General features: G+C 31.9%; 5 protein-coding genes and 1 pseudogene across 10 annotated transcripts in view; 2 read left to right on the plus strand and 4 right to left on the minus strand.

Moving 5' to 3' along the window:
- Positions 1 to 2,960: 2,960 nt before the first annotated feature.
- LOC118038167 (bystin-like) lies at positions 2,961 to 9,933 on the minus strand (annotated as a pseudogene).
- A 4,260-nt stretch (positions 9,934 to 14,193) lies between these two features.
- LOC118038171 (protein OSB2, chloroplastic) lies at positions 14,194 to 20,040 on the minus strand. Of its 3 annotated transcripts, none has more exons than XM_073410078.1 (8): positions 19,525 to 20,040; positions 19,142 to 19,280; positions 18,366 to 18,459; positions 18,186 to 18,289; positions 17,954 to 18,101; positions 15,127 to 15,191; positions 14,865 to 15,051; positions 14,194 to 14,771 (listed from the first exon to the last, which is right to left on the minus strand). In XM_073410078.1, exons 1-7 carry the CDS (start codon positions 19,896 to 19,898, stop codon positions 14,887 to 14,889), a joined length of 1,089 nt encoding a protein of 362 aa, XP_073266179.1. In that variant the 5' UTR covers positions 19,899 to 20,040; the 3' UTR covers positions 14,194 to 14,771; positions 14,865 to 14,886. The 3 variants fall into 3 exon arrangements, with proteins under 3 accessions (XP_073266179.1, XP_034900375.1, XP_073266147.1); XM_035044484.2 differs by having other exon boundaries at positions 14,194 to 14,788; XM_073410046.1 differs by having other exon boundaries at positions 14,194 to 15,051.
- Positions 20,041 to 33,318: 13,278 nt separating this feature from the next.
- On the minus strand, positions 33,319 to 38,230 carry LOC118038175 (UDP-glycosyltransferase TURAN). 3 transcript variants are annotated; one of them, XM_035044490.2, is made up of 16 exons: positions 38,112 to 38,230; positions 37,869 to 38,016; positions 37,730 to 37,785; positions 37,502 to 37,642; positions 36,754 to 36,902; positions 36,581 to 36,670; positions 36,405 to 36,471; positions 36,268 to 36,331; positions 36,060 to 36,174; positions 35,215 to 35,378; positions 34,983 to 35,093; positions 34,842 to 34,903; positions 34,670 to 34,722; positions 34,495 to 34,570; positions 34,152 to 34,277; positions 33,319 to 33,814 (listed from the first exon to the last, which is right to left on the minus strand). In XM_035044490.2, exons 2-16 carry the CDS (start codon positions 37,993 to 37,995, stop codon positions 33,791 to 33,793), a joined length of 1,425 nt encoding a protein of 474 aa, XP_034900381.1. In that variant the 5' UTR covers positions 37,996 to 38,016; positions 38,112 to 38,230; the 3' UTR covers positions 33,319 to 33,790. The 3 variants fall into 3 exon arrangements, with proteins under 3 accessions (XP_034900381.1, XP_034900380.1, XP_073264513.1); XM_035044489.2 differs by lacking the exon at positions 33,319 to 33,814 and having other exon boundaries at positions 33,837 to 34,277; XM_073408412.1 differs by lacking the exon at positions 33,319 to 33,814 and having other exon boundaries at positions 34,208 to 34,324.
- An 8,990-nt stretch (positions 38,231 to 47,220) lies between these two features.
- Positions 47,221 to 51,563, minus strand: LOC118038161 (glycolate oxidase). Its single transcript, XM_035044470.2, has 12 exons — positions 51,388 to 51,563; positions 50,445 to 50,619; positions 50,208 to 50,332; positions 50,026 to 50,072; positions 49,346 to 49,423; positions 49,098 to 49,222; positions 48,926 to 48,992; positions 48,720 to 48,782; positions 48,247 to 48,316; positions 48,052 to 48,152; positions 47,840 to 47,944; positions 47,221 to 47,580 (listed from the first exon to the last, which is right to left on the minus strand). The coding sequence occupies exons 2-12, from the start codon at positions 50,579 to 50,581 to the stop codon at positions 47,389 to 47,391; spliced, it is 1,110 nt and encodes a 369-aa protein (XP_034900361.1). The 5' UTR covers positions 50,582 to 50,619; positions 51,388 to 51,563; the 3' UTR covers positions 47,221 to 47,388.
- Positions 51,564 to 67,116: 15,553 nt separating this feature from the next.
- On the plus strand, positions 67,117 to 70,174 carry LOC118038181 (probable sugar phosphate/phosphate translocator At3g14410). Of its 2 annotated transcripts, none has more exons than XM_035044499.2 (8): positions 67,117 to 67,398; positions 67,716 to 67,823; positions 67,913 to 67,947; positions 68,061 to 68,173; positions 68,588 to 68,849; positions 68,969 to 69,237; positions 69,450 to 69,610; positions 69,798 to 70,174. In XM_035044499.2, the coding sequence occupies exons 1-7, from the start codon at positions 67,297 to 67,299 to the stop codon at positions 69,572 to 69,574; spliced, it is 1,014 nt and encodes a 337-aa protein (XP_034900390.1). In that variant the 5' UTR covers positions 67,117 to 67,296; the 3' UTR covers positions 69,575 to 69,610; positions 69,798 to 70,174. The 2 variants fall into 2 exon arrangements, with proteins under 2 accessions (XP_034900390.1, XP_034900389.1); XM_035044498.2 differs by having other exon boundaries at positions 69,831 to 70,174.
- Positions 70,175 to 71,303: 1,129 nt separating this feature from the next.
- Positions 71,304 to 72,089, plus strand: part of LOC118038164 (ubiquitin carboxyl-terminal hydrolase 25) — a 5,889-nt gene continuing 5,103 nt past the window's right edge. Inside the window, exons 1-2 of the mRNA XM_035044477.2 lie at positions 71,304 to 71,846; positions 71,922 to 72,089. The exon at positions 71,922 to 72,089 is cut by the window's right edge and continues 295 nt beyond it. Of these exons, the coding sequence (XP_034900368.1) occupies positions 71,657 to 71,846; positions 71,922 to 72,089 (358 nt within the window). The 5' untranslated portion in view covers positions 71,304 to 71,656. The remainder of the gene's footprint in view (positions 71,847 to 71,921) is intronic.

Consider the following 72,089-nt stretch of genomic DNA (forward strand, 5'->3'; position numbering starts at 1 on the left):
CAGACTTACACATAAATACTCAGAATCACTTGTTATCTCAAGCCCAACTACATCATTAGCACTTATAAATATATTTGAAAAAAATTTAATAAAATTATGGTTTTTGTATAAAAAGATCTATTGGTTCGTATAGCTGAATCTACTGATCGAATTAAATAATTGATAGTGAAACTACATATTAAATTGTCCCATTTCAAAAGTATAATATGTTAAATTAATGTCGCTATTATGAAACACTACAAGATAAAAATGTACTCTTTCACCAATAAATATTTTAATAGTATTATTTTGTATTATGCTATTTTTTTATAAAAAATTCCCTTGAGCAGAACAAAACGCCAATCAAAATAACATGTCCTATTAAAAAAAAAAGTGTTAGGTCATGGTTGGAATTGAAAATGTTTGTGAACTTTAAAGCCTATAAAGCCCGTGCATTCGTGGGATATATTGCAGCCACATAATTGAAGCTGCCATGTCAAAGAAATACCTTAGAATTGGAAGCTCATGTGGAAAATTAATAAACAAATGTGTACCTAAACATATAGGTAACGATAAGCAAAACACTTGTGGTTCGAGACAATTTTGCCAGAGATGAAGAAAGAAACATGCAAATGCCAGCCGAGAACGAATTGTATAACAGGCGTCAATTTTCTTACACATAAAGCAACGACGACAAAACTCACGAAGAGAAATTCCAGCCACAAATTAGGAAGGCTCTCCCGCTGGGTTTCAGCTGTCAAAAGTGAGCAAGTAGCTGGATTTGATTAGCACGGGCTTTAAAAACTGCTTGACCTTCAAAGCACGAGCTAGCGAAGATCAAGAACAAATTTGTTTCAAACTGTAGCTGCTGGCAGCCATGGATAAACCACGTTACCTCAGTTATAATGTTAACTTGGAAACAGCAGACGATCAGGAATCTTGAATTGTTTAAAACCCAGGCTGATAACAACTGATCACTGAGAAATTAATGGTCGAGGGCCCTAAAAAAACGTATTGATCAGGTGAAGTGTTGAGTGGGTAATAGGGAATGGACAAATAGCTAGCTTTACATGGATGCTGACAGACATTAGACATCAAAGCTCCACTTCTTACACCCACAATTACTTATTCCACATAGGACCACAAGGTCACCAAAGACTCATAGTCCTCAACACGAAGGAAGAGATACTGCATTCCGATTGGAGCTGGACTGATCAGCCGGACAAGCCAATAATGAGCTGCTTTCCGCCGAAGATTTTGAAAGCTACAAATTCTTCAGAAATCCACAGGAGAAAACAAGAGAAAAGATGACCGAAACCTTACGTGTCAAGAGGCTAACGGCTGGTCCCTTTGCATCAATGGTGACACGAATATTTTCTTGCGTATTGTGAGAGAACTTTTCTGTTTGTTTTTTTTTTTGTTTTCTGCGAAAACATTAACGTGGCATCCGGCTATTCGGTCACCTCCCATGTCCATGTCATCTTCCTCATGCACCTTACATATCGGTGACTTCATGGCACGCCTTGCCCACATGAAAGCAACAATATGCAAATCCAACCTAGAACTTTCTTTAAAAATATCTCCATGCATATGCCTCGTCTCAATTTCTTTGCATCTCCAGAGAGATTAAAATGCATTATTTATGTTGCATGTGTGAATGTGATATTTGGATTCGCGTTGTATGACGATGCTAAGCTTTCTTCATAGAGCTTCAACGTGGCGATTCGAGCACCTTAAACAGGTGTGTTAGGTTGTCACACGGGCTTAATCTATAGTATAAACATGCACCAAACTATGATTTAAATAAGCAGTGGATAAGGATAGCAAATCAGATATGCTGCCTGAAGATGGAAGGTATGTGACATCCCAGCGCTGTTTAACGTAGACCAAGACATCTAACAATTATAGTAAAATGGCATATTTAGACCAGCTAACCAAAAAGTGCTATTTATCTCTTGGTCAGATTAGGCTATACATTGTTTTATGTCAAAAGGGAAATCGACGACCATGTCTTGCAAGCATGAAGTAGCAGCTAACACCAAGAGAACAAGGTGGTAGATACGCAATCCATGCACGTGCGTGGGGCTTTGCTTGTATTGGCTGGGAGGCGTCAGCGTTGATCAATTTGCAGCCAATGAGAATCAAAGTCATGTTTGTGTATTAGCTGATCGGCAACATGCATGATTGAATACAGTCCAGTCGCTTGCATAATAAATAAGCAAGTGGCCATCCATGGTGGCCATGCCGGAGCCGACACGGTTCTGTGATGTGCACTGAAATTAATGATGGCAAAGTTAGCTTGATTTTAAAACACCCCACTGATATTACGAATACTCATCTCTTGGAGATCAATAATAGCTGATCTCCATACTTTCCCCGTTCCTGGGTAAAACCCATTTTGATAGAGACAAACATTAATTATCATTGTTGATGATTCACGTGCTTTGATTTCATGTTTGCCCCTGCAATATATTTACAGAAACTTCTCGCGTAAATTTCACAATTGGCTGGGCCAGAATAAAGTCATTAATTTCATTGGCACAATCCCAAAAGCCTTTGTTACGGGCCTTGATTTTGATGGGAAAAGACATCTAAAAAATTGGAAGAAAACAAGACACTGAATATTGATCATACTTGCTTGCATGCCTACTCATGCACCAACTACTAAACAGGGTAAGAGTTCTGAGAAAACTATAGCATTTTTCAGCGGGCGACTCGGTTGAATCGAGCCGGGCTAATGCTGCTAGCATGGTAGTATACTACCTTGCATTTACTCCCGCTTAATCTTTCCATCCCAGGAAAAATGGCTCCAGGCAACATTGTAATTCACCTTCTCAGAGCTGTGCATAACCTACTGCATGAGACATGACCTAGTGTAGCAACTGCTAAGGGGATACATGAAGTGCAACTGTCAGTGTATTTGATCAAAGATTTTCTTGGGCATTCATTATTTGCACCAGTATGAGTTAATGCAGAAACGCTTGAAACAAAAAATTGCTGCTTGGCTTATGAATCAGAACAAAAGAACAAGTTGCAAGAGCACTAAGAAATATCCTTGCTACAAAATCAGAAAGCAAATAAACCTTACACCTGAAGATAGTTCCTAAAATAAGGATACAAAAGGGAAAATCAACACATTAAGGAAAATTAAATACTATTTTCCTATATCTGAGATTATACCGGACAATTAATATCTATTTACCTGCATTTAATATATAATATGAATTCACCCAAAAAACATGCAAGCCTGAATCTCATCAAAGCTCCCAGTCAGTAACCTGCAATGGGAACCCAATATTCAATTAGTTTAAGAGAAGCTGAAAGAGCTTCAGCACCAGACTCTGGCAGCTATGCGAAGATTAACTTATAAGCAACTTGAATGATTATATATCCATGCAAGAAAAGGCACACTAAAAAACTATTAGCTAACAACAAGATAATCAGAGGATGACTGTCATACCAAGGCTAAGCATTCAGTCCTCCTCCATAGGTACTTCTGGAATATCAAACCTGTCTTCCTCAATTGTTTTATTGATCACAGAAACAGGAGATGGTAATGAGGAAGTCAAGGAATAAAAAATTTATCCAACTGTGTATTAATTGCAGGACCAGGGGAGATAAAATGTAAAATTTCACTAACAGAAACTATCATTATAATACCATTTTTTATGAAAAAAACATATTTCTCCATTTTAAACCAACTCCGTGATAATTTATAGCAAATCAAAACCTCCATAAAGAGGTGCAAACCATTCATTTGTAATTGAAACTCTCATAAACCTTCAATACAGATAACTAAACAAACATGACCAACTTGACCAAACGCATGTAACACGAGGACTTAAAACCATCAATATCCAAGAATAGAGAAAAGATACGATTTGTCAGAAACCTACTCAAGTCTCAGAAGACATGAAGACATGCAACCTTTTTTATCACAAAATATTATGAATGCATGCCGCTTTTGAAAATATACTTCTTAGCTTCTAATCAATAAACCAAATTCAGTCTACCCAATCTCTTTAGTATTCACAAAGGACATATCATGACCATGGCAAACCTAGAAAGTACTATCAAAATTAGAGGCCCTTAAACACCACTGATCCATCTCATTGTCATCCTTATTCCAAAAATATGGCTTTTTCAATTCATTTTCCTACTTCATAATTAGCTCATAAACAAACACTTACAGGCTAATATGCAGGAAAATATAAAAAACAATGTTACCGCCTGCTGGCATAACATAACAAAAGATGAATAAATAGAACAGGCAAGGAACCAAAAAAGTAGTATAAAGTTAATTTTGCATGCAAAGGATATTTATTGACATGGGATCATCCTTCTCCCCACGATTGCGACTGTTGTCTAGCTCTCTGATTATTTCTGGAGATACCTGCAATCAAAATGGGGGCAGAGATTAAAACATTTCAATGAAAAAAATAAAATTGACTCATTTTGCAATATTATGTGTGTAAACATATAAGAGAACTATCTGATGGATGATGGTCTCACTAGTTTATGCTTTTGCCTTAGAACTAGTCTTCTAAGATTATCTTTATCTTCCTTCTGCAGTTCATTCTTGTATCTGAGAGATTTCAACAAAAATTGTACGAGTGAAAAGGCAAATGTGTTTTGAGGCAGCTACTTGATTTAATACCATAAAAACTAATAAATAATGCAAGAGAGTTGAGGAAGAAGCATCTCATGTCATACAGTGCTGCTCAAAGGAGAAATTAGGCTGAAAAAGGAAATCTCAAGTTCTCAGCAAGTATTCCAAAAGGGGGAGATGGAAATTCAGAAACAAGGGAAGAACAATAAAATATACCTTGAGACTGCCTATTCTGATGTTGCCCATCAAGGCACAGTAATTAACAAAAACTAATGCGTACACAACAATTTCAGTTGGCAGAATGCACATGGTGTGAAATGAGTCCTAATCTTCAGTTAGGATGCATGGCAAGAAGGGTTATTTTCAAATTACTTGTAATTTTGTTAATTGTGTAGTTCTATCATTGTTAAGAAGTTCTCTGATTACAATAGTTGCAAATAACCAAGATTTCATTATTGCTAAGAATGGTTTTTGTTGATTTTGTTTCCTTCATTAGTTTAGGGATCTTCTAGATTTCTCATGTGCCTATAGAAGCACATTCTATGTAATTGAATGGCGTTTTAAATAATTAAATCAATTATCATGACCTCGAAATTGATTGTTTCACCTGAAGAATGTTTGTTCTTATTTCCTTGTGATTCAAAGAACCCCTAGTCAATCTCTAGGGTTTTTTTTCTTTTTATTTCTTTAATTCATGTTCCTTTTCTACATCAATTGGCACCTCCAAAAAAAATTTATTGCTGCTAGAAAAAAGGTTCCATTGCTGCTCAAAGAAGAAACAAAATATCATATAGACATTGAAGAGCCACATTACTATTAGAGAGAAGAACACTGAGAGACACCTGATTATGCGAGGTAGCAATATTCATAGATCCCATCCATCAAAATGGCTTTTCAATTACAAACAATACGTGCTTGTCGACACAGAAAAAACCTAGAGGAGTCTCAGACTAAAGAAGAAAACAAATTCACTACTCAAATAAAATACCAATAAAATGCTGTAACAATAATAAAATCCTAAATGTTGCAAATATTTTCAAGAGGAAAACTTCCTAAAATGAAAAAAGCACACAATAAATACAATTACAAATAATTTGAAAATAGTAATTATTAGTAATTTCCCTTGTTGACCTGCATCTGTACAATTAGCAAAACAGATCCATACTAATTACTTTGCTACAGTAAGTGTTTCATATGAGCTATCAGATAGAGGACATATATGAAACACGTATAAAAACACAGTAAAAGAGAATCATCTCCCATTACCCCTGCTCCCCTTTCTTGATCAGTCAGGTTACATGTATGCATCATAAAACAAAGTGAAAAGGAAGAGTCTGTACACATAACATTAAAAAGTGCATCTGAAACAATGCAAAAGATAGACTTGATGTGGCTAAATCATGCAAGAAAAACCCTTTAGCTCCCATTCAATATTAAGCATTTAAAGTCAATACATACCAGATAGAATTCAGACAACTAAAAAGAGAAGATGCAATTAAAAGGAACATGGAAAAAAATACCAACCTTTGCGCAAATGAAAGAAGCGATTGGTGCCAAATTACAGGCATTATTCTTGTATCCTCGAGAAATCTCATGAAATGAGCAACAACTGTGTCAAGTACGCGAAATGGCAAGGCATATTTCTTGTCCAATAGAAGCTTGATAAAATAACTGCGATGGTTTTCCAAAGTAACATTGTCAAGTAGTATTCAGATCATTTGGCAACTAAAAAAGCACCAGATCCAAAATGGAAAAGATTTTAAAAAAAAAGTCCATTCTCTTGAATTTTCTATTGCCTATTCCTTCCCGAGTTAAAGTATGGAGCCACACTACACAGGTTCAGGCATCAACAGTTGTTTCAGAACAGTAATAAACTTCTTAATATCACCAATTGTTTCATTATTTACCTTCTCCATACTTACAAGTTTTCTTCTTGGTATTTTATTATGAAGTTTATTTGCAAGCATCAATAATTATTTGGAACAACCATCACATCAAGAAACCCAAGGTACATATTGCCAGGACCCCGCTACCTAAGTCATGACTCATTTTCCTAAATCAGGGGTAGGCTTGCATCCTTGTCAGGCATGACTTATGAGACCATATTATATAAAATTCCAGCTCGTTGCCTCTTTGTGTGATAATTCCTAGTGGAGTATTAGAATCTCTTTGAAAGCAAGGAGCACGATCATTCATCACAATGTGTTTCACATGAAACATCGAAAACTTTGTACAAAGCTTTCATGCATAATTAGGACCATGGACTGTTGAAGTACACAGGCAAACCACATACACAAATAGCATGGATAAACAAGTAAATCTGCTAACTGTTACACATTTCCTTTTTCTCCTTTTTTTATTTTCAATATGTGTTAAACATTTATATACCTTGTTGTGCCACAATATTCCATCTCCGCAAGCTTCAACACTGCAACACTGCAATTCCATTGAAATGTTTGAGTTAGACTCCTCCCCAAGTATTTGAAACTTGGAAAAATAAAAGGTGCAACACATCATTCCAGCTGCTACAGAAGCATCTCATCCTCATGTGCTGAATGTTTAAATTATCGCTTGTATATCTCAAAATGAGGGGGGAAATAAAGCAGAATGGTTTGAATGTTTAAAAGCATTGGTGTAATTCATAAAATCCATATGTAAATCATGAAACTTGGAAAAATAGAAGGTGCAAAGTTCCAGCTGCTACAGAAGCATCTTATCCTCGTTTGCTGGCTGTTGAAATTAGCACTAGTGTGTCTCAAAATGAGGGGGGAAATAAAGAGGAATGGTTTGAAATGATTAAAAGCATTGGGGTAACGTCATAAAATGCATAATGCATATGTTAATCATGAAATTCTTATCTTTCTCAACAAGAAATTCAAACTAAACAATGAAGAGATTGGAACAGGAAAATGAGTAAAGTCAATTTACAGTGGGTCGTGAAATGCAAGATTCAAGAACTTTGGAATATGGAATGTGGAATGTGGATAGTAGAGTTGCATCCACTAGGTTTGAGGGGTATTCAGAAGGGCTATCCAGTCATAGATCAACTCAAAATGGGGTTAATCATGCCTTCTTAACAGGTAACAAGATGATGTTACAATTACACAGGCAGAATCCTTTGGACTACCAATCAAGACATGCATTGAAACATACATGATTATCCTCTGCAAGAGTAAGCATACCATGAATGAAGCATAGGAATGGAGACCTTTTGAATGATACTTCCAATAATAACAGCTTCCCTAAGAGTGCACGTCCCTGACTGCATATCAAGTAAGAAAAAAGGGGTTTATATTAAAGCACGATCAGTGGTTCATTAAATCAAAAATTATTAGAACAATGCATCCTATCAATTGGAGGCCAATAAATTTATTGGCAGGGAGTTTAGTTTTGTCTATCCTACGATGTCTTTATTCAGGTTTTGAGTTTGCTCCTGTGAGCCTCTTTTCTTTAGCAGTTACAAATTGGATTGCCTAGTGTAATTTCAATTCTCCACAAAAAAAAAAAAAAAAAAAAAAAAAAAAAAAAAACCCATAAAACTTCAATTTGTTTAAACCCTAATTGATCCTTCCACCTTGTCCTGCATTGTAACATGTAAGTTACAAAGTAGCAGTTAGGATCTAAACAAAAACAGGGAGGTATGAGAGAAAGAGGATAGCAGCAAACTAATGCATCAGTCAATCTAAGAAGACCAGCATTAACAACTTATTATGACTGGGTGAAGAGGCAGTAGTAAGAGACTGGAACATTACAGATTAGCAAATCAGCTACTGATTAAGAGACTGGAACGTTACAGATTAGCAAATCAGCCAGTTATCAAATTCTATAGAATAAACAACATGCAGAAGATTTTCATGCTAGTATATACCTTACACAACGGAAGCAATATTCCCTTGTTGAATGCAGCAGGTTTATACAGAGACTTTTTCAAAGCTTGATACAGACTGAAATGCAGCCTCTTATTCGTCCTAATATCATCCCTAACCCTAGGAAGTAAGACAAGCCTATAGAAACGCTCTGCCTTCTTTGCACCCAAATTAGAAGAGAAGATTCTAGTGGCTTGATACATTGCATTTGGTAACCATTTCTGAGGTTCAGTCAGGTACAAGATATCCTCCCAAAGTTGCATAGAAGGGATGTGCTTAAATGCCTTAGGTATCTTTCCAGCTGTGTATTTACTAAGATACTCGCCAACTCTACACATAATCATATCCAAAATGTGTGCATCATACGTTTCCTTCACAAATCTGTTTCAAAAAATATTTTAATAAGAGAAAATGGAAAGAAAATGTCCAAAAACAGGGTAGTTAATTTACCCCTTGTACAAATCTATCAGAGACTGGTCCAACTTAGGTATAGGCTGTAACTCTGCAATCAAACAAAGATATTCAGCATAAACAGTGAACTATACAGATTCAAACAAGTACAGCAAAGTAAACACAATATTAAATGCACAAGTTAAAGATATAAATAAGGGGTTTAAAAAAAAAAAAAAACTGATTTCAAGTAAAGTATGACCTGAGGAAACATTTGCATCAGTCTTTTTTTAATTTCTTAATTAAGGTCGGCAAGTGTTCGCTGTGGACCAGCATCTTTTGACAAGAATGCCTCCAGCAATTTCTCATCATTCTCATCAATCTCCTCCTGCCAAACCATCCAGTTTCACTCCTTTTACAAAACAAGTTTAAAATAAAAATAAATCCAATCCAACAAAATTGACAAAAAAAAAAAACAGCTCAAAAAATAAGTTTAAGATAACAAATGGAAATACTGACAGGATAATCGTTAAACTGGCTTTGAGTCTCGGAGAAGCCACTAAAATCATCAATTTGATCCTCGGCACATTCCTCTCCTTCAGGCTCAGGCAATTCTTCCTCCAGAGCATTAAAATTAGGGTTTCTCTCCTCGGCTTGAATCTCCTTCTGCTGAATCAACGCCTGCTTCAAGATTTTCGAGCTCATCCCCGAGGATATCATCTAGTACAAAACCATTACAAAATTAGAGGGACAGAGAGAGAGAAACAGAACCAAAAAGAAGAAAGAAAAGGCATAAAAAATTAAAGCCGAGGACTACTTTTTGCTGTTTCTGGTGGTGTTTTGATGCTTTGGATCGTGTTTTAGTGGAGGAGGCAATAGAGTCTGTTTCCTCTGGGAGGAAAGGTTCTGGGTTTTGGTGCCTCTCTCTTTTCTTCCCCATTGATGGAAGATGGAGTGAGCTGGTTGTAGAAATTTAGAGATGAGAAGACTGAAAAATGCTGCTTGCTTTGCTTCTCAAACAACGGGAAGAAGAAGCCCTGGTGATAAACCCTAGTGATAGTGGATTTTACGTTTGTTAATTCATGGGCTCAGTTTTTTCGGTGGCTAACAATTATGGTCTAATTTTTTCGGGTGGCTTGACTACTATGGGCTAAGTTCTTGTATCTGCAAGGTTTAGCCCAATTATGTGGTGTGAAAAATTTTTGTTTAATTTCCAATAATATAAATTCGAATCATAAAATTATAAATAAAATATTTTAACAAATTATATATTTAAAATTCCAATCAAATAAGTAAATAATAATATAACACAATTAAAATATAAAATGTGTAAACATTTTAAAAATATATAATTCAAATAATTAATTGATTAAAAATATTAAATTATTTTTAATAAATGTTTTAAGGGTCATTCATTAGCCTAATCCTAAATGTATTATTGAAATTAGAAAAAAAAATGTCTCCACAAGATTCAGTCATCATTTTAAAAACAATTTTTTTGTTCATTTTTGGTTTTTATCAATATACAAGCCATGTGCAGGCAATATTTCAAGAACATTAATAAAATCCTTCCTTTAGTACTAAAATTATAAGAATAATAAACATAAAAGATAATAAAATACTTGTTGGCACTCATTGTAATCCAATTTGTTGCTTGAACTTCGCAAGTTGCATAAGTATGTTAATTTGTTTTTGAAATATTAAACTACGTAAGAGTAAATTAAAATTAAAGCAATTTAATTAAACTATATAAGAGTAAAATATTCATCTCAATTATGGACCGCATAAAATCCTTCCTATCACTTTAATTGTGTCGGCCTCCTTTAAAAACCACACCCTCCTTGTTCTCCTCTCTTGCATTTCTTTATTTTACTCCTTCCATAGCTTTCATTTCCACCACCCTGAAATTCTTCTTCTCTTCAATCCCCTCAACAAATTTCTTTTCTCTCTGAATACCACAAAACTCTTTTTTCCTCCTTCCATTTCCTTCCCTTTCACTTCCATTTCCATCCTCAAAACCAAAACAATCACCTCCTCACTACCCCCCTCTTCCTCTCCCTTCCCCTCTCTCACCCGCCTTGTCTACGTCCCCAATAAAATTCCAAACCCCAATTAGCATTGCTAGTGCTAGCAGTGCTAGAGTTGAGAATGTGAGATTTAGGCAAATGAGAAAGGGAAGGTTGGGGAGCGGGCAAAACTTCAAAGGCAAAGTCGAGACTCGAATCAAGAGTCAATAAATTTTGTAACTTTTGTCAAACTTGTAACTCAGTCCGAGTTTAAAGAGTTGATCAAGTCTGACAGAGTTTGCTGGTTTTCGAGTTTTTAACCCGATTTTACACGTTATATATAAATTGACTCGTAAAATCATACGATTTTACGAGTCAACTTGTGATTTTAACAACATTTGATACAAGATTTTTTTTTCTTACAATGGTTTAACTTTGGATGCCCTAAAATTCTATGGTATAACTTAATCAAACCTAGGTGCTTAGCTCGTATAATAACAAAAGTTGCATAAAACCCTTGATGTATTTGATAATATTCGTCCATTATTTTCACAAAATTGTTAAATCTCATTCTTCTTTTCTTCTTTGATAAGAAACAATTTTTAAAAAAAAAAAAAATTCTCGTTACTTATATGTGACCCAAGCTTTGTCACGGTAAGGTTAGTTTTGTCTATAACTTAAAAAAAACAATATTCAAGCACTGCTAGTGTGTTTTAAAGCAAAAACAAATTTTTGAAACCAAAGTTATAGACTCCAATGAGTCCAACACGATGATTTAATTTAATTATATAATAATAATAATAATAATAATAATAATAATAAAAACAACACTAAATGCATGTAATGTAAAGAGAAAATGTGATAACAATGACTAGTAGAAAAAAAATGGTTTTCAAAAGGAAAAAAAAATAACATAAATGAATTCTCAAATAACTCAATATTAAAGTATAAAATAAAAAATACATAAAAAAACAGGAAAAAAAACCCCAAGCTAATCCAAGTTAGCATGACAAACTCAAAACTCGATTTGTGAGGTCAGATCATCTTTATAGAAAGCAAATCAATAAAAAAAAAAAAACAGAAGCAGCTCAATTTCATACCCATGACATGGGTCATGAGATCATAATCATTACATCAAAAAAATTATGAAGCCCTGATTATCATCAATCAAATGTTAAAGGATAAAATTTTAAAAAAATCAATTAAAAAAAGGCAATTAAAAAAATAAGGACCAAAAAAGCAATTAAAAAATAAAATCAAAATTTTAATATTTAATAAACTTAATGTTGAAGGTTGAAATAAAAAAAAATCCAATGTAAAAAAATATGTTGTTAATCTAGGTTAATATTTTATACTCGTGATCTGGGTAATAAGACTTGGATATTGCATAAATTTTTTATAAAAATCAATTCTCAAAAATCTGATGTTAAACGATGAAATTAAAATCAATTTCAAAAGAGGATAAAAAGTCAATTAAAAGAATGAGGAAAAATTTAATATAAAACTAAAATGATATAAAAGTCCCAAGTCAATCTAAGTTGGCTTGAAAAATTCACGACCCGAGTCATAAGGTTAAGTTATCCTCATAGAAAAGAAAAAATAAGAAAAAATAATAAAGAAGTTTTATCTTCAATAAATCTACTATCGAATGATGAAATTGAAAATAAAATATTAAATGATGAAATTAAAAAAAAATCCAATTTCAAAAATAAAATAAAAAAACAATCAAAACAATAAGGATCAATTCTAACATGAAAATTAAATGAAATTAAATGATGAGGGATAAAATTAAAAAACAAATAATTAAGAAAATAATATAAAAAAGTAGCAATTAAAATAATAAGGACCGAATTTGATATAAAAATAATATAGGATGTAATGTTAAGAGTTGACAAAAAAAATCAAACAAAAAAAAGGATTCAAAATAGATAAAGAGTAATTAAAAGAATGAAGACTACAATTGAAATAACAAAATCAGAAGACAACTTTTAATTATGGTTTGGTCAACACAATTTCCGAGTATAGGAGAGAGAAAAGGAGATGGATAAAAAAAATTTCAAACACCACGAATCACAGCACACATAGCGCTCAATAAGATGCGACACTTTAGATAACATGGTGGTTGGCCTTTTTGGTTACGAGAAGGCGCTGCACACTCCACCTGAAATGCACAAGCATCTTCCGCATACTAGCACATGCCATACATGCACTAACAACCTTTTATTTTAATAATATTTTATATTTTTTAAAATACTCAATCTCCACTTGGTCTTCTTGATAATTAAAAAAAAAAGAGAATAAAATGACAAAAAAAACCTCTAGATGCAAGCCTAAACAAATATGATTTTAAAAGAAATCTAGTTATTTTAATTTTCAAATTAAAATGAAATTATGTAAAAACCTTGGGAGGCAAATTAAATAAATTTTGCTTTTTCCAGGGTTATTTAATATTTTACTATGCTATGAAAATATGAGATAACAAATGTATTTATGATGAATTTGATAATAACAAATTGACCATTTTAAACTAGGTTATTTGATTTTTATTTTTAAAGTATAAAATTATTATTTTATTGTGTGAATTCACATTGAAATATGAATATATAAACAATAAATATTTGATATCTTTTAACTTTTGTTTTAATTCTGACATTATAAACAAGTTATGCCTTTAATAATTCATAATAAGTTGTGTTAATGCTTAAAATTTAATTGTTTGTTTGCTTTTAGTCGACAACAATCACAATTATGTTATGCCATCAAAAGTCAGGTGTAGGTATTTTTTATACTAAAAAGACTTGGGAAATTAGAGTTTTTACCACTTATATTAGTCCCATCACACACGCATATAAAACAATTATCTAGGCTTGTTTTATATTGATAAAATTAATTGAATCATATTAATCATTTTTTATAAAATTTAATTTTAAACTTTAACTAAGGGTTGAGAGTTTTTTCTACTAATTTTTTTTATTTTCAATTTTATTCTCATATTTTTTGTATCTATTTTCTAAGTTATTTTTTAATCGATCAAGTCAATTGAATCACAAGACAACTCTCACACAATTTATTATTAAACCTAAACTAGATAAAAAATTGAATTAAGAGGTTTTTATGTAAATTTCATCTTCTTCTTTTCTTCAATTTCATCATGATTTTTTTTTTACTTACTAATTAAGTAAGATATCTTTAGACTCGCCAAATTAATTTAATTTTAAATTAAAAATTAAACAAGAAATTGGATAAATCTTTTTTTAATATTTATCTACTTAGTTGAATTTAATAAAAATACTAAATAGTTATGTTCTAAATATTTCGTAGCATAACACACAACACAAGCATATAAATTAGTAATAACTATTTAGATTCAAATATAGCGTTTACACCACATTATTGAACAGAAAGTTCTCTCAAGTATCAGCTGTCCCTTCTCGAACTTGAAAATTCCTACTTAAGTCGATCTCAAATCTCAAAACATCATCAACTCATTTCGATTGTCTGTTCTTCGTGCATTATCTAATTATGTTTATAGCTAACGAAGCCTCGCTACAAGCTTACGACTTGCCATTTTGATGAAACCCGTTTTGGCGCCAAGCCAACCACGTTCAATTTAGAACACAAAGGACTTAAGACAACAAGCTAAAAGCTTCAGAGCAATATCTAAAGAACCGAGTCAGCTTAGGAAGTCTAAAAAGGAAAAAAAAACATGAAAATGACAATCTAACTCCATCTCGATCTAATAACTAAGTTTTGAGAGACCTGGAGAGGGAGTCAGCAAGGATATACAGCATCTGCAAGTCATAAGATCAGGAAGAATGATTGCATGATCCAATAGTAGATAGCAGCCAACAAATTAAAAGCTAGAAGCTTCTTTTCATTTTCAGATTCTTCATATATCTGGTATTGGAGAACTTGGACAACCTATGTAAGACAATTTCCTGTGAAATATGATCGGAAATGTGACTTGGGAAACAAATGAAATGCTGCACTGAACTGGGAATTGCATCAGCAGACCTGAACAGCTTATAAAAGTGACTTATGTCCTTCCTTGGCTCAATAGAGCATTGTATCCCTCAGTGCCAGCAACATTTTCTGCTCCTTTTGTAGGTGGCAACTTTGGGAGCACCCAAGCTGGTGATGTGTCAAGCCACAATCCTTCACCAGTTTCTTTGTGCTTGAAATCTGGAGATTTTGGGTTTTTCTAAATACAACAAACAAGGGGGCATGAAGTTATACACGAATAATTAGATCAGATGAATAAGTTTTGCAGCGTTACCTTGTCAACTCTGTTGTCCCACCATTTATGAGGGTTCTCCACCAAGTCCTTCCAGCATTCTTCCTCTAAATCATATGCCACAATGAAGATAGTATTATGAAGAGAAAAAAACAAGATAAAAGCCAAAAAGCCAGCAGAGCAACCTAAAGTCTTGCTGATAAATTAGAAATTGGGGAAAAACAAAGTAGAATGGGGATGCTGACATTATTATGGATGATAATTGGATAGAGTCTTCCTTTCCCTAATTATCAACGAAAATCACTGACAAATTCTTCTAGAAAGCAAATTTTTTACCTTTATTTTTTCTTAAATATGCTGGATAGACAATATTAGATAGAAATCGTGCAGAAGGGGGCGCTGCCCAATTACACGGGAAGTTCACAAATAGGAATGCCAGGAGCACAAATGAGAAATTGAAATGAGAAGAGAAACTCTGCTCCTTTATCTTGTTTATCTGTTTACCGTTTAGAAGAAGAAGGTATTTTGCATATTCCCTTCAGTATTTCCTTTTATGTAGAAAAATAAATAGAAATGGGAAAAAGATTCCCATTCTTTGGTTAAAAAATAAATAAATTCATCCAGACCAACTTGACAAGGCAAGTAATAGAAAAGTTTAGGAAGGAAAGTGGCCCTCCTTCAAACCATTGTTAGCCGTGTTTGTCTGCTTTGCTGGTGGTTCTGGTTACAGAAAGCTAGAATGGCAAACCCATCATCAGTGTTCCATTTAACAACCAGTATTTAACACCAAGTATCTTCAATACTACAAAGACATGTTGCCCAAGTCCACAATTTGGAAAAGAAATTAAATGTCTTCTTCACATCGAACACTCATCTGCTATGAATAATCATTAACCTTCTTCAAATACGTGTGTGATGCGGGACAAGAAAGATTTGAAGCCAGAGAAAAAAAAAAAGCTAAGAAGAAGAAGCCAGAAAAAAAAGAAAGAAGGGGTTAGAAAAGTTTGCAGTTTTGTAATTTTTATTTTTTATTCAATTCATAAACAACTGTCTAACATTTAGAAAAATAAAATATAAATATTAAAACCCTAACTAGAACAAGCAATTAGATTTATAACCCACTAAATAAAATACCCAACAATAATTAAATCAAACCCAACAAATAAAGTTTAATTAATAAACCTCAACTAAAAGTTCAAATAAATTAAATCAAAATATAAGCTAAAGCCTAATCTCTCAATGGTTTGAGCTATCCTCGATCATCTATGATTATACGTAAGCATAAATAAAGTCTCAAGTCCAATGTCCCCACCAACTCTCCTAGGATTAGAGCAACTTGACCTCATCAAGTGAAGTTCAAGACAATTCCAATAATGCTCCCAAAGATCATGACCAAGTTGTTGTGATGTCTCTCTGATAATCCAAGTATAGTCTGAATCTAGTCGTCGAGATCATATATTGGAATTCGCTGAAGTTCACATCCCTGGTAAAAACAACTTGTGCATCCAAAGTAGTGGAGCTAATATGTTCATTTTATGTTAAAGATAAATATAATGGGGTAAAGGTTTCAAAAGAATCATCATGGATAGATTGTCATATTTTATATATAACAAGGTCCTTCAGGCCAAAAGTGGAGCTAATATCAAAGTTTAGTAATGATTTAATGATATAATTATTTGATTCAATCATTTGCAACACTTTGAATGGTCTAACACTACTCACTTGCAATTTATGACTGATTTCCAAAAGACATCATTCAAGTCTAATTTGTATCATGAAATAATCTCCAACATTAAGAGCATCATTATACTTATGTAAATCAGCTCTAAATTTGTATTGTTCATTACTTACTTAAATATATTTTATGATCTCAACATGCAAAAAACTCAGTTGAGTTGGACATAAGAAGAAGATTTACAAGCTTTCTAGATTCGTAACTGTGAGGTGGGGGAATGAATGTGTGGTGGCTATGCTTTAGGGGCAAAATAAATCCAAGGGTGTGTTTGGCTGATTGCATTTTTTTTTTCTTTTCAGATTTTGATTGTAAATGGGAAAAATGAAAACATAAACACTATATTTTTTGTAATGTACTACTGATTTTTTCTTTTCACTGTTGATGAAAGCATCCTACATGGTCTAGGGTTTATGAACCAAGTTAAATGTTAGGAATTTGAACAAGTCCATAGATTGTTTAATTGTAAGAACAACTAAAAATCCAGGCTATGATACCAACGATTATGCGGGACAAAAGAGATTTAAAACCAAAGATGAAAAAAAGAAGCCAAAAAAAGAGAAGAAGAAGCCAAAGAAAAGAAAAAATAAGGGCTAGAAAAGTCTGCAACTTTGCAATTTTTATTCAATTCATAAACAATTGTCTAACATTTAAATAAGTAGGATATAAATATTAAAAACCTAACTAAAACAAGCAAATGGGCTTATAGCCCTCTAAATAAAATACCCAATAATAATTAAATCAAGCCCAACAAATAAAACCTAATTAATAAACTTCAACTAAAAGTTCAAATAAATTAAACCAAAACATAAACTAAAGCTCAATCTCTCAATGGTTTGGACTACCTCTCTCAATCATTTAGGCTACTCTCCATCATTTATGATCATACGAATGCATAAACAATGTTTCAAGTCCGGTGTCTTTATCAGTGTGGATATTGTATGTTTATACCAGCATGGTGCCATTTGCCACATGGGACAGAAGCATCTGATGGATCCCATGAGAATTGTTCTCTAAGCACATATTGACATAAAAAAATAACAAGCATCCACATTGCTAGATATGCCAATTTTAAAGGAAGCAGCATAGGGAGCCCAGGCGAAGGTAGTTTAAGGATAGTAGCTAAGTTGTTTGTACCTTTTTGCTGCTTTGTTTGTGTTGGTAGGGCAGTCTTAACATCAAATTTCACCTTCTCAAGTCCTGAAAAAATCCAACTTGGTGCCCCAGTAAGCCAGACGGACTGGTTGTTATTCTTGTGTTTAAAATCTGGGTGCTTTGGTTTTACCTGTGCAAAACAAGAAGCAAGCAGGTAACGGATCCATAAATATCAACAGCTAAATAAGAACTTACCTAGAGGGTGAATCATTACCAATCCACTGCGCTTACTACTACGATAATCCCACCACTGATTTGGATTTTCAAGAAGGTCTGTCCAGGAATTCGATCCAGATTCACCCTTTCTCTTAATGTTGGCTGAAAGATAAGTAAGCCATAGTTTAGCAATCAGCATCACCAAAAAAGTTAATAAAAATATCTTACAAGGATTTACCATCATCATCTAAGGGCACTTCTAGTTGCTGCTCGAGTAGACTTTTCTTCACTTGGAAAGACCCCTCAATAAAGTTGATACTGTTCACCAAAACCTAGCAAGAACGAACACATCTAGCATTATAAGCTTTTCACATGTACAATAGCACAACACCCATCAGGTTTGTAAAAGAGCATCTATTGCATCTTTTGTTGGTCTCCGGGCTATCCCAATCCTGCATCAGATAGGCATGCTAAGAAATTCCAGCATATGATGCAAGGAGGCATCATCTTTGGTATCACCTTCGCATATGTTTAAAAAATTCAATTTCTTTATTATATCCAGATCAACTCATTGCAATATTGGCATTGACCATTATTCATTCTGTTTTGACTTTGAGATCCTGTTGAACAAGAAGCAATGAACCTTAACAGATCATATTCCACCTAGTTACTGACCAATGCAAACAGAAGTGAGCTAAGGCAGGGGCATATTTCGAGAATGTTTAAGCCTGAGTTTCTTTCAGGGCATGAAGAAAAACTCTCTTCTAATCTAAGTTATGCAAAGCCTAAAATTCTTAAAATTTTCTGGTTACCAAAAGTCCAGAATCTAAGAGACCACTCTATCAAAAAAAGAAAAGAAAAGAATCTAATAGACCAACCTCCTGATGTTATTCATTCCACAGTATAAAATTAACACAATACTTATAAGAATCCAATGCTAGACATAATTAACGCCAAAGCACAGTGCAAGTGACGCATGTTTGCATTTTTAGGTCCATAGTTAATGATGCTTACCTGAACTTGGGTTTGATCCGGCATCTCAGGGAAAGGAGGGGGGTCAGTACTTAACTGCCCATCTATGTAGACAAAATCTCCTTTCTTCAAGTGTGAAGCAGCAATATGGGCCAAATCACCTTCAAATATTATTGGAATCCTAATATTGTAAGAGACAAACAAATCAACCAACCAAAAGTGAAACATAGATAGCATCACTAACAGAACAAAGCAACTCAATCAGTGTGAAAGTAACAAACTTTACAGCAGCTTTTACTAAAAATGCAAATCCATCCAAAATCTTTTTTCTACATAAGCAACAGAGACAAAAATAACAGACAAACTCAGGAAGAGAAAAGAAGAGAGAAGTGTAAGAAAAAAAAAGTCGTAGTAAAAGAGAGTACCGAAGAGCAGGAGAATGATAAGAAGGTTCCTGGGTAATAACAGTGGCAGCCCGAAACTTTTCATCAGGAGATGAAACTTGGGTTTGAATAGGCATATCGATATACCCAATTAAGTTAATGGAATTAGCAACCTTTGCTTGAAATGGGATTTCTTTGGGCCTTGGAAAATCTGTAGAAGAAGGTGATTTCTTGTATAAAGGTGGTGTTTTTTTTAGTGTAGTTGTTGGTGGGTTGTGCTCCTTTTCGTCGGTGGAGTAACAAGATGATTGTTGAAGCAGGAGAACTAGTGGAGGAGAGATTCGCCTTGTAGTTGGTTGTGAGGTAGCGATTTTTGCAAGTACTCTGCATCTGCACAGTGAATTCTTCATCGCCATGATAGTGGTCTGTGTTTTTTCAACAATAAACCCTCTTCTAAACCCTTTACAGCACTTCAGCGAAATTGCTATTTCCACTCACCTGGTATGTTTTTGGAGAGGGAGCGCGGAGCCTCGTTGGGGATTAGATTTTGGACTGCTAAAATCACTCCCAATACTCTTTTACATTTGGTCAGATTGCCCTTGTTCAAGTAATTGGTTTAGTAACACTGAGGTCCCTGTGGTGTCAATTTATGACACACACAGCCTCGTGGTTCAAGAATAGGCTATTGGATATTTGTGGTTTCAATTTTATGATAATAAAAATAAACACTCAAAAAAACCGAATACTTATCCAATGCTGAGATATTTGTTTGAGAATGTGATAATCTTATAGAAAGAAAACTAAAACATTATAAAACTCTATTCTCAATCAACCTAAGTTAACCTACCAAATACATCCCTTGAGTTAATAAATTTATTTTTTAAAAAATTATTTTTTGTTAATTATACTATGAAAAATTAGACTCTCGCAAAATTAAGTACCAACCAAATATCATGATTCTTGTTTAAGACAATGATAAAACTACAAAAAACAAACCAAAATAAATTATATAACCTAATTCAAAGTCAACAAAATATTGAATAATGAAATCAAAAAGAAAAGTTAGTAAGAAAAAATAATAAATGTTCAAATGTTGAATAATAAAATTAAAAAAAAATCAAATGACACAAAATAAGCTAGATGTGCGAGCCTAGGCCTCTAAAACATGCCCAAGTGCATGGAATATCTATCTTATTTTTCTAATTTTTCAAGGGGAATTTGACATGTCGTTCACCTTTTTTTAAAAAAAAAAATACACTAGATGATATGTCGTCTACTTTTAGATTTTGACCACCATAAGTGACATGAAAAGTTCAGCAATCGCGCGTATAAATTTTTTTTTTCAAAGAAACAAAATCAACCATCTTCAATTAAAATACCTAAAAAAACACCATAAGGGCCTCAATAATTCCATTTCTTATCTTAAATTAGAATTCAATTGATTTAAAAATGAAAAATCAACTTGAATAATAAATATTCTCGAGTTCTAATTTATTTTTTTTAGCAAGATAAAAAGAAATAAAAATATAAATAGAACTCCTTTCATCAAATGAAACCTTTTGACACACAAAAAAAATGACAAGTTTTATAGCCGATAAATGGCATTTCACCCACTTTCTCTCTCATTTGCTATTTTTCAACGACTATCTCTCTTTTCTCTCAAACTCAAAGACTACAATAAAATAAAAATAAAGTTTTTTGACCAAATATTTAATTGACAAACTAAAGAGACCAAAATTATTTTTTGTTAACATCCCAAGGCACAAATAACCCAAAAGGTGTTGTCACAAAAAAAAGTTATTTTTTAAAAAGCCCTCTTATTTTTTATATGTTTAAATTGTAGTCCTTTTTTTTAATCTTTCTCAAACAATAAAATTTGAATTATTTCTAGTGAAATCGATCACTAATCAAATGATGAGACTTTTTTTTTTAGATTGAGATAATCATATAAAACATAAATTGAAATAAATTATAAATTTTAAATGCAAATTAACACAATATCGAAGGATCGAGTTGAAAAGCAAAGAACTCGATGATCAGAGATAAAAAGAAAAAAAAAAAAAACATTTGAAAAAAGGACTACATCTGTCACCACATTTGATTTAAAAACAAAAGGCTTGCAAGTTTTTTATTTGTTTTAATTTTGGCCCTGTCATTTTCAATTTCTTACAAACAACAAAGTTGTATATATATATATATATATATATATATATATATATATATAAAATCAAGCACTAACCTAATGTCAGAATGTTTTTCTAATCTTGCAATAACAACATAAAAGGCCAAATTGGAATAAATCACCAATGCTAAATTCTAATAATTAACTATATCAAAGGATGGAATAGAATAGAAAAAATTGATAACCATAAAAAAGGATTAAAAAAAAAGAAAGAATATTGCAATCCACAATTAATCACCTTACAATTCATAATGAAACTCTAATATCCTTTAAGTTTTTGTTAATCCCTGTCTTCCAAATTGGTTTGCAATTGTGTTAAGCTTGAAAATCTAAAACTTGGAAGGGCAAGTGACATGCAATTCAATTTTTGAATCCTATTACTTACATGTTTCACAAATTAGAAAACATCTAAAAAAATATGTATTTTCAATCATTTTAGTTAATTTCAACTATTTTTATTTAATTTTCATATGTCAAAGAGTCTTGAAAGTTCATAAAAAAAATACATATAAAAATATATATATATAGTTGGGGTTGAATTTGGGCTAATAATTGAGCACCACTGGCAAAATTTGAGTTTGGGAATTTTTAGATCATAATCCAGGTTTCAATTGAAGAGAAAATTTAGAAAAGAGTTTAATTTGATTTAATATGGCTAAGAGTGAAAAAAATTTGAAGTTCAAGGATTATTTTGAAATAAATAGCCAAGCTAGAAATCAATAAGGGGCTTAATTAAAGAAGAAAATCATAATTGGGAGTTAGATTGGTTAAAATTGCACACTTTTAGAAACCAAGGATGAATTTATAATAAGTAGATTAATATGGAGGTCTAAATCAATTCAATTAAGGATTCAATTAAAAAGAAATAAAGGATTTAGGACAAATGTGGTTGAAATTACAAGAGTTTGGAAACAAGAACTAAAATGAAAAGAGACTAAATTGGAAAGATTATATCAAGTGATTAAATTGAAAGAGAATTCAAGGTTTAAAGCCCTAATTAAATTAAATAAATTTCAAAAGTCAAAAAGTGTAATAAAAAGAGGAAAATATTCCAAGGACCACTTGACTATTTATATAATTTTGTTTTAGTCCTAGTTGTTTCTTTCCATCATTTCAATTCAATTATATACCAATTTAATCCAATTGTTTTCAATTGATTCAGTTAAGCCCATTTTAATCCACTAATTTTTACTAATTAATTCAAATTAGTCTATAATCTATTCAAATCAAGGAATTAATTTAATATCTTTTAGTTACAATCCCAATAATCAAAACCAAATTTCAATCTTTTAATTCAAATCCTAGAAATTTGACTATAGAATTATAGCCCAAACCTGCAATCAATTCCCTAATCTATTCTCATAATCAGTGTCTTAACTCTCCTTCAAAAAGAACACACGACATACACCAAAAAAAAGGGGGAAGCATTCATCATCTTTCTATTTCTTAAACATAAACAAAAAATCAGAGAAAAAAACACCAAAAAAGAACAAAGCATGTTCATTCACCAAAAAAAAAAAAAATCTCATTCCTCATTAAACCCTTCTCGAGAGCATAACCACCATTGCCAAAAAAATCTAGATTTTCCTATACCCATAACAGTAATTAAATTGTCTGCCTCCTTTTAACCAAACAATTATCACTCTTTATCAAACCAAGACAGACCCAATTAACATGAACCACAACCAACCCCTACTTCATGATTGTTTGTTATTGTGGTAGCTTTTATGGTTAAGGTGTAATAAATTTTCTTTTTGAAAAAACACCTTTTGTTGTGGTTGGTGAGGTTGAAATATATGTTTGATTTCAAGTGTGGTTCAACTTTATATTCATGAAAAGCATGTCAAAAGTGTTTGGTTAAAAATTATGGTTCAATTTGATATTAAGGTATAATTACCTAAAAGGACTTGATTTATAATCTTAATTTCCAATTACATAAAAATTAATTTTACAACCAATAAAATATTGTAAAGAGACCTAAACAAATAAGAACAATATTTTATAATTGTGTCATTAAACTTGTTGCAATCTCATAACATACGTAATATTACACGAGGACCTGTGGTTTATTTGGACTTGTGAATGTAGAGCCATATCAGTTAAAAAATCATTAGGAACAAAATCAAGATGACGATCAAACTCTATAAATACCATATCTTGCACTGAAGTTCTTCAAATGTAATTATGAATTACCAAGGATATGACAATAATTTGAACTTGAGCTTGTAATTAAACGATGACATATTCTGTAAGATATGTCATTTTTTTTTTCAAATTCCAAATATACATTCTATCACACAACATAATGAAGAGTAAACACGGTTGAAAATTTCTTCACGAGTTTATGGTTGTCCTTGCCTCTAAAATTCTTGCAAATGATATCTCTAACCTCTATATGGATCTAAAAATCCATATTCATTAGGATATCCCGAATCAACCAAGTAGTATTTCCCTATAAAAACATATAATGATATAAACATGAAAATTACAAAAAGAAAATTAACATTAACACACACACACACACATGTTATTACCTTTAGATGGCTTAGGGAATTTTATATGTGGATTGTCAATTACCTCAAGAAACATTCATGTATTGTGTTCACTACCTTTCTAGCCTGCCCAAACAAATGTGAATTGCATGTCAAAGCTACATGCAACCATAATATTTTGGGTCGGCACACATGTTCTTCCGATAAATAGAATTTGATTTTTTTAAGAAACATATGCACGCACATGTGTACCATCAGTAACTCCTACACAATTCTAATATAAGAGAAACCAGTAACAAGCATTAATGTTAGCTGACTAAAAAATAAATCTTACAAATTTATTTAATTCAAAGCATCATCAATAAATACGAATAATTTATTACCTTGAAATGAGGCATATACTTGGATTGTTCACAATTTCATGCGGTGTGTTTACAAACTCGGGATTTACATGTTGTATTAAATTTGTAGCGAGTGAACAAATTGATTTAAGAACATCATTAAAGTACCTACTAATAACTTCTCCTGAATGTTGAAATCTCTCCTGAACTTTCCTGCTAGAAGCATTCCAACTTTTTCAAAAATACACATTCTTCTGGATGTTTTTAACCCATATTGGTTTTCAAGTTGAAAGCGAAGACTTTGAAATGTCATCTCATTCATTCTAAACATATTTACACACCGTGTCTAATGTTTATGTAACATTTTATTCAACCATCACATTTCAGTGTTGTACGAATCCATACAGGGTTCTTTGTATATAATACGAGGGCACTTGCCATGCATAGAACCAATCTATGGCTATCAAACTCTTTTTTACAAAACAACTCACCTTCTTCATCTGAATCATCATCGTTGTTGTTGTCATTATTAGAACTATGATTACCACTGGAATGTCCATCGTTATCAACAAATTGACCATAATTAACATAATCGGCTATATTATTATTATTCCTTACATCATCATAACCCCTTTCAAAAAAGTGCTTCAAACCATTGCGAATCCATATTTATTATGACATAAATTTTTTATGTTTAATGGGAATATAAATTCAAGGTAATTGTTACATAAATCGAAGATGTTGTATGGAACGGGCATTTGTATCATCTTAAAGATATTCAAATTGAAACCACTTTTATATACTAACAGGAAATTTCAATTTTATAAACTTATTATTAACTTGTTCCTTACAAATAAAAAACATTGTACTCATAATTATGAAAATGAAAAGACGTTTACAAAGTTAATAATGCATTTTGTTTATAATAAAGTTCATCATATTCAAAGTAATATGCTACAATCATATTAAATCAAATGAACCTTACATATTATAAACACCAGCAATGAGAAACCAACACACCTGTTTTTCACAACTATAACTTTTGATTTCTTCTTTAGAAGGATATAATATGAAAGTGATATTGCCTTCACATACTTATTGTTATTTATATACCAACAATAAGAATGTACCTAACATTCAAAATAATAGGCAACTAACATTTCAAAATAGTTGAAACACCAACTGAAATCTCAGTTTATTACATTTAAATTTTAGGAAATTTTAGTTTCCATGTATGAAACCTAACTTTCAAAATCATGTAACCAAACATACAAAGTGAAATACCAAATGAAAATTTAGATTTCAATGACCTAAACCTAACATTCAAAGTTAAGTATCCAAACATTCAAAGTGTAATAATAAAAACTAAAATTTCAATTTCCATGTATGAAACCTACCATTCAAAAGCAAGTAACTAAACATTCAAAGTCTCACACCAATTGAAAATTTTGATTTTAATAACCTAAACCTAACATTCAAAATTAAGTATCAAAACATTCAAATTGCAATAATACTAACTAAAATTTTGGTTTGCATGTACGAAACCAAAATTTTCTTACAAGTAACCAACTATTTAAAGCCCCTAGTTCAATACTCATGAAATTCCAACCCAATAATATTCAGTGATACATAATGTGAATACACATATGGTAATGGTGTTCCAACTACTTGGTAATAGAAATACACAAATATTAGGCAACTTCATATATTTCCAGCAACAATTATAAAACAAAATGTTTGAAAAAAATAATATAAAAAGATTTTAGAAAATTTAAAATGTTAGTGGATTATAGTATTCAACATAAATCAAATGACATGAATATGTTAATAAGTTAACACCTGTTCTTGTCCATCTAAGGTTTTCTTCGTTGTTTAAATATTATTTTTAGCTATGATATTTTTCTATCAATAGAATCCATTGCAGCCCACATCTCCCTCTTGCTTCTCACACAAAAGAATTCAGTGGCAAAGGTATGCAATGCACTACCAAAGTTAACTCCATCAATAAAATATAGTTCTTTCATTACCTCTTCAATGCTACATCCTTTTTATCTATAGAAGTTATTGTGCTCTCTCTAGCCATGAAAACAGACTCAACAAGTTGATCTATACGTATAAATAATTGCTCATTCCAATTCCCCTTTTATTTTTTTGGCATTAAGGTATAGTTTGATGTGCACCCTTTCTCTTTGCACTATTGTGGTTGCTGTTACTATTTGTGACATTGCGTCCACCAACCATATTGCTAACATCATGTATAAAATCAGGAATTGCATACTCTTCAGAGTCACCACTTATTTCTTCTATATTAGTTTCCTCATTGGTTGTATTTCTCATTCCAATAGCCCCATTATCTTCATCAGATAACAGTCCTTGTGAGGGAGTCTAAGCATATTGTCTCGTGACCACTATGTTACTAAACATGATGTCGTACTTGGCACACAACAAGGGCTCTACGCCGACAAGCTTGAACTTCTTTGCTCCTCTCATTTCCTGTGTAATGAAAGTTGGATGTAATTAGCAATGCTAGCAGATTAATAAATAATGCAACAAGATAAATAATTTTGTGAAGCTATTGATAATGAAAACTAACTTGAATTTTTTCTTTCCACCATTCATTAATTGCCGAGATGGTCCCAAGTTCAGTACTTCAACCAACTCTAGTTTCAATTATTAATTTTTTCTATACCCTCATGTCCTTTTTAATCTCAACCTATTTGTTTTTAAACTGAGCTTTTGTTGATAAAAGTCCTATTTTCTCTTTGAATGACTGTATGATAAATTTCCAACCAACTTTATCAAAATAGGTGTTTGGTCTTATGCCTCTCTCAATAGCTTTAATGTAAATGTCACAAAAGGTGTGCAACATTGCCTTATTCCAAGAAGCTTTATCATGAATGTCAGACCCATCCATTGCTTAATGGTTGACAATGCAATAAAAATAAAACAAACAATTAACTATATAAATAAAAGATTGAATGTTGAAAAGGGCTAAAATAAGAAACTAATATAACAGGCAATTACATTTGCAGTAAAAGGTCAACAAAAGAAATTAATAAAAGATTGAATGCTGACAAGGGATGAAATAAGAAACTATATCAGCTTTACCATCCACAGTTAACAGGCAATTAACTATATAAACAAAAGATTGAATGCTAACAAAAGGTGAAACAAGAAACTAGATTAGCTTTACCATCCACAGTCTAAAAAGTAAAAGGTTGATGACATTTGCAGCAATTATCAAATAATATATTTCCATAACTAAGGTCCAGCCTCAGGCAAATGGTGGGGCCTATCATTTGTATATTCTTTTGATATCGGTAACCAAACACCAAATATATTTCGTTTAGAGAAAACGCAAACGCTACCTCAAATAAAAACACAATTTTCAACATCCAAAAATCATACTGTCCAAATTCCATTAGCCACCATTATGTCTTTACACTTAGCCATCTCCACCAAATATAACCTAACTGACCCTCATAGATTTAACCTCAACAATTAAATTCGGCAACCATTACATAGACAACCATCAAACCAATCTCCTTTAAACAAAACCATTACTGGCATCTAATTTAACCCAACAAGCACAACCTATCACCAAACCAGTTGTCATAACCTTAATTTTTACCTCATTTTTCTTATTTGTTTCAAAAAAAATCCAAACAATACAAAAAAAAATCCAAAAAATATATTTTTGACATATTTACATCATTTTCACATCTTTTCAAAAGAATAAAAAATTCAAAAATTTACTTTCAATTTGTTCAAGTTTTAACATGCTTATTTCAAAATCATTAATCAATTTTATTAAGTTCACGTTAATGTTGATTTTTTTTAAAATATCAAAATACCCAAAAAATAAAAGAAATAAAAAAATTGGATAAGAAAACCAAAAATATAAAGGAAAAAATTAGGGATCAAAGTGATTTTTTAGTTACTCGGGGACTAAGCAATTAGGAAGAAAAAAACATTATTTTGCCTACAAATAGGTGGTTGTACCATACAAAAAAATAGAGAATTTTAAGGAGGCCAAAAGAAATTAAAAGAAAAGAAAAGCCAAACACCATTTTCCCCACACTTTTCTCTTCAACTCACACATAACCATACAAACACAAAAAACTCTAATTTTTATCTTGACAAAATGAGCCATCAACCATACAAAGAAAAAAGGCTATCTTTAATCATCTTTTCTAACAAAACCACCAATAACAACCTTTTCCCCCCACAACTTTTCTCTCCTTTTCAACTACCACTGTGAGCAGGCCCCCCAACTATACAAACCTTTATCTCAACGGTCATCATCAACAAAATCACCCTTTTATTTCTTTTATTTGTTTTTTAACTAAAGCCATCCTCTCGTCTATTTTTTTTCTCACCATCATCACCACAACCGCCCCTTTTATCTCCCTTAATTTTTATTTTTTTCCCTAACATTAGCAACCCCTACCTACAACGCCATTTCCCTTTCTTTTCTTTTTTTCATCATAGACAGCCCACCAATTGCTTTGCTCCCCTTACCAGTCAAAAACCAAAACCCATCTTCACACCAGAGGGCCAAAAAAATAATAAATAAAATATGGAATCAAAATTGATTTTTCCCTTTAATTTTGAAAATTGAAGAGACCCAGTACTATAATTTGTAAAATATAAGGACTCCAATAAACATTTTGCCAAAAAAATTTTAAGTCACTCATTCCCTACTTGTTTTTTACTTTGATGCCCCAATCTTTCAATCTCACCCTCTCCCAACAAATTGGTTAATAATTTTGTCTAATAAAGACCAAATAAAAAAAAAGATAAAATATTGCATTGTGAACAGTTCGTCCATAATTTCATATGAGGGGATCCACATAGCATTTTTCGTAGTGAATCCCCCACACGTTTTAGTTTTTTAGTTAATGTTTTTTTAAATTGTAAAATGTTCTTTCATTAGTTGTGGCAATGATTATGGTTACACATGGGCATGCAGTGAATATGGTGTTGGGGGTAAAGGAATCACCACCTTATTGTTTAGTTTAAGGTCACTAGGAGACCTGAGTGCACTAGTCTTATTATAAATTCTAAAGGTAAGGAACTGATTGTGGCAAGAAAAGATATTAGCACCCATAACGCACCTTACCTGAGGTAATTTGTATTGTGTGGTTTAGATATGGTTTAAAATTTTTGATAGGTTCCTAACCGGTGATTTGTTTATAGCTCAAAATAAAGATTTACTTTTATGAATAAATCTGACATTTTGAATTTATTATAGACTCATATGCCTAAATAAGTCCTTATGAAAAGGGTTCATTTAAGTGCCCTGACAGGATTCACCTATCTCAAAAGGCGAAAGGGTTCTTCATAACTCGTATATTATGGTGAGAAATACTTTCAATTAAAATTAGTAAATATCTAAAAAAACCTAAAGATTTTCTAGTCAACTTTTGGTATTTAAATATCAGCCTTTTATAGGTCCGATATTTATACCAGGATGTTGACCATTAATTTTCAGGAATTAATTTTTTAGGTTTATTGAAATATTGGTCAAATCCTTAAGGAATTTTATAAACTTATTGTAAATTACAAAAACAAACAAAGGCAAATCAACATTGATATTTTCTTAAAGCATGCTAAAAAAATTTTTTTTTTTTTTTATAAATAAAATATAATTTTTTTCTAAGGATTGGGCCTTATGCAACAAGTAAAAATCATTTTTGTTTTATTTTTTAGGGCTATGTTTGGCAAAAACATATTTTTTTTCAAAACAAAACTATCAAAACATATTTTAGTTTACTTAAAATATAGTTTGTCAAAGCATGCCTTTAAGCCAAAATTCTTTTTATCAAAATAGTGGAAAACCAAACAAAGTCTTAAGTATTTGGCTTGATTTTGACCCGACCAGGTTGACCTGAAAACACTGATTCAACCATGAACTGAATAAAAAATCGAGGTTTAACCCAAAAATTAAAGTAAAACAAACAATTAACCAAAAATGGATCAAAACAATAAAAAATACATAAATTTTTTCTAACAAAAACAGATCAAACACCAAAAAAAAAAAAAAATGAAGAACACTCGAACTCAAACCCTGCAACTTAAACATAAACCAAAATAAATTTCAAGCAATAAAAGGAAAAGTTTTGTTCGTAATCAAGCACAAATCAAGGATCAAGTATCCATTTGCTTAGATTATTAAACATCATGATTTTTGTCAAAAATAGATTTCGGTTTAAAACCAAAATGATAAGATTAAAACATACAAAAACATATTGTTGATTCAAAAGAACCTTATATTATTTACAAATGATAATATACGAACTTGAAGAAACCAACATAAAATCAAAATGAGATCTAAAACTAATACTCAAGACAATGTTTTTCAAATGAACATGAAGAATATAAAACTCAGGTTACCCATAAAACCCAGCATACACTATCATAAGCCCAAAAAATACATTTTAGGCCTCCAAACCAAGCTCTCTTAGCCCCAACAAACCACATTATCATAAATAAATAGGTTTGAATAAAAAACACTAACAAATAACCTTAAATCATTAAAAACGTGTATAAGATTTCAACTTCCGAAACTACTGTCATATTATTACCCAACAAAAACTTCAAAACTCAAACCAAAACTGACTCTTTAAACACTTGAGACCCAAACTAAACTCAGGAATCAAGAACATGTGTCAACAACTTAGAAAAAACCATCAAACACCTACTATTACATTTGACAGATTCTAAAATCACTATGCTTCATCAAAACCAAACACACAAACACCTTTTAAACATTTCAGCAACATTAACAACTTCAAAACAGGATTAAGCAATCAAGACAACATTTCCATTCATCAATCCATATAAATAATAAAACATAAAGTAATGCCAAAAGGAGGCAAAAACATCATTAAAGATTGAAAATGCATAAATGGGCAAGCCACATGAACTCTGGGAGTTTTTAAGTATGAACACATGAAAAGGTTAGGGAGTTTTGCATAAATGAGTATCTTAGTCAAGGCTAACTGAGTTGACCACTTTTGATGCTTCACCGGAGAAACTCCGATGTAAATGCCATCGAATACCACCTGAACTTGGTATAGGAGATGCATACCTTTCGTTTGTATCCATCCTTGCTCCATTTAGAGGTTTGTAACTCCATATTTATTTGCTTGAAGGTGCCAACTCGATTAGTCCAGAATCTGAAATTGCAATAATGACTAATCAGGGACAAGATGTTGGAGACTTCTATGGAAGAATTGGGATGTAATCATCCAATTTCATTGAAATGGGGTTGTAGAGAGGATACTCTTCTTCCATTTGCAAAAAAACCTCGTGCCATTTGGAGGGTTAGAACTCCACAATGAGCTCTTGGAATGTGCCAACCCGATCATCCAAAACTGTCAAGGATGAAGATGAACAATGGGTGAACGACGTGTCGTCTAAGTTAAACCCTTTGAAATTAGAGTTTTTAATATGAGATCTGACATATTTCATTTTATTTTCTATTCTTTCAATTGCTTTTAATTGCACTTATAATTATCTCTTAAACTATTAATTTTATGCAATTCCACTCATGTCAAACTCAATCACTAACCTCAAAGTTTAACACCATTTTCATCTTGGTTCTTGGTTTCTGATTTGTGCACTTAGACCCTTAATTGACCATCAAACTTTTAATTTTTTACAATTTGACCCCTGATTTGATCAATTTCAGCCCCTTAAGTCTCTCACCTTTTACAATTTTGTTCTTGGTTTTGAATTTCTTCAATTAAACCCTTAATTGGATATTAAACTTTAATTTTTCACAATTAAGCCCCTGATTTGACTAATTAAACTTTTCAAAATCCAATTTCAATTGCCAAACTTCAATTTCTTCTGATTAACACTCAATTTGGCTCCAAAAAACTAATTTTCCTTGCAATTAAGTTCTCAATAAAATTAATTAATCCTTCCAAAATCTTCATTGAGTCTTTACTCATCTAAATGTATATTTTTTTACCTCAAATAAAATACTCTCACTAATAAGGCCTTGTTTTGATCAAAATTGAATCACCAATTTTGCTAATCTTGTATATTCTGATCCTCCAGCCTTTTCACATGTTATTTTGATAATTCACCACCAGCTTAGGTAATTTTCTATGCTTTTTTCATGTGTAACCTCTTGTATTTTTCTATTTTCCTTTTCTGCTTTTTTTTTCTTGATTTTTTTTGTGAAGTCAAAAATAAATAACTACAATTTAGTAATAAAAGTGAGAATAGAAGTGGTAATGGTGTATTGACCATGAATAAGATAGTGGTGCTAATGATAATTATAAAGATAATTATGGAGTGGCAACAATGACAATAAAGATGGTGGTTATGGTAGCAAGATTATAGTGGAAATGATAAAATAATCATATGATAATAGAAGTAGATTATTATGGTTTACAAAATCTTTATGAGCTGAAAATACTTTTAATAAATAAACTAAATTTTAAAATTGTCCATAAGATATTACACATTAATTAGTTTTTTTGTGAGATTTTTATGAGAAACAAACAAATAAAAATCAAGAAAATATTTTTACGTGAAATATTTTATATAAAACAACCATAAATCATTGCTCTTTCTTCACTCCAAATCCTAGCTCACCTTCTCTCTTTAAAAACCGCTCATATGTTTAGTAATTACATAGCATGTATATTATATTAATCATCTAATTAAGGTCATTTCAGTCCACTTAAAATTAGAAATGAAAGCATTTTAAGTCAAATTAATTTTTCTTTTGGCATTCTCCCACTACGGGAATGTGATTCTCTTTGAGGATGATGCACGCCAAATCCGCAAGAAAAGTCAAATGTAACAAAAAAGCTCAAGTTACTGTTGGGTCAGCCTCTTGATACCAAACTCTTTATCTTAACGACGTGGTTTTTGTGCTCTTCACACGTATGAAAATCAATGCTTCTTCCAAGTACACAAGTTTTTTTTGCAACAACTAGAAGCAGACATAGCTCATCCACCTGGAGTTGCTATAGACTCGAAAGACATTTTGCATATTGCACACGCACGCCTACTGCTATATGCGAATGTATATACTTCTGAGAACAAAAATGTCGCATAATTCAGGTAATCAGAGATACTGTAGAGCTGTCAAATGCAAAAACAAGGTTTCAACGAACAAACAATCTCAGCTGGATGCTACTGTGTTGTCCAAGCTGAAGCCATCATTTTGACGTTTTGCCTAAACCAATCCTAAAGAAGCCATTAAGAGGGTTTTGCTGTGCTTGCCTGGTTTAAATCTTCAAAGAAGATTCAAACTGAAACTGCAAATTTTACCCCAGGTTCTGAGAAATAACCTGCAAACTTACAAATACAAATCCTATAAATTACATGCACCACAAAATTAAAGAAAGCACATTAAAGGAGGAGGTAGGGAGAAGAATAGCATTCAGTTAGTAGCAGTAGTCCAAAGCAGATGAAGACCTAAACAGTCCCCCAATGAACCAAAGGAAAAACCAATCCCTAAAGCAGCTTTATAAAAGTACATGTTTTATTAGGCAAGTAGAGTATTGATATCACTATGAAAATTTTCATAGCATGCCAGAGGAAATGAGATTAAGACTATGAGGAAACTAGATGAAATTACTGCTATAATGCTGATATAGATAACTGTACTGAGAAAAGTAAGCTTGCCTCTGATATTAATGGCTTAGCATGCTCTTCCCACTCGGTAGCCCACCTTGAAGAACCCATTTCTAGTGCACCATTTCTTAGCAGCTTCAGTGCATCACATTCTTCTGGAAAACCCTTAAACAGCATCTGCACACATTCACCGCAACATCATTTTTGCCATGATACTAACCAAACTGAAAAAAAAAAAAAAAAATCCTTAACTATAGCTCCACTATCTTTCCATCTATAACTTTGTTTCAAGTGTCAGTGCCTTTATACCACATATCGGGCAAGTTGCTTAAATTTTTCCTCGCTTTTAGTTATTCATGAAAAATATTATCTTAACAAAGCAATTAAAATTTACCAATAGTTCATCAGCTAATTCTGATGATGATGAGAAGAGGAGACCATTTTTCTCAACTTTCACGAGCTCCTTGATGCTTCCAATCAAGAGTGCCAAAGAAAACATGGCAAATAAGTGAATAATGCAACTAGAACCTTAAATCACTTGCTGAAAACAATAAACAGTAAGGCTTTACCAAGAGTAGGCAACAGCGCAAACAGGTAGTCCACAACCAAACATGTCCACAACCTGTGCCAGAGATTTTTATGGAGAGTAATAACATAACTTTTGTGCAATGAGGAAGTGTTTATATCAGTCAAGAAAAAAGCAAAACAGTTTTCATACATATTTCAACATTGAGTTTATACCTTCATGGGAAGGTCCAATCCTGATGATGAAGTATGCAAGCACACTCCAAGGTCTGCCGAACCTGTGAATGTGAGAGAGAGATGGGATTACTTCACTCGCTTGAAGAAATTATAACAAAAACCAGTGAGATGGTTTACTACCTAGAAGCAATGGATAATCCTCAGCTGACAACCACATGGTACGAAATGCAACACGCTTAAGATGTAACCGTCTTATTTTTTCTTCATATTTTTCTTTTTCTGGCCCTTTACCTTCATTCATCAAAGGAGTGAGATCCCAAGTTAGAAGTTGTTGCATGCCAAAGATGCAAAAACATTCATTTGGTAAGCAAAAGAAATGTTGATAAGAAAATGAAGCAAACAAAAATATCACCTGTAATGATGAATAACAACCTAGGGTACAAACATTGCTTTCCAGCTGACATTTCATTCCAAAGAACTTCCACAGTAGAATCGTCTTCATTTAGAATAGCAGCAACTCGTCTATCATACATAACTGCTGCCTCAAGAAGAATGCCAAAATCTTCATCTGCTGTCCTGCAAACCATGCTCTCATTTTAATATGCTCTGGTAAGTTTACTTTCAATGGAATTATCTTAAAGGCAACACTGCATTACTTGAGAGTGTTCCACTATGCAAGGTCAACTAGTTAATCAGGTGGAGAACACTAGAATTATTACTCTGCATGGTTGAGATTTAAGATTACGATCGTGAAATATAGGGAAACATAGAAAACCCTGAGTTTGGTATGGAAAAAAAGACATATCAGGGCTTCTAATTAGATTACTAGGATAAAGAATTTCTCATTAGTGATTTGTTATTATAGAACTGATGATAGGGTATATTTAAAAGAATTTGAACAGAGTTCTGTGTTTTCCTTGCTCTCTACTTGGAGGATACTTCTTTTCTTCTCCTTTCACTTCCATCATTTCAACACTCAAATGAAGGAAATTAAACCACTTCCTTTCATCCCTCCAGCCAATCCAAACAAAATAAAAGGGCAAAAATCATTTAACAATGATGTAATACAGTAGCCATGTTCACATAACAAACTTAAGACAACCTGTAAGTGAAATAATATTATACAGTTTGAGTGAGAAGGAAAACTGTAAGAACCACCGAATATGTCAATGGCACCATAATCTGAGATTACTCAGCAATTGGGGCATATACATGGCTCATCAGCGTGAGCATGAAAAATAAAACAGAGCAACTCACCAGCTTGTACTGCTTACAACAAGAGCAGGCCTATTTGGCTTTAAGAAAATATCATCAGCAACCATGGTTGTAAATAAAGTCTCATTTAGATTAGGGCTACCCATTCCCACAGCTCCTGCAAATAATGTATAACTTAAGCAAATAAATCTGGATCTAACTGAACCTCAACAAAGATAAGATCACAAATTTATTTTGTCAATGATATTACCATGGCTGGCACAATCATGAACACCTTGGGACTCACTGATGTGTTTACCTAACCTGCAGAATAACTACAATGATCCATGATAAATTTACAATTCAGTGTCTTCTGACTGAAGAACTTAGCATGAAACATGGGTTCACCTTATGTCTCTCCTCGAGTGAGGCAGGATGAAAAAACTCAGGTGGCTGATCATATAGAACTGCAGCTCTGTCAGTTTAATGTACAAAAGATGAGTAATAAACCCATAAAGATATGATAATAAAACAGTCCAAATCAGAATGCAGAAAATCTGAGCATGTTGAGCTGACCATCTTACTTAATTCCCCAGTTTTGAGTCAATTCATGTTGCATAGCCCTTGTTACACATAGGGAACCATGAGCCATCTTCCCATAATACCTCTCAAACCTAAGCAGGTAAGAAAAAACAAGACATCTGTCACAGAACCAACAAAACTGATAATTCACAGGGCAAAGGACAATCAATAGTACCAACGATATACTGTCACAAATCGACTATTTCTTCCGAGCGATAATGCTAGCAAAGTATAACCAAAATTATGCCAATCGACAATAAACTTGGCATTTCTCAACCAGCTTGCCCATTTTACAGCTACCAGAGTTGGAACAGATGGAGGATTCTGCAGAAGCCAAAAACAATAATGAGACAATTCTTGGCTTAATCTGTGAGAAATCCAATAAAAAGATGCACAGCAATATAAGCATGCACACATATATCAGCTATCATGCCCAGAACAACAGAATGCTATATATATTTTACAGGTTAAATGTATTACCATCAAAAAAAAATTGCAGGTTGAATAATTAACAATGGTCACTTAAATGAGGCAATTCTAACATGTTCCCAGCAACAAAACATGGGCTCAATAACCGTTCTGTAGTCTCTACTTGATTGGACTAAGTGCCTGAGTTTCCAGAATGCATTTAATCACACAATTTGACAAATAAAAGTTAGGACACATTGAGGCCTATCTAAGAGTTGGTTATCATCTAGGACTCTCCACCAATTCCACTAACACACAGCCTGCCCCTTCTCTCCTCCACTGTTTCCATAACCTAGAAAAAAGTTCACCTTTTCTACGGCAAATTGCACCTTCATACCACAATTTCTATGTGTCTCATGGGCAGCATTCAAAAAGTTTTTTTTTTTTTTCTTAGACAACTCATTACACGGGCAGACAAGAAAGTCCTAAGAATTATGGTACTGGCATGTTCTGACCTGCACAAGGAACACATCGGGGGGCGGTATTTTGACACACAAATACCAAAGAAGCATAAGAAACTGAAATAACGGCTTAAGTAAGAGCATGAATGGCTTAAGCATCTTCGGCAACCCCTGTGGAATTGTTGGCCACTGTTTCTGCAAAAAAAACATTAAAATCAAAAGTATTATGATGCGATAGAGATATTCAAGTAAGAGAAGGCAAGATTTTGGAGTGATAAATACCATTTTGTGGATATGGATAGATTGATTCTCCCGCAATGCCATATGGGGTTCAGAACCTGCAGAAAGTTTGAATCAAATTTATTAAAAAAACACAAAAAAAATAAAATAATTTGAAAATGGAAATGAAAAGGAGAGGTACCTCCATAAGCAACAATGTCAACTTGAAGAGATGCCTGACGAGCAAGGGAAAGAGCATGATACTGCATTCGAGGGCTTCGGCCTATATCTCCCAATACCACCACGCATGCCCTCCCTCTTTTTCCCATCTGATCTTTCTCTCTTCACTTCTAATAATCATTACAAAATCGGATAAAGATCGATTCAGTTGATTTTATCGAGAACAAATTGGAGCGAGCGAGCAACAGAGAGAGAGAGAGCTTACCACCAAATTTCAACGGAGTTTGCTGTTGCAGAGATGCAGCTGAAATTGAAGTTTGCGGTGCTAGAAATGATCGGTGTGGGCTGGGTTCTATCAAATAGGCCTAGTAGAGATTGTACTGTATAGATTGGTTTCATTTCAAACCAGTGTTATAAACCAGCCCGGCCAGACGGATTGACCAAACCAAAGATTAAACCAGGTTGGTTTCCTTTAAAACAAGGCATGTATCGGCCCGGTTAAATTTAGATTATCCAATTATTAATTAATTAATTTTCAAAGTAAAATTGTTCTGAAGAAAAATAAATAATAAAAAAAAACAATTCACTTGGACCAACCTGTTAACCTGTGAAGACTAGACTATCACAGATATTTTTTAACTTTTGTTTTCCTTTTTCTTTCGTTTTTTTTAGTATTTTATTAATAAATTCCTTTTTTTAAAAAAAAAAATATATAGTTATTAATTAATCGGTTTTTTTTTAATACTGTCTTACCATTTTTAGAGAAATAGGTGATGGTTTTAATGGCCTATCTTGGAGTGTGATTATAGTTATTTTTTAAGTATTTTTTATGCTGAAATGTATTAAAATGATATTTTTTTTATTTTTTAAAATCAATACATAAAAAAAAAAAAAAAAATTAATTTTTAACAAAAAAAAATTAATTTTTTATAAAACATAATTTACACCACATTCTAAAACATTCTCGTGTACCGGATCCATAAATTTTCCTCAACAGGGTCAATGGACAAGTTAAGTTTAAATATTATATTTTCATTACCTTTATTAGTTTTAAACATAAAATTACACAAACATTCACATTTAAATTATGATTCTAGATAAATAAATAAAAAAATCTCGATCACTAAGAAAATAAATATTGACAAAGAAGTTTGATATAACGGATAATTAAATTTGGATAAAATGTAAAATGAAAATGAAAATAGTTTAAAAAATATGTCATGAATATATAAATAATTAACATTAGACCTGTCATCCGCTCTACTTCATGAATAAAATTTCAAGTTGATTTAAAACATAATAAACTAATGTTGTGAATATATTATAAAATATAATATTTTTTTTAATTAAGAAATGAAAACATATTATTTACATAACGGGATTTCAAGTAAATCTTTAACATGAAAAAAATTACATTATAAATATATTTTCATATATTATAGCTTTTTTTTAACTTGAAAAATAAAAAGATGTTGTTTATGTTTTATAAAATAAACTAAGAAATTTATTATTTGATATATTAAAAAAGAGTTGTCAACACTATTAAAATATTAAAGTGGAAAGCTAATTTTATAGTAGAGATGAAAGACAAATGCACATACAAATATTTTACACCAACAATCCTTTTTATTTTATACATTTTCATTCATTTTTTCGTGGTAGTTAAATATGGTTGCTAATAACAAATGATTTCTATTTTAATTTAAAAAAAACCCATACAAATACAACTAATCTATATGAAATATAAGATGAAAATAATCTGATATAAATTAAACTAATCTATTTGAAGAATCATTCAACTGAAGAAAATAATTAAAAAAATTAATCACTATTTAAAAAACACAAAATTAATTCAATTTGTTTAAGAAATTAGAGAGAGTGTATAAATTGGAATTTATATAGAAAAAATTAATAAATAAAAGAGATAAAAAAATAAAAACAAAAAAGATCAAGTTCTAATAAATTAAGTCTACGCACATGGATTTTAATAAAAACACTCAAGTGAGTTATCGCTTGAATGCAATTGAAAAATCAATATTTAAGTTTTTGAACATTAAAAACCAAAATTTCATTTTTTTTACTTGAAAACACCTTCAAAACAGAATATAAACATCAAAAAACCACTTACTAGACCCATAACACCACAAAATCACTCCAAAAAATGGAAAATTAATTGAAATAAAAAGGATTTCATTCTACTTTTCCTTAAATGTTTATATATAAAAAAAAGACACCATTATCAAATATCTTTTTAAAAAAATAAACTTATTAACACAAAAATCGTCATGAAAATATAATCAATCAATAAATTTTTTTTTTTCTCTCATTGGGCTATTTTCTCTCTCCTCTCTTAAACACATGTACAATAAAAAATGCACAAAATAAATTTTTAGATCTAAACAACTTTTCATGTGTATTTTTAGATTAGTCACTTGAGTTCCTCATGTTTTATATTTTGGCATTCTTCCTTTTTTTTTTTCTTCCTAATTTAAACCATAACTCATTAAAATTATTGAAAAATGATGATGCAATTGCAAAAATAAAAAAGCATAAAAAGAATTGGGGCACTTGTTCAAATGAACAGCACCCACACCTCAAATATTTTAGATGTATTAGTAATTAGTAATAGTAATAAGAATAATAGTAGTAATTAGGCAATCACATAATTGATATATTAAAAAAATAGTATATTTTTATTATTTTGATAAAAAAAAAAAAAAGAATGAGTTATAAGTTAAAATTATATTTACATGTACAAATATATTCAATTAAAATAAAAAAAGTAAAAAAAAAATAGGGAATTTTGTTACCTTGTCCATTATATTGTAGATAGGGGTGAGAAAAAAACCAAAAAACTAATTAAATTGAGAAAACATGAAAAAAATAACCGAAAAAATCGAACCGTGAAAAAAAATTGATTAAAATTTTGAAAAAACCTACCGATTCGGTTCAGTTTCAGTTTTATAAGCTTGAAACTGAAAAAACCATATTGAATCCAAACAAAAAAAACGAAGTCAAACCGGAAAACCGAGCAAAACTGGAAAACTAAGCCAAACCTGGTTAGAACCGATTTTTGTGATTAAAAACCGAACCAAACAAAACTGGTTGGTTTGAACCGGTTTCGGTTTAAAAAAAAATAGTTTGATTAATTTTTTTTATATAAAAATCAAAACAAACTAAAAATGATCACCCTTAATTATAAATAAATACAAAATTCAAAACAAAATCCCAATAGAGTTTTTATTTCCATGAAAAAATATTAAATAATATTAATGGTGAGATATTTTAACTATGAATTAGTCAAATGATGTTATATATATGAGTTCTAATATATAGATATCGAATTGAGATTCTTTCATGTTCAAGAGACACATGATCTATAATTTAAAAGGTAAACATTAAAACAAAGTATCTTAATTTTAGTGTTTAATTAATTAAATATTGGCTACTACAATCTTAACCATTCATTTTTTGTTGTTGAAATGTTTGGATTAAAAGAAAATAATAGATCATATTTTTGAACATGAGAAGATCTTAATTCATTTTGGTAGAGTCCAGCTTAATAAGAACCTTCATATTTATTTTCCATTCATCGGAAAAATATATTTTTTTAACTTTTATTTCAAAACAAAAAAAATCAAATTTCAGTGATGTCAAATGACCCCATTAATAAAGCTATATAACTACAGCTGTTTTTGTAGAAAATGGTTTTTCTTATTGATTCAGTTTACAATATACAGCTATATATATAGGAGAATTTGTTTGATTGTTACAAGAATTATAAATAGCATTAAAAACTATAATTACTAAGAATTAAAACTGATCTTCGGTTACTTAATCAGTTTTGATTGAGAAGAGTAAATCTCTTTTCAATTACACAATCAGCAAAGGATATATCTCTAATACCCTCCCTCAAACTTGGCGGGCCTGCACGAACAAGTTTGCAAGTAAAAAGAACATGTCGATTCTTATGAAGAGGCTTGGTGAGTAGATTTACAGGCTGATCTATGGAAGGGATAAAGCAGACACGATGGCTTCCAAGTGCAACCTTCTCACAAACAAAGTGATAATCAAGTTCAATATATTTAGTGCGGGTATGGAATACCGGATTGGAAGCCATGTACGTAGCACTGAGGTTATCACAATGCAAAAGAATGAGAAACTGAATGCGAGCACCAAGTTCATAGAGTAAGTAGGCTAACCAAGTAGATTTTGCACTAGCATGGGAAAGAGAACGATACTTAGACTCAGCACTGGAACAAGCAATGGTAGGTTGCTTTTTAGAGCACCAAGAGACCAAGTTAGTGCCAAGATAACTAGTCATTGAATGACGAGATTCTGAACAGCCAGCCCAATTAGCATCCGCATAGGTAGTAAGATAAGTAGGATGGTGCTGAGGACCAAAGAACAAGCCATAGTCAAATGAGCCTTTGATGTAGCGAAGTATGCGCTTAGCAGCAATTAAATGAGGGAAGCGTGGTTGACTCATGAACTGAGCAATATAATTAACAAGGAAGGCAATGTCAGGGCGAGTGATTGTCAAGTACTGTAATGATCCAACAATTTCCCGAAAGACCGATGGATTGGGAAGGAGAGCACCATCATTAGAAGTGATAATATCTTTTGCTGACATCGGAGTACTCACAGGTTTACTAAGCAACATATCATGCTTCATGAGAAGATCATATGCATATTTGAGTTGACTGATATGAACACCTTTATTTTGAGATGTAACCTGCAAACCGAGAAAATAATGTAGATTTCCAAGACGGGGATGTATGTCAAAGCCTCTACTTAAAGCATCAATAAAACTTTGTAAAAGTCGATCATCACTACCTGTGAACACAATGTCATCAACGTAGAGGAGAAAATAAATTGTATGGCGCTCATGTTGGAAAAAAAATAGAGATGAATCAGCCAAGCTCTAAACAAAGCCAATTGATAATAAGAAGCATGTCATTCGGTGAAACCATGCACGAGGAGCTTGCTTGAGGCCGTAGATGACTTTGTTGAGCTTGCAAACATGAGATGGCCATGACTGATTAATGAATCCTGGTGGTTGAGTCATATAGACGTATTCTTTAAGAAAGCCATGAAGGAACGCGTTCTTAACATCCAATTGGTGAATTGACCAACCTCTAGATACAGCAAGAGAAAGCACAACATGAATAGTTGCAGGTTTAATAACAGGACTAAAGGTATCTATATAGTCTATACCTTGTTGTTGATGAAATCCTTTAGCCACAAGTCGTGCTTTGTGACGTGCAATTGTGCCATTTGGGTTGTGCTTTACTTGAAATATCCATTTGCAGCCAACAAGATTTTGAGAGGAAGGAGGAGGAACCAATGTCCAAGTTTTATTTTTCAGCAAAGCATTGAATTCATCAGCCATTACAGCACACCATATCGCATGTTTAGAAGCTTGAGTGTAACATGTGGGCTTTGTAGTTTCAATGACATTGAGGAGAGCACGAGGAATTGGATATTTGATAGTGCCATCAGTGTGAATTTTAGGTTGTACAATACCATGCTATAGACGTGTCCTCTTAGGTGGAGAGGGTGGTGTTCTTGATGGAATAGGAAGAGACTGAGGAGCAGGTGATAAAGATGTTGATGGTGCTGGAGGATTAGAGACAGGAGAAGGATCACCTGAGACCAGCTGTTGAACAGTTGAATCAGGGGCAGATGGCTGAAGAGGGGTGGATGCTATCTGTGAAGTAACTGGATTTGATAAACATCGGCGCTGATAAGTGAGGATGGGGGTGGCAGTGGGCGCCATAGACTAGGATGTAGCCAATGATGTTGTAATCGGGAATTCAGTATCCATTTCACACTGCTCTGGTTGAGACACAAGACAAGGAGAGTTGTTGTTCTTAGCAGGTGAGTTTGGACCAGAAGGAACAAGTTGTGGGAGCTCTGAGCTGGACAAAGGTGTGAATTCCAATAGGCCAACATCGAGAAATGAATGTGCCTGCAACTGTTTGTAAGGAAAAACTGTTTTGTTAAAAATAACATGCCTAAAAATATAGACACGATCGGTGGTAGGATCTAGACAACAATAACCTTTGTGTTGAGAACTGTAACCAAGAAAGATACACTCAATGCTACAACTTGAAAGTTTATTGGAGACATAAGACCCAAGATGAGGAAAACATGAACATCCAAAAACCCGAAGAGAGGAATAGAAAGACGGGCTACCATAGAGACGAGTATGTGGAGTATCCCAATGAAGAGTGGGTGTGGGAAGAAGATTAATAAGGTAAACAGAGGTTAAAACAGCTTCAACCCAAAGATTATGTGGAGTACTAGAAATGAGAAGGAGATTGCGAGTCATTGTAGCAATATGGCGGTGCTTACGTTCAGCAAGGCCATTTTGTTGTGGTGTGTGGGGGCAAGAAAATCTTTGTTGAATTCCCAAGGATTTACCATAATGAGGAAATGCATTATTGATATATTCTGTCTCATTATCACTTTGAAGAAATTGAATGGTTTGGTGGAAGATGTTTTGAATCTTGGCAACTAAAGTTTGAAAATGAGTGAGGACTTCATTTTTGCGACGCATAGAGTAAATCCAAGTGTAACGTGAGAATTCATCAGTAAATAGAACATAATATTTGAAACCACTTACAAAAATGGTAGAGGAGGACCAAACATCATTATGTATAATATGAAAAGGAGTGTTAGCAGTCTTTTTGGTGGAAGTAAAAGGTAATTGGTGAGACTTGTTAAGTGCACAGTCTCGACAAAAAGAAGGAAAAGACAATTTGGAATTAATTATAGGACTTAGATGTGCAAAGACATTTGATGATGGATGACCCGAACGATTGTGCCAGATGGAGGAGTGAACGGAAGCAAGGGCTTGTGGAGAAGTAGAGACGTTTGATAGATTAAGCGAATACAAACCATCTTTACAAGGGCCCTGAAACAATAGACATCCAGTGTGTAAGCAATAGATTTGATAAAAGTCAGGTGCAAAGAGAAAGAAAACATGATTATCTTTAGTGAAATGGGCAACAGATAGAAGATTTTTACGAATAGATGGAATACGGAAGACATTTTGTAGAATGAAGGTAAAAGAGCCTAATGAAAAGGGAAGGTTACCAGTATGGGAAATAAACATTGAATCCCTATTACCCATGTAGACATTATGCGGCCCACCATAAGGTTGAGAATTATTGATGGGCATGGCTGTCATATGATGAGTTGCACCTGTGTCTGAGTACCAGTTTGGATCAGCAGCATAATGTACACCAACAAATGGAGTAGCAGTGTTTGGACCAGAAAATCTATGTGGACATTGAAAAAGTCCATGATGACTTGAGTGACAATTTGGACACCATTGAGGTGCTGGGCCAAGAATACCATTTGGTGGAGGACGAGCAGCCCAAGCTGGTGAAGTAAATGGCCCTGATGGAGGCACATGTTGTTGTTGCATAGGAAATGAAAACCCAACCTGTGACTGTGGAGCGGCGCACTGCTGAGAATAACAACCACGTCTAAAGCGACCATTGTTAGGATGACCACTGGTGGGAAATTGATGACCAGTATTAGGGTGGTGATCACGACGGGTAGAGGGAGCATAAGTGTGATTGAAAAGAGCGATGGCTGTAGGAGAATCAGTAGGACGAGATTGTTGAGCATCAAAAGAGAGAATTCGAGCCCGAAGTTCAGTGAAATTTGGGAGCGGAGGATTTTGAGTGAGGGCAATACGAAGCATGAGATAATCAGGGCCAAGACCATGAAGAGTGGTGATGACCAAATCCTCATTAGGAACAGGCTTGTTAATAGAAATCAATGCATCAACAATTGATTTAGCATGACGAAGATAAGTATCAACAGATTGAGTGCCTTTATCGAGATCAAGAAGTTGCATTTTGAGATTGGTTGCACTTGCTACAAACTTTTGGGAAAAGTGATTTCAAGACAATCCTAAATTGCCTTTGATGTGTCAAAACCAATGGTAAGTTGTGCAATGTTTTCTGTTAGAGTGCTGGTGAGGATGCTAACAATTTGTTGGTCGATGATGAACCAGCTAGCATGATCAGGATTAGGAATGGATCTTGCAGATTAAGTGTCAAAAGTAGAAGCAGAAGCAGAAGCAGTATTCAGGATGGTGAGAGATGGTTCAGGAATGGTGCTATCAACATATCCCCAAAGTTTGGCACCATGAAGGTAAGGTTTGATTTGCCTAAGCCAAGTGAGATAATTGGTTTTAGTAAGTTTGGTGAATTGAGTAGTATTTTGAGAGAGAGCCAAAGAAATGGTGGCCATGAGAAAGAAAAAGGAAAAAAGGAAGAGAAACGCTAAAAGAAGAGAAATAGTTAAGGATCATAGGTTTAGGCTGATAAGATGTAGAAAATGGTTTTTCTTATTGATTCAGTTTACAATATACAGCTATATATATAGGAGAATTTGTTTGACTGTTACAAGAATTATAAATAGCATTAAAAACTATAATTACTAAGAATTAAAACTGATCTTCGACTACTCAATTCAGTTTTGATTGAGAAGAGTAAATCTCTCTTCAATTACAGAATCAACAGATGATATATCTCTAATAGTTTTACTAAAGTGTTTGAAAATATGATAATGGATGTAATTTAAAATGTTTTTTACTTAAAAATATATTAAAATAATATTTTTTTTACTTTTAAAAATTATTTTTAATATTAGCATATCACAACAATTAAAAATTATAAAAAAATATGTATAGAATGTTTGGTAATTGTGTTTAGAAGTGTAGTTACAATTGCTTTTTAAAGTGTTTTTTTTCTTGAAAATATATCAAAATATTTTTTTTTATTTTTTTAAAATTATTTTTGATATTAGCGCATCAAAATAATCTAAAAATACAAAAAAATATTAATTTGAAATAAAAATAATAAAAAAATTTAAATTTATTTTTTAAATATTTTTGAAACACAAAAACAAACAAAATTTTACGAAACTTAGTTAAAAAAAATATATAAAAAATACTTCTCAAAAAATTATCTTTGAAACTCAATTTTTTAATAGCTCTTATAATACAAAACACCATTTAATTTATTATCAAATATTTTATTGCGTTTATTGTACCGTAAATACAAAAACAGTTGCAAAACAAACGCAGCTAAGCGAAGCTCCCAGCAGGAATGTCTCATGCTTGTTTCAAATGCATCCTTACGCATCGAAGTTGCACAAGTCTTGACAAGATGAAAAAATCTGAAGGAGCAGAGTTAACTGCCTTAGCTTTCCTTTATGTTGGAAATCTGGCATCCAAACTGTTGGAGCCTAGCGACTTGAAGACCATGCATTTAATATCTGCACTTGAAGGCGAAAACTATAGTATATAATATTTTTTGTTTGATCAAAGAATATACAGTGAAGCAGCACAGTAGCCATAAGATTGTAACCATCCATCATCAATAAGAAAAGCTTGAAATTTTCAAAAGATTTGCAAACCCATCAATAGGGTAATGACATTTTTAAATAAAAAGGCATGCTCTCAACTTCCCAGAGTAAGTTATTTAGGCATGGGGTTGCTGGACATCCAGGGAATGTTTCTATAACCTTGGAGCTAGGCGATTGAGAGGATGGTCCCAATCGGTTACAATGTGGGCTCGAGTGATTTCCTTGAGGGAACGACAACCACTCAACGCCATGGTAAGCTCAAACTCCTCACGCAGCATTTGAAGCACTTTTCTCACACCAGTCTCTCCTTCAGAAGCCAGTGAAAAGACCACTGGTCGACCAATCTGTCATCAAGAACACCACCGAACAGGTCTCAATTCTCAGTTTCTTTTAATAGATGATAAAAATGAGAAAAGGTTCATCTTGTCAAATGAATTCCACCTCAAGTTCAGTGATTTGAAAAAGAAACAGGCCCTTAATTAACAATAGCTGTGCACTGTGGTCTATATTAATTCCTAGCATATAGATGGATCATAAATTATGCAGCCCTTTTCTTAAGATTGCCAAACGAAAGCTGTGGCTATGTCAAGGTTTGATACTTACGAATATGCCAGAGGCTCCAAGTGCCAATGCCTTGAAGACATCAGTTCCACGCCTTACACCACCATCCAAGAACACTGGAACTCGTCCTTGTGCAGCCTTGACAACCTGACATCATCGATACAGAGATAAAATACAATCCCCCTTTAAGACTCTGATCATTTTTTTAATCAACTTAGCATATATATGTTTCAGGTAGAAACATGTTGAATTACCTCTTCCAGAGCCATAATAGTGGAAGGGACATAATCGAGTTGGCGAGCACCGTGATTCGACACAATAATCCCTGCTGCTCCAGCTTGAATTGAAAGCCTTGCTGCAAAACCAGCAAAAAAAATAAAAAATGTTCAGGCATTTACAAAAATTATAAAAGTGACTGTCAAAATTGCTGTTATTTGTATTGTTCTTACCATCCTCAGCAGTGAGGACGCCCTTCACTAGAATTGGCAGTTTGGTGATTGTCTGAAGCCACTCCACATCCTATAAATATTCCAAAACAAATCAATGGAGCAACTCATCTATACTAGAATTAACACATAATCACGCTATATCAGTATTACAGTCTACAATTACTCACAGATTTTGAAAAATTCTAGATTCCTTACCAAAGTAATATGGATTGCCTAATGATCTTTGACAAGCTCAGTGATCTTTCTTAACTTCCAATACAAAGAACTTAAAAAAAAAAAGTTTTTATTTAAAATTCTAACATCTTACAAGTCTTAAGAATGTCCAACCTCTTTTACGAAATGTCTCAAATTCAATTAAAACAAATAAAAGAAAAATATCTAAATGCTTTGTCCTGATTCAAGTAGTGGATTATAAATTAACCCGGAGCCTCCGAACACTTCAAATCTCAACCATAGAGACCTATCTAGCATACCTTCCAGCTCAGTGTACGATCAATTTGACCCGCAACATATGACGCAAGTCCAGAGTCAGCAGCCTGTATCGTTAACAAAGCTAATAATGAGTTGAGTAAAAGAGTGAGTTGTGTAAAAGAGAGTTATCAATCTAAAATGTTCAATTATACAATTATTCTTCTGAGAATCATATAATTATTCCTCATAAGCAGTAAATTGGACTCACCTTGTCCATTTTTCCAAGGTCCAAACCTTCAAAGTTCTTCAATGTCAAAAATGGTGGCAGAGTAAATCTGTAAGAAAACCATTCAGCAGAAACCATATAAAGTCACAATCAGGATATACCACTCCTCTGAGCAAATGGTTTGTTAAGGTCGATGTTAATTTTAAGTTAGCACCTGTTCTTGATGTCAGCCTCCCTGCGGCCCAACCTTGGGGTATCAACTGTAAGAGCAATAGCCTTGAAACCTGCCCTTTCAGCTCTTCTGACAAGCTGAGCAACAACATTCCTGTCCTTGTACACCTACGAAAATAAACAGCAAAAGCATTTGTCAAGCAAACTACTGACATCTGCAAGCACACCTGAAAACCAAGATATTTTGATCGAACAAATAGAAGGACGTCAAACATAGTATCTCAAGCTTACATAGAGCTGGAAAAAGCGGATGCCAGGTCCAGTGGATGCAACCTCTTCAACGCTGGATGTAGCCCACGAGGACAATGTCTGAAATAATCAGGAAAACGTTTTAAAATTAAGTACAGCGAAGACGTCTAAGATTGAAGTTGAAGAAGCATCTATGATGGGAATGTCATTGATTTAAAATTTGTCAAAAACATTCTTCACAAGAACAGCTGAAAAAGACAGACAGAGAGAGAGAGAGAGAGAGAGAGAGAGAGAGAGAGAGAGAGCAGTTTTAAGGAAGAAAACAACCAGTAGAGATACGCGAAACACTCAAAGTTTGAAAAATATCACCACAGCACCACTTCAATGTTTGAGGGTATACACTTCAGGTAAGGGTTTCACGTAATATGATTTACATTAGACAGTTCAAAAAATCACATATCCCATAATTGTAAGCAACATAATGAACATTGAAACATTCTTTAACTACTTGCAATCACCAAATTATCAGAATTCAGGGAGGAATGTGATAAAACATGAACAAACAGGCACATAACATTAGCTGCTCGATCCTCTATTTTGGTATGAACTAGTTGAATTAGTGCTATCTATCCTTAAAAAAGAAACATTAGCAGTGCCTCTCAAGGTAGAAAATTCAGTTTATGGATATCTAAATGAAACACAGAAGATGGTGAAAATCAAACCATGATCGTCCCAGCAGCCGATGCAGCTCTTGCTGTTGCGTACTCCCCTGCATTATAGGAGAAGGATTCTATCAAAATAAGGACCACGCCCGTCTTCAACAGATTCAAGGGCCAGATTAAACCATTAGCAGAAGAGATCCATTACCAACAACAAGCCAAAATCGAAGCACACTGCTACATACCTTCAGGATGAGCCATTTTCTGCATGGCAGTTGGAGCAATCATGATAGGCATTGATATTTTGAATCCCAAGACAGTGGTGGCCATGTCTATTTTGCTCACATCAATAAGAATACGGGGTCGAAACCTATGTATAATTCAAACCAAAACAAACACATTACTAAAGATGCAAATTACAATCAAGTTCCACATCCTGCGTTTTGTCTATAAACTATAAAGATAAAGAGACAAAGGCCCACAAAATTCTTGAGAATGCATTTCTGTTTTCTGCTAGAGTCCACTGGTCCTCTGCACCAGAAGCATAATAGTCATAGACCATCTTTGGCAACTTCTGCTTAGCGATGACCTCGTACTCCGTGACATTGGTTATCTCCATCTTTAAAATCAACTGTTAAATCCTCCCACTTAAACAATCTGTATTTAAGAATTAACAAATTACTACCAATCAATAAACACAAGAGGCCATGTAAAGAATTCAGTGCAAGGACAAAAACACAAACACAAACACATGATAGGTTCCCAACACAACTCTCAACTAATACTGTATTATCATTACACTATACTCATGCTGAAAGAATCTTCACCAGCGCATCTAAAATTACAATTAATACAAAAAGAACAGACACGCCGAAAGAACTGAATAAACTAAAAGAAAAGGAACAAAAGTAGAATTGTTGATAAAGTATGTTCCAAAAAGAAATAATTGTAGAAGTCCAGGTACAAGAAACCAGCAAAGTGTATCAAACTTCAAGTGGGATTCCGCACACCCACACACACACACACAGTATATATAAAGAGAAAAAGAACATGCATATCTTTAATTTATCTCCGAAGTAACTATAACTATAATAAGGTGTAAAGTATAAACCAAGAAACTTTTAACGCTTTGTTTAATCAAGCACGCTGTAAAAAAGAAACATTTGCAGCTCCTTTTTCTGTCTTGAAGTTTTGAAACACTCAAAAGACGCAAGATAAACAAAAACCTCTAACTTTAAACAGCTAAAAGAAAAGGATAACTAAGAAGTAATAACTTGTAGCAGCACGAGAAGAAAAATAACAGGTTGTATGCTCATAAGCAGAACCTCAAGAACAGGGTAAAGGATAAAAAACCACTGTGGTTACATCCTAGCAAGCAATAAGAAACTAAGAGTGAAGAAAGGTAGAGAGAAAATCAAAACAGACCTTGGAGAAGCAGCAAGAGTATTCACTACATGCAGAGAAAGCAGATATAAGAGATTATAGTTAGAGAAAGAAACAGAACGCAAAACAATGAGGTTAATTATACGTAGGAATCTGCATGGAGACAAAAAGTGGTGGGGCTGATACTCGACCATATGTATGCACGGTGGTTACATATATCGGATAGGGATACAGGAATACAGGAGAAGAGAAAAGGAAAAAAAAAAAATATGCATGGTGTTTGAATGGATGAGCATTTGGAGGTGGGAATTTAAGATCAAATCCTATCGTTGCAAACTGGGTGCTTCTCGTCCACATAGCATTTGTGTGTTTCGCAGCCTTTTCTCTTTCGATATCATTTCCATCACTATTTTTTTTTAATAAAAAAAACTAATGAAATATCATTACAATCCAAAATTCATGAATCACGTATTTGGAATTCCAGTTTAAATAAAAGTTGAATTAAAATTAAAATAATTATTTTTTATATTCTTGTATTGTTTTAATATATTAATGTTAAAAAATTTTTTATAAAAAATTATTTTTACCATGGTGTCCAAATCAGAATAGTCGAGATGAGGGTGGCTTTTCTATGTTCCGAGGTCCATGTTAATCACTTAAACTTGTTTGGCAGTATGGTTGTAATTGCTTTTAAAATAACGTTTCATGCCTAAAATATATGTTAATGATTTTTTTTATTTTTTAAAAATTATTTTTGACATCAGCACATCAAAATAATTTGAAAAATACTAAAAACATATTAATTTGAAGTTAATAAAAAAATAAAAAAAATTTCAATTTTTTTCAAAAGCGCTTTTGAAACGTAAAAAAAACACTAAGGTGCACCGCGTTCCAAAAACATTTGAATTTTAAAAAAATAATTTTTTTTTTATTTTCAGATCATTTTGATGTGCTGATATTAAAATAATTTTTAAAAAATTTAAAAAATTATTTTGATATATTTCCAAAAAAAAATATTTTAAATCGTCATCACTACCACGATCTCAAACCATCTTTAGAATCCGTTTGGCAACTCGTTTGCGTTTGAGTTTCCTTAAAAACGCACTTAATAATGTTTGGTTACAGATTGTTAAAAAAAAAAAAAATGGGTCCCATCATTTATATGCGCAGGAACCATGATTTTTTGGAAAGCAGTAAAATACTGCTTTTTTCACAAGTTTCAATATGTTGGTTGAACTTTCTAGAGATGATTAATGGCTAATTACCAAAACAACACTGTTTTCGTTCAATTCTCATTTGCTCTCCTCCTTCTCATTCTTGTTCTTCCATTTGCATTCATTTCCTTTCCCATCAGCCTTAATTGCGCAAAACAACTCCACAGTAAACCATTACTGCTGCATAACCCAATAAACTGATGGCTCCGTCTCTCTCTGCACATTCAATTGTCATTCATTTTTCTTTAACAAAAGGAAATGAAGAACAACAACAACAACCCTTTGCAACAACCCCGAAACATATATATAGATCGAGCTTGATTCAAGCACCAGAGGTTAAATTTACATCAGGTTAGTTCACTGCTCTGTTCTTAGTGAAAATTTAATTTAATTGTTGCTTATTTCAGTGAGATCTGTTTATCCCCTTTTGTTTAATCACTTGTAGTTCACTCTCGATACTTATATATGCTAATTTTTCCTTCGTTTATGAAGCATCAACACAAAAAGTAGACGTCGATCAACCTGTCTTCCTGCCTTCAACAACCCCACCACAAATATCAACATCATGCTTCATTCAAACACCTCAGCTACAATTTCCAACTAGTATTATGCTGACTTCACTGGTCCTCTAGTAATTTTAAGATTTTTTTTTGTTCATTGCAATGAAATTGACCTATTTATGGCCTTTTTAATTCACTAGTATTTTACTTTCGGCAGCCATTACTGCTAATTTTTCATTATCTTTATCCCTTCCATGTATCTATAGTTATTTGTTTGTTTGGTGTCTTCTACTGATTGTTACCAAACAAATGTAATTAGGGCACAATTAATTTTAGTAGCTACAGTAGAACATCTCCTACTTTGTTTGTTAAAATTGTTTTGTGGCATTCTATATATTGCTAACAATATATATATATATATATATATATATATATATATATATATATATATATATATATATATATATAGAACATCCCTTGCTAATTGATGACAAACAAGTATATATGGCACAGTGACTAGGTTTTTAGGTTGATGACAAACCTTCTGTCAAGTTTCTTAGTTCACACTTCACAACATGCAATTTTTTTTGAACTAGTTTCTTAGTTTCTTTTTTTCATCCCTTATTAGCATTAAAGCTTTATTCATCTATATTGAATTGTGTTTTGAATTCTATCTTGCATTATCAATCATTCTGCTATAGATAATTCTATTATGTGCTGCTGATTGCTAACAACTACAAACATAATAACTTAAACAAATTATTTCAGTTGCTAATTAGAACATCCCCTGCTAATTGATGACAAACAATTATAGGATTATGGCATAGTGGCTAGGTTTTTAGGTTGATGACAATCCTTCTGCCAAGTTCCTTAGTTTACACTTCACAACATATAATTTTTTTTTGAACTGGTTCCTTAGTTTTTTTTTTTCCATCCCTTATCAGCATTAAAGCTTTATTCATCTATATTGAATTGTGTTTTGAATTGTATCTTGCATTGTCAACCATTTTGCTATACATAATTTCTTTATTTATGTTTTCATTCCTTGTCAACATTCAACCTTTTGTTATTCTTTGATTGACCTTTTGCTACACATGTAATTTCCTGTTCTATTACTATTGTATTATGGCCTTATCAGCATTCAATTTCTTATTCATTTGGTTAATTGTTTGTTTATTTTTTCATTGCATTGTCAACCATAAACAATGGATGGGTCTAACACACGTGACAAAGCTTCTTGGAGCAAGACAATGTTGCACATATTTTGTGACATTTGCATTACAGCTATTGAGAGAGGCATGAGACCAAACACATATTTTGACAAAGCTGGTTTGAAATTTGTTGTACAATCATTCAAAGATCAAACAGGCCTTTCATTATCAAAATCTCAGCTTAAAAACAAATGGGATGGGATTAAAAAGGACTGAAGGGTATATAAGAAATTAATAGCTAAAACTGGAGTTGGTTGGTCTACTGAACTTAGGACCATCTCAGCAACTGATGAATGGTAGCAATCAAAAATTCAGGTTAGTTTATTGATTTTCAATAGCCTCATAATTGTTTTTTTCATGTTGTATTATTTATTCACCTAGTATCATTTCTAATTACATCTAGTTGTCATGCACAAGAAATGAGAGGAGCAAAGAAGTTTAGGCATGTCGGCATAAAGCCCTTGTTGTGTGCCAAGTACGATATCATATTTACTAACATAATGGCTATGAGAGAATATGCTTGGACTCCCTCACAAGGACTCTTATCAGATGAAGATAATGTGGCTGCTAGAATGAGGAATACAACCAATGAGGATACTAATATGAAAGAAGGAAGTGACGACTCTGAAGAGGATGCAATCCCTGATTTCACACGTGATGTTAGCAATATGGTTGGTGGAAGCAATGTCGCAAACAGTAGCAGCAACCCCAACAGTTCAAAGAGAAAGGGTGCACATCATCCTACACCTCAATTATGAAAAAAGAAAAGGGGAACTAGAATGGGAGCAGTACTAGTTGCACGTCTGGATAAACTTGTTGAGACTGTCTCCATGCCTAGAGGGATCACAACTCCTTGTAGAGATAAAAAAAAAAAAAAAAGGTTGTAGCATTGAAAAGGTAATGAAAGAACTGTACTCTATTGATGAAGTTGCATTTGGTAGTGCATTGCATACCTTTGCAACTAAATTCTTCTGTGCGAGGAGCAGGAGGGAGATGTGGGTTGCAATGGGTTGTATTGACAGAAAAATGTCATGGCTGAAAATTATGTTTGACCAATAAAGACAAACTTAGATGGACAAGGTCAGTTTTTAGCTTTTAACCCTATTTCTGTCTTTGCATTTATGTTGAATTCTATAGACAAGTAATATATTAATTTGTTTAAAATATTTTCAACTGGTTTTGCAGACCTTATGTGTTGCAATTATTGCTGGAATTAGAAGGAGTTGCCCATGTTTTGGTGTATTTCTGTAGCTAAGTTTTTGGAACACCACAATCATGTATGTTTTGCTATATATGTATGACTGAATAGTGCTGTTGGGTTGCAATTTCATGGATGTTAATTTCTAAATTGTAGACCTTAAATATATGGATGCTTAACTTTAAATGTTATGTTTAGCTTGTTAAAATACTCCTCTTCAATTTGGTTACTTGAAGTTGAATGGTTTGAAGTTGAATGGTTGGTGATAATATTTTATAAAACTGAGACTATTGCTTGTTGGTATCATACTTTGAATGTTTGGTTAGTTGTTATGGAATGGAAGGTTGAGGTTGCTAATTTTGAAATTTTCAATTGGTGTATGCTACATTTGAATGTTTGGTAACTTGCTCTTGAATGGTAGCTTATGAAAGTTACGTAACAGTTTTTAGAATATTACATCAATTCTTAAATATTTGTATATAAATAGCAGTAGTATTGGAAGTTATTCACTTGCATATTGACAATTTCTAGGTAGAAACCAAAAGTGTTAGTACGTTTGAATCAAGAGTGGTTGTTTGTAATTATTGGTGTTGTTGATTGCTGCTATTTATACATCTGTAATAGGTAAGTTCCATCTAATTCCAGTTCCATCTTTAAGTTCCATCTAATTCCATTTAGTTCCATCTGTAACAGGTTAGTTTCTTAGGTTTTCAAATGTTTGTTTGTGAAGTTCATTGGGATAGTCAAGGGTAGAAAATCGTCAGTTTTGGGAATGAAATTTTTTAATCTCTTGATGTTTATGGGTTTTCCAAAGTTAGGTTATTTTTCATTTAGCTCCACATGCAGAAATCAGTTATGGGAATGAAATTTTCAATGATGTATTGTAAAAAAAAATTATGTGTGAGTTGTTCATGGCTGTTTAGGGAATTGGACTTTTTTGATCTCTTGAACTTCTATTTTTTGATCTCTTGATGTTTATGGTTTTTCCAAAGTCAATTAGTTTCCATCTAGCTTCACACGCACAAATCAGTTTTGGGAATGCAATTTTGAATGTTGTATGGTAAAAACAATGTTTGTGTGAACTGCTGACTGTTTCTGGAATTGGAATGAAGTTAGCTCTTAAACTTCTATGTTTTAGGTTGTTTATAGCAAGTGGAATTATAAATTTATATTAGAGATAATAGGCATTTTGGAAAAAGAAATTCAATTTCACTATCAAAGGAGGTAAATGACTAAATTGCAAATAAATATTGCGTTATAAAATTTACATGCCGAGCAAAATTTCATAAAACCTGGAGAAATTGAACAATTATATTATTTCAGTTTGCATTATCCATTTGTGTTTTTTTGTAAAGAAGTCATACAATTTTCAATTATACATAAAAAAATTTATATGGCATGATAAATATGGATTCACACTGATTTTCAACACTTTTTTATGGGGATTATGATGACGTAATGATTAACATTGCCGATTACGTTAATTATGGGAATTCTTCTGTAAACGATGGAGATTGTAATGGTAGTAATAGTTCTGATACTAACGACGACAACGATGACGGTTCAAATGAAGAAGGTGAGCTGTTTTGGAAAAAGGAGTTTGATGATCAGAAATTGATTTTATGCACGGCAGGTGCCATAACTTTATATTATAATACTTATATATATAAGGAGCCTTGTATAGATTCGTACAACACTAGAATACAATGGTTGACATAAATTCTACATGGACATTGGACGCGTTGTGTAAACATGTTTAGGATGGATGCGCCGACATTTCAGAGTTTGTGCTTTAAACTTGAAAATCAATACGGGCTAACGGCATCTAAGAAGAATATGTGTTTTTGAAAAATTTGGAATATTTCTTTATATAATAGCTTTAGATGCTTCAAACAGGGAAGTTCAAGAGAGATTCCAACATTCAGGATAAACAATTAGTAGGTACTTTAATGAAGTTCTTAGATCAGTTTGTTCGCTTGCTACAAATTTAATTCAACTTGCAAATCCCGGGTTCGTAAACACACCGAGGGAAATTGTTAACAATCCGAGGCACATGCCACATTTCAAAGTAATGTTGTTAATCGTATTTGTTAATGGTAATTCGTATTTCATGAATTTATGAAATTTATTTTTTTTTAGCTGAAATTGATGTTATTTTGCTGGTTTATCGTATATTAGAATTGTGTAGGAGCTATCGACGGTACACATGCATGTGTTTCTTTTAAAAAGCAAATTCCATTTATCAGCCGAAAAGGTGTGTTGACCCAAAATGTTATGGTTGCATGTAGCTTTGACATGCAATTCACATTTGTTTGGGCGGGTTGGGAAGGTAGTGCACATGATATACTAATTTTTCTCGAGGCAATTGACAATCCACTTATAAAATTTCCTAAGCCACCAGAAGGTAGTAATACGTGTTTATGTGTGTCTGTATATATGATAAGTAATGTTATTTTGTTTTTTTAATTTTCAATTTAAAACAATTATATGTTTTTCCAAGGAAATACTACGTGATTGATTCAGGATATCCTATTGAATATGGATTTTTAGGTCCATATAGAGGTCAGAGATATCATTTGTAAGAATTTAGGAGGTGAGGACAACCACAAACTCGTGAAGAAATTTTCAACCGTATGCACTCTTCATTACGTTGTGTGATAAAACAAACATTTAGAGTTTGGAAAAAAAGATGGTGAATTCTACAGAATATGCCATCCTTTAATTACAAGACACAAGTTCAAATTGTTGTCGCATCCATGGCAATTCATAATTACATTAAAAGAACTTCAATGCAAGATGTGGCATTTATGGAGTTCGATTGCCATCTTGATTTTGTGCCCAATGATTTTCTAATTGATGTGACTTCACATTCACAAAGCCAATGACACCAAAGGCCTTCGCGAATGGATTACATACGTGATGAGATTGCTGCAAGTTTAATGACACAGTTATAAATTATTTTTCCAATAAGTTTAGGTCTATTTGCAAAAATTTATTGGTTGTAATGTTAATTTTATGAGATTTGTTCATTAGTATTATGAATTAAATCCTTTTAGGTAATTATACAATAAAAAGAAATTGAACCATAATTTTTAACCAAACACATTAAACAACTTTTTCTTCAATCTCAATTTCAACAACAATTTTAACCAAACATATGTTTTTACAAGACAAACCTCAACTAAAAGCACTTTTTTTTATTAAAGTACTTTTTTTCATACTACATACAACCACCACACAATACCAAACACACTCTTAATATGTGATGTCAAGTTAAGCTAGATGGAGGTCTTGTTTTTCGGCCACTCTTTTCAAGTTATTAGTATTATATAGTAGAAATAATTAATTCAAGCACATCACTTTGATAAAGATAGAAATTTCCATGTACATCACAACATTATATCCAAGAGATTTAAAGTAAAGAAAATATATTTTTTTTTAAATAACACCTTGTAACATGTGTGTAAGTGTCGCAAAATAAAAGCTTTAATTTTTTTCCTTGAAACAAATGAGAAAATACATGCTTGGCATTTGTATAAAATAATTACAAGAAAATAAAAGGAAAAATCCAAGAGTTTAAAATTTAATCAAATGCTATCTAGGAATAAAACAAAATATATTTTAATTAACACTAGATATAATTGTTGAGGAAACATTATTAAAAAAATATATATACAAAAGCTGGATAATATTGTTATATGTTTTCTTTTCATTATTATAAATGATCAAAAATTTTCTGATTAAAAAGTTTTATTGTATTTTTTTATATACTTATAAGTTTATATTTGATATTTAAAAGAAGATTTATTTTTTTTTTACATGTACTTGATCATCAATTTAATTTCTTGTTACTTGCATTGCATGTGTTTATTCAACTATATATTTGATATTTTTTTAATCAGTTTTCATGAAATATTTTAATATTTAATATCTAGAAAATACAAAATTCATATATGGACTCACTTTTTTTTTTCTCTATTTATATATATATAATTTCATCTTTTCTAAACTAAATTGAGGCCAATTTAAGTAAAATTATCAAGAGATGATAAAATGAAAAGACAAAATATCAAAGTGAAAAAAGGCAAAGAAAATAGGTGGCAGTCTTAAAGTTTCCATAAAAAGTTAACTTTAATCCTCCTACTTTTTCAATAACACATTTTCGATCCTTGTAGATTTTTAAAACTCGCTTTTTTGTATGAAACTTTTTTTTTTATTTCTCAATCCCTATGTTAGAGAGAGAAAAGAGAAAGTCGTTGAATTTCAGCTAAAGAGAAAGAAAATCATGATTGAAATTGATTTCAACCATAAAAAATATCAAACTTGGTGTCAACGGGTTCTATTTAACAAGGGGAGTTTGATGATAGTTGTTTTAAGTCTCAATGTTGCCCAAAAACATATCTAGGCCTAGAAAAAAAAATCTTACCCAGTTTGTTTTAGTTTTTGACTCTCTTTTTTTGGACTTTTTTTTAATATATATTTTAGGTTGATAAATTGGTTTTTGATGTTGTACGAGTGTTTACTAGAAGTTTTTATGTAAAAATAGGATTTTAAGGGAAAATACTTTATGACATAATTTTTCAACCACCACAATGGTGATAAAATATTAAATTAGCAAATGAAGCATTATTTGCCTTAATTTTTTTTATAAGAAAATAAATAAGGATAGACGCATGTGGGTCTAGGCTTAGTGTATGCTTTAATATTTTTTGAAAAAATAAACATGATCAAACACGTTGGTCTAGGCTTTGTTTTTTAAAAGCCTAGATGTGCTCGACCTAGTCTTTTTTCCCCTTATTTTATTTTTTTTTCATTTTTTTTAAATTTTGTTATTATATATTTTCAAAGAAAATAGGTGTTGGTTTTAAAGTTTATGTAAAAAGTTAACTTTAGTCCTCTTGCTTTTCCAATGACACATTCTTTTATCCTTTTAGAATTTTAAAACTCTATTTTGGTATGAAACTTTACTTTTTTTTTTTTCAATCTCTATGTAAAAAGGAGGAGAGAGGAAATTATTGAATTCCAACTAAAAAGAGAGAAAATCATGATTGACATTGATTCTAGCCATAAAAAAAATCAGAATTGGTGTCAAGAAATTCTATTCAACAAAGGGAGTTTGATGGTAGCTATTTTGAGTCTCAAAGTTGTCTAAAACCATATTTAGGTCAAGTAAAAAGATTCTTATCTGGTTTGATTTGGTGTTTTTGGGCCCTTTTTTATATTTATTTTGGTTGATAAATTGGTTTTTGGATGTTACACAAGTGTTTGTTAGGTGTTTTTAAGTAAAAATGGGTTGAAAATGAGTTTTTAAGAGAAAAAACTATATGACCTGATTTTTCAACTACTACAACGATGGCCAAATTTCGAGCTGGCAGAACACGTCGTGTGCCTTATTTTTTTTTAAAAAAAAAGTAAACAGGGCTAGATGTGTTGGTCTGGGATTGGTATCTACTTTATTTTTTTAAAAAAAATAAATTGGCTTGGGTGCGTGGGCCTAGGCTTGGTTTTTTAAAGGCCCAGGCTTTAGACCTAGTCTTTTCCCTTCTTAATTTTCTTTCTTTTTTGTTTTTTATTTCATTTTAAAAATTTTTTGTTATTATATATTTAGCAAAAAAATAAAATACATAAAAATCTTATTATACCCAATGAAATTCATGACTCAAGTAGCAGGTTTGGGGTTTGATTTGTAAAATTATATATAAACATCAGCTTTTTTATTCATAGTTATATTTTTTTCTCAATGTAAAATTATATATAAACTTGTACGTTCCTTTCTTTACATTAAAAAACATTATCCGACCCGAGTTGAATAGAAGTTTTAATAATTGTTTTTTTTATTTATTGGCATAAATAATTCTTAATTTTTTTTAATTAAATATCCATATGCTTTTATATTTATGCTTAGGATTTCTTTTGTCCCCACGGTGAAGCATAGGTTAAATGGCTTAGTATATGTATGTGCATCATGAGAACTTCAACAAATAATCCTTAAAAATCTCATATAATTTTTTTATAAGCATACTTAAAGATTAAAATAATATTCTATATATCATGCTCTTATAAAAACAAATCATGTTTTATTTTTTAAAATAAAAGGAGAGAGTGATATGGAAAGAGAGAAAGAAAGCTTTATTCATTTTGCAATGCATCTAAATAATTGTTGCTATTAAAAAAATAAGAAGTTCTCATCTACCGATGACATAATATTATAACTAATATCTTTTCTATTGATAATTTCAAGTTAATACTTTGTTATTTTATTATTTTTACATTTTAATTATCCTTGGAGTAAATAAAAAAAAAAAATGAATGAATACAAATTTCATGAATATTTTGTTTAAAAAAGTTTTTTTTTGTTTATAAGAACAAAAAAAAAAAAAAACAGATAAAGCATAGTGGCGGAGCCACATAGGGCAACAGGGGGCAATTTCCCCTTAATGTTTTTTTCAAAATATATTTTTTATATTAAAATATTAATTTAATAGCTTTACATGATTAATTTTATTTATTAGTTACTAATTAATCCAAGCTCTTTTTTTTTTTTTCATTATTGTCCCTGCCTCTCTCCCTTCTACAAAATTTCTCTTCAACCCCTAAGTTATTAATTAGTTAAGCAAGTAACCTCTTGTGTTTTATACTTGAGGGAAGCTTCCTTTATCTTTTTTATTTGTTTCATTATCTAATTTTCAGTTTTATTTCTTTATAATTAGTTATTGAAAATGTTAGGATTTATAATAATTTATGGGTTTGTTGAATTACTATATGTATGTGTAATATTATATGCTAATGGATATGAATTGAAATGATTTTTGAAGAATTAATAAGTATTTTGCTATAAATTTTATATGAAAAATAATAATGATGAATTTACTAGTGATTAAAAATGAAGTATAAGACAACTCAAAAAATTATGGACATAATAAATAAATTAAAAAGAAATATTTAATATTTATGTTTAATCCACTTGTACAAAATAACAATCAACAAAAACAACATCAATTTGTGACAATTCCTTTTAAACAATGATTTTAGATGCTATGTACCACATGTTAGCATAGAATTGTTGCCAAGAACTTTTCTAGTCCTTGGAAGATTTAGAAATAGATAAATAAAAGTTTGTTGTATACATTGAGAAATATATTTTTAATGAGATTAAAAATAAAAACATTATGAAGCAATTTTAAAATATAAAACCTTAAAGAGAACAATTATAATGTAAGTTTTTTCATTTTAAAAGTATTTTTTAAATTAATTTTGTTTGATTTGAGTTAATACATGTATTTCAAATTAATTTTTCTATATAACACATATCTATATAACATATAATATCAAATATTTGTTAGTAATTTACCCCCTTATTTAAAAAATCATGGCTTCGCCACTAATAAAGCATAATATAAAATCATTTCTTATTTTTTAAAAATTTTGATTGCTTATATTTACTAATATAGTTGAAAACTTTTAAAACCTCCAATTCTATAAAATAAATATTGTTTTTTACATTAGTAGTATAATGAATATTTTGTCCAAAAAAGTCAAAGATAATGTAAGGCAATAATTAAGGACTCCATGTGAAAGAAACTAAGGATACTAATTTGAAAAAAAATTTATGCGATTCTTATTTCCATTTTCTTTGAAATTTAATTATTAGTCTAAATTGACTTATGTTTTGAGGTTTTTTTTTTTTATGGTTTTTATAATAAGAATAAAGTTTTGATGTGTTATTATATAAGTTAGAGATTATCTAATAAAATTATTTTATATTATTTATGATGGGGATACTAGACACAAAACATAACTCACACATGTGGAATCTTTAATGGTGAATGGTAGCCTAACCTTATTGTTCTTTGGTTAGGAAATTAGGCACATCTAAGTTCAAGTTACTAAATTTTATTTAGTTTAATTATTGGACTTTTTATTATGTTATTTTTATGAGTTTTTGTTAGGTAGTGGGTTTGAACTTAAATTTAATTTTGATTGGGTTTTTACTATTTATTTGTAATTTTTAACATTATGATTGGTTTTCGATAATTTAAATAAAATTCATAAAGTTGTAGACTTTTTCAACTCCTATTTTTTCTCTTCTTCCACTCGTTTTTAACTTGTTCTTTCCTTTTCTTTTTAATATCTTTTGTCCCACATAAACTTTAGTATCAAAGCACAAGCTTTTAATTGTTCTTACAATTAATCAATATAGAATTATACACAATTTATAAACCCTAAAATTATGGAGAGACATCATCAACAATGATCTAAAAAAAAAAAAACCATTATACGAAGCATGCCCTTAGATGCGTTCTTCCCAAAACCTTAGTCACCAAAACAACCAACACACCCACATCCCTTGAAACAAACCATCACAACAATCTAGCTCGATTATAAAATAGAAAAACAAGATTAACCTATTTTTTAGAAATTATATTATTGTTTTAGTTTTTTTCTTGATTATAAATGGGCTGAATATAATATAACCACTAATAATTAGTTATATATATATATATATATATATAAAAACCATAATAAACACATGTATTAAATTTAATAAAAATTTAAAGTTATTTTAGTGACACAAAATTCATACTTTTATATATATAGTCATTATATGTTTATTATTATTAGTATTATTATAAAGTGCAAGTAAAAATGGACACACTGTATTCATATGGATTTTTTTTTTTAATGTCAAGGATAAAAGAACAAAAGACTACATTCTAGCAGAAGCAAAACTCATGCAATCATCATCCTAGTGCTCCCTGGTTAAACTTTCAACACTAGCATCTTTAGTGCTTTTTAGTCAAACTAAGAGGGTGTTTGAAAATGTGGATAACAGTTACTTTTTTAAAGTGTTTTTCATTTCAAAAACATAATAAAATAATTTTTTTTTATTATTATTTTTTTAAGATTCCTTTTTTACATCAATATATTAAAATGATCTAAAAATATTAAAAACATATTAATTTGAAGAAAAAAAAGTTCATTTTTTTTTCAAAAGTACTTTCGTAACGCAATGTCAAACACTAATTTAGTGAGATAGCCCCAATAAGGTGTATGTAACAGCCTGCGATCCCTATTCCTATAGAGAATAATTTTGATGTCTTCCATGATAGCATGATAAGGATGAGAAACATTAGTCATTGGGATTGAATAATACATGATTAGATTGTTGGAGTTTATATGAGATCATATGTTGTCAACAACAAACTCCTGTTCTCAAGAGTTGTATAAAAAAACATACCTTGCCATTGAAGATTCCCTATCCTCAAGAGTTCAAACCTTAATAAACTTAACCTTTATAGGAGCTCTAGATAACACCTTCAAATCTTAAATTCACACATGTATAGACATTTATATACGACAATACTTAGAGTTCTATAATTATATTAAATTTTTTGTATATACACAACATATATAACTATGTGAATCAAAACTAAACAATTACAGTTGACACTTTTCAGAAATTGATAGTATTTATATGATATCAGAGTTTTAATACTAAATGGTCACAAGTTTGAATTTTATCATCTTCATTCCAATTCATAAAAAAATTAAGCACAAGGTGGTGTGAGTTTGTGTAAGTTTCTAGTCAAAAGAGCTTTCATTTGAGAATGTATGTTAACAATTAATATAAACTAACTCTTGGAGCCTTCATAGTACCATTATCCTTTTTTTTTTTTCTTTTTAAATCCTCAATGGCCTCCTTATATTCCTCTCATTCTAATATTTTTGTCAACTCTACTATTATCCTAACATTATCCAATCTTCCAATTCTTATTAATATCAAACTTAATTCTTCTAATTACCTTATATGGAAAGCTTAGGCTCTATCTTATATCAGAGGTCAAGCTATTTTTTGCTATATTGATGGAACCATTCCACCCCAACTTAAAGACATTGATGTTTCCCATTCCAACACTGATACTATAATTAAAATCTCTAACCCTCAGTATGATCATTGGCTTTGTCAAGATTCGTTAATCTTTGCTTCCATCCATTCTTCGTTAAGATGTGTCGTTCATGTAGTGGGAAGTTGAAGTGTCATAAATAAGTTTAAGCAAAGTGGTATGAGTTTAACCCACACATGTTGGGTTGGGCACATGCTCGGGTCTTGGAATTATGTTTTTTTTTTTTTTTTCTAATCTATTTTGGTCATGGATTTATATTTATTATAAATAATTTTTTGACCTATAAATAATTATTTTTGGTCAACCCATTATTTTTATCCAATTTAGACTATGAATCTAACTAGTTTTCTTTAAGAAGTGTTTTTTTAAACTTGAATTGTTTTTTTCAACTAAAAAACATCAAATTTAAGGCCAAAATATTTAGATTTAATTATGATTTTATGATAGGTAATCAAATTTGGTAATGATGGGAATTAATTATGGTAATCATTATTAGTCTCTAAAATCCACTATAAAATGAGAGGTAAAGGAATAGTTTTCCATACGATTTTTTCAAATTTTATATACTATTCATCACCTTACTTTTTTAGAGTTTTGAGCTTTGTTTTTCTTCCTAACCTAGAGATTATGTTCAATTTTGTTGAGAGATACTTGAGTCCATTAATTTTTGTTTGTAGACCTTGTTTAAAATTACATCTAAACAAGGTGGTGGTTATTGGAATCATGTGAAGCTTATTGCAGATATTCTAGTTCTGCAAGTGAGGAGGAATAAAATTTTAATGACAAATGATTCATCACTGATAACAACAAAAAAATTATTATTTTCAAAATACTTTAAGTACTCCTATTTAATTTAGTCTAAGCATAAATATATTATATTATTAGCATGCATGTTATGATTGTATTTCAATCTCTTATGTAATTTTGAATATATGTTTAGAATACATGCTAGTTTTTAGTTTTAATTGCAAGTTTGCATGATATATAAAATTACATGCTTATAATTTTAATATATATGAACTCTAATCTTTTCTTGGATAACATTTTGTTTAGTATGTTTTTATAACAATAAACCGAATAATTCATGCTTGCTAGTGTAATTAATCACCTAATTTTTAGACAACACAGATATGTACTAGTTGTGCTCTTTCTTTTTATAAAAATATAAGTTTTATTAATGAAAATTATCCAAAATTATTATTATTATTATATTAAAAAAGTGAATACAATTCTTGATATATGAGTAATTTCTCAAGTTTGAATAATTATATGTTTTAAAAAGATAAAATTGAAAATGAAATAAAAAAAAATCAATTTATCATCTTTTATTTGTATAATTAATTGATTTGTATAGCACTCACAGAACATTAAAGATTAAAAGATAACAATTGTTTTTCAAAGTGCTTTTTACTTGAAAATGTATCAAAAATATTTTTTTTTTTATTTTTTAAAATTTATTTTTGAAATCAATACATCAAAATGATTTGGATACACTAAAAAAAATATTAATTTAAAAGTAAATAAAATAAAAAAATCTAATTTTTTTAAAATATTTTTAAAATTACAAAACAAATGATTTAAAATGAAAAAAGAAAGTGTTAAGTTGGGCTAAGAGCTTTCACTACCTTAGTTAAGACTAGCCCAGCGTATGTTAATTTAACACTGAACTTGGACAGACTGCTGGCCCATATCCAGATCTTTAAAGTTTTATAACTGAAAGACCCAATCCCAATCCGTCTCAAACGATTTTTTAATTTCCTGCTGAGAAAAGAGGCGAGACTAGAGAGCAAGGAAAGCAAAGCATAGCTTCTTCACAACTCTAGTCTCCTCTCCTCTCCTCTACTCTACTTCTCTCCAGGTCCAGTCGCTCTAGCAAAACTCAACTGAGAAAACCAAGAAACAGAATCTCGCAAGTGTGCGGCAATGGCGGATCGGAGTCGAAGTTTCCTGAAAGAAGGAACATTAACGTATGCTTATATTCTCCTTTACATTGCTCTCTCCAGTGGCCAGATCTTCTTTAACAAGGTCAACTCCCATCTTCTCTCACGCTCTTTCTTTTCCTTTTCATTTCTTCATTAACTGATTGATTGATTAAGCGTCAGTGTTCTGTTGAGTTTTTGGGCAAGATTGCATTAAAGCCTATCGTTGTTGGCATTTGCAGTTGAATGTTCCTTTATATATTTATATTTATATTTATAGGGTTTATAGAGTGAATTTAATGTTATTAATATTTCATCTTATGAACTTTTTTCATGATTTTGTTTTACACAAGTAGCTCACATGGGTACTATTTAATAAACTGTTCCTTTGTATGGCTAATGTAAGGTTATGTTTAATTGCAGTGGGTTTTGTCATCTAAGGAAATAAACTTTCCTTATCCTCTTGGACTGACTCTGCTTCACATGGTTTTCTCCTCTGTTTTGTGTTTTGTATTAACCAAGGTTTTCAAGGTATTGATTGATTGATTGATCGATCGGGCTCTCTGATTATGATAATTTCCCTTAAGCAACTCTTAATCTTGATTTGTAACTCGTTACAGGTTATGAGGGTTGAGGAAGGAATGACACTGGAAATGTAAGTACAAAAATTAAAACTTCTCCGTAACTGTTCATTGATGAACATCCTTGACAATTTCATTACATATGATTGTGCTTTGTCCTATATCTAACTGATGTTTGTGTACCAAGATATACAACTTCAGTTATTCCAATTGGTGCAACGTTTGCAATGACTCTGTGGCTGGGAAACACAGCATACCTCTATATATCTGTGGCTTTTGCACAAATGTTGAAGGCTATCAGTAAGCGTTTACTGTCTTCATTTTCGTCCCTCTTTTACTAGGTTTACAGTGTAAAAAATAAACATGGTTTTTACATGATCAATGCTACATTCAACGAATTTAAAGGCACAGAACTTCATGAACACACAATGCTCTGGTTGTGATTACGCTAAACGTTTTGCCTCTTTTGTTAATGTGGGTGATTCATGTCTTTGTTGTTCGTTATTTTTATCATTTTCCCTCTTACATCTTGATAAATTGTTGTTATGAGTTTGAATAATCACCTGGATCTATTCTGGATATTAATTATGATCCTCATCATCTGTGGACTGCATCTATGTTCAGTGGCTAGAGTTGGCCGGTTATTACTAAGTACTTTGGGATTTGTCCTTGTGGATGCTTTGTGATGTTTGATTTCTTCAATGATATTTGCAGTGCCAGTAGCTGTTTTCATTCTTGGTGTAGCAGCTGGACTTGAAATGATGAGCTGTAGAATGCTTCTCATAATGTCAGTGATAAGCTTTGGTGTTCTAGTGGCTTCTTATGGAGAAATAAATATCAACTGGATTGGAGTTGTGTACCAGATGGGTGGAGTTGTTGGAGAGGCCTTGAGACTTATTTTTATGGAGATTCTGGTGAAGAGGAAGGGTCTGAAATTAAACCCTATATCTGTCATGTACTATGTCAGTCCCTGCAGGCAAGTATTATTTTAATCTTTAACTAGTAAGACTTCATTCTTATGGAAGTGTTCCTTGCTAGTTCCATGAACGGGAAAATTGTTATCATTTGAATTCGATTTTTGGTTCTTTTATGCAGTTCTGTTTTCCTGTTTATTCCTTGGATCTTTCTGGAGAAATCAAGGATGGAAGCACATGGGACATGGAACCTTCAACCACTAGTGTTAATGCTCAACTCTCTCTGCACCTTCGCTCTCAATCTATCAGTTTTCCTTGTGATCTCACATACGAGTGCTCTGACCATTCGTGTGGCTGGAGTCGTCAAGGATTGGGTGGTTGTCTTGCTGTCTGCCCTTCTATTTGCAGATACAAAGCTAACAATTATAAACCTGTTTGGCTATGCTATTGGTGAGTGTCTCCATTAAGAAGTCTAATGATGTTATAAATGCCCGTTTAGTTAAAAAATAAGAATGTTTTTCATGAAATTCCATTTCCAAGCACAGACCCTTCATATTTGTGCTTGGAAGGCCTAGACTTGTGAAATGTAGAGAAATCCAACAATTTACAAGTGACATTTTGCACAAGTTATGCTAAACGGTGATTTTTTGAACCTGTTGTAGCTATTGCTGGTGTAGCAGCATATAATAATCACAAATTGAAGAAGGAAGCTTCTAAAGGCAGTTCTGATGAATCGAAACATCCTGAATCCATACCTTTGACTGAACCATCAACTTCCAACAGTTAAATATACCATAGAGTAGTTTGTGAAGACATTTTTGAGGTATGCAATTACACATAAAGCAATCTTTTGTTGCTTCTGTGAGATCAGTTGCTCGTAACTTGTATTTTTACTGTAATTTTTTGTTTGTCAATTCTCTGCTCGCAATTTTTATTTTTCATCAAGAAACTACCTTGCATGTTAATAGTGGACTTTGTATTGAAATTCGTCATCCTATGCATTGGCTCAGCTGCTCCTACTTTGGTGTTTCTTTTTGTGCCAGTACGGAGCTGAATCTAGTGGAGGCAATGATGTATAAAGATGCAAAACCCACAAATGCATCACTATGAAAAGAAACATTTGCGGAAACGTTTCACTGTTTGAGGTATTTTTGTTGTAGACTGCTGTCCGTTGTCCATTTTTTATCTGTCACTTACTTGTAAGGAGAGAAAAGGAGGAGGCGAAGCAATTGTGGGATCCCTCGTCCCTACATTCTTTTTCCTTCTTCTTCTAGAAAATACCAGTATCAACGCCCGGGTACACATGAAATTCACAAATGTATAACGTGTATAGTTTTAAATTTGGGTAGTGGATGCCGATGTGCCATGCCTGCAGTTTACCTTTTCACAGTGTCGTATTATCGCGCCTGCTGACCGAGGACAGTAAAACTTAACCTCTAAGAAAAATGTCAAAATTTTCATTAAGATAAGAATGTTTCGCCATGCCTTTCTTGACCTTTCGGTCAAGTCTGGAGTGACATTGTTTTTGCTTTTATATGTTTTTTGATATATTAAATTAATTTTTTTTTTTTATGATTTTAATGTAAAAAAATTTATTTGATATATTTTTAAATGAAAAGTACTTTTTAAAGAAAACTAGTTAAATTAGTTAAGAATTTAGGGATAGGAAAAATAGCAATAGAATAGATTAGGACCATTAGGTTCTGGTTTAAAATAAATTCTCTGCATGTTATTTATTTCCTTGATATAAAATAGGAGAACTTAGACCCATTTTAGGGGGGTGGGGGACCATTTGGACCGACCAGCGTGCGGGTGCTCAATCTAAATTTACTAATCCAAGGGAAATGACCCCGACTGAAAATTCAAATTGACTTCTCTCAAGCTCCTATAACAGAAACAAAGACTCGGTTGCGGTCTCTCTTCCTTGAAAAACATTAATTTATAACTCTCCCATGCTCGCAATTCTCAAGATAAAAAATAAAAATAATTCATAACCATAGGTCATAAGTACACAATCTCTTGATTGCTTAGAAAAGCATTGACTACACATGTTTACTTGATGCCCCTATCAGCTATTTAGCTTCAGTTTGGAAGTACAATTTAAATAGATTTTTGCTAAAATTTATTTTATTTTTTAAAATTTTTATGTTTTGAATTGTTTTAATTTATTGATATTAAAAATAAAATTTAATAAATAAAAAAAAATTATTTTAATATATTTTAAAATAAAAATACTTTAAAAAGTAATTATAATAATGCTTCCAAATACTTTTTTTTTAATTAATAGAAGCATGGTATGGTATGGTATGGTATGATTGAATGATTTTAAAAAATTGAGATACTCAAATGAAAAAATTCATACCCATATAATTTCATAATTTTGGAGATTATCGATGTAATTACTAATTAAAAGTTAAAAAATTTATATCATATTTTTTTTTTATTAAAAATGAAAGATTTTCTTGAAAAAACAATAAAATTACAAGATAATAATTATAAGAGAGAGTAGAACCAAAATATCAAAAGAGAGAGGGGTTAACCCTCGACAACCAGAGAGAGAGAGAGATAAAAATAAAAGAAAGAAGCACTTTTCGGGATTGTGATGCTGCCTCTGCTGCTGCTGCAGCTTCCTCCCTTTAAAAAAATGCTTCCATTTTTAATTCCTACCTTTCACAATTAATAATTAATCCCTTATTCTTTCTTTCCTAAAACCAATACCCATTCAACACACAAAGATTCGATTCCATTCGATTCGATGCGATTCGCCTTCTCCCGGCGGCTCTTGCGGTGGTTGACGACAGGAAACAGCGTCGTTTCTAATGAAGAAGAAGAAGAAACATCACCATAGATTTCGTTTTGCTATTAATGAATGGGCGGGTTTCAGCTGCAAAAATTGCAAATGAGTTGGCAACCGAATTTGCTGAGTCAACAACGCAAAAACGGTCCTCTAGGGTTAAAGAATCTCGGCAACTCCTGTTATCTCAATAGCGTCCTTCAGTGCCTCACTTACACTCCTCCTCTCGCTAATTTCTGCCTACGTTTCCAACACACTTCTCTCTGTAAGCATTTCTATCTTTCAATTTCTGCTCTTTAAATTTTTTTTTTTTGGCTAATATCTTAAAGCTGTTTTCAAGGTAATTCCCTTGCTAGCGGAGATAGAAAGAGAGACTGTCCGTTTTGTATTCTTGAAAAACAGATAGTCCGTTCACTCAGTTCGGATCTCGCGCACGATGTGCCCGAGAAGATTCAAAGCTGTTTGAAGATTTTTGCTGAGCATTTTCGCTGTGGAAGACAGGAAGATG

Source organism: Populus alba, chromosome 1 (genome assembly GCF_005239225.2).
Source record: "Populus alba chromosome 1, ASM523922v2, whole genome shotgun sequence".
Lineage (NCBI taxonomy): Eukaryota > Viridiplantae > Streptophyta > Magnoliopsida > Malpighiales > Salicaceae > Populus > Populus alba.

Coding starts and splice junctions, on each gene's coding strand:
- LOC118038181 (XM_035044499.2), top strand. CDS start 67,297: ATGGCGGATCGGAGTCGAAGTTTCCTGAAAGAAGGAACATTAACGTAT. Junction 67,824..67,912: donor TATTAACCAAGGTTTTCAAG/GTATTGATTGAT, acceptor AACTCGTTACAG/GTTATGAGGGTTGAGGAAGG. Junction 68,850..68,968: donor TACTATGTCAGTCCCTGCAG/GCAAGTATTATT, acceptor TCTTTTATGCAG/TTCTGTTTTCCTGTTTATTC.
- LOC118038161 (XM_035044470.2), bottom strand. CDS start 50,581: ATGGAGATAACCAATGTCACGGAGTACGAGGTCATCGCTAAGCAGAAG. Junction 49,424..50,025: donor CGGCTGCTGGGACGATCATG/GTTTGATTTTCA, acceptor TGATTATTTCAG/ACATTGTCCTCGTGGGCTAC. Junction 49,223..49,345: donor TCCGCTTTTTCCAGCTCTAT/GTAAGCTTGAGA, acceptor TTATTTTCGTAG/GTGTACAAGGACAGGAATGT.
- LOC118038175 (XM_035044489.2), bottom strand. CDS start 37,995: ATGGGAAAAAGAGGGAGGGCATGCGTGGTGGTATTGGGAGATATAGGC. Junction 37,786..37,868: donor TGACATTGTTGCTTATGGAG/GTACCTCTCCTT, acceptor AACTTTCTGCAG/GTTCTGAACCCCATATGGCA. Junction 36,472..36,580: donor ACTCAAAACTGGGGAATTAA/GTAAGATGGTCA, acceptor TTAAACTGACAG/AGCTGCAGTTCTATATGATC.
- LOC118038171 (XM_073410078.1), bottom strand. CDS start 19,898: ATGGCGATGAAGAATTCACTGTGCAGATGCAGAGTACTTGCAAAAATC. Junction 18,290..18,365: donor AGTGCCCTTAGATGATGATG/GTAAATCCTTGT, acceptor CTTATCTTTCAG/CCAACATTAAGAGAAAGGGT. Junction 18,102..18,185: donor GTAGTAAGCGCAGTGGATTG/GTAATGATTCAC, acceptor TGTTTTGCACAG/GTAAAACCAAAGCACCCAGA.